Source organism: Rhinolophus hipposideros (assembly GCF_964194185.1).
Source record: "Rhinolophus hipposideros genome assembly, chromosome: 26".
In the NCBI taxonomy this organism is placed as follows: Eukaryota; Metazoa; Chordata; class Mammalia; order Chiroptera; family Rhinolophidae; genus Rhinolophus; species Rhinolophus hipposideros.
In genome coordinates this window covers 16,364,306-16,431,812 of record NC_138072.1, presented here as the reverse complement: position 1 = coordinate 16,431,812, position 67,507 = coordinate 16,364,306, and the positions used below count along the sequence as shown (strand labels likewise).

Genomic DNA, 67,507 nt, shown 5'->3' with positions numbered 1-67,507 from the left:
ACCACACATCATAAGGGAAAACTCCCTTTTGAAATGGTAACATTCAAAATGGTAAACCTGGTGGAAAAAAATACTAATACCTTATATTTTATCAGCACTGGGGTTTATACACTTACGCCACCATCCAGCATTGTTTGGGATGGCAGGTGATGAGGGACACCGAAGGGCTGGAGGGCTGTGGTTAAAATGAGTATCTTGGGCTCACAGTCCCAGCTCTGTGTTTTCGAGCTGTGTGACCCTGAGCCAGTTATTTGACCTCTCTGAACCTCAATTTCCTCCTCTGAATAATGCGGTATTAATGTCTCCCTCGCAGGATTATGAGGATTAGGTGAAAAACCCTTAGAATACCTGAGATTATAAGTGAGCTAATATTGATTAGTCTCTATTTTTACAGATTAGAGACTGAGGGTCAGAAAAGTTCTGAGATTTGCTTAAGGTCACACACCCAGGAGGCATCAGAGTTCTGACTCATTCCCAGAAATTGAGTGCTCTATCCACTGTACAATTATCTCCCATTTAACCATGAGAGTATACGGCTGTGTTTCGAAAAGGTCAAAAATAAGAATGCTAAAATTATAGCCCACAATCAGAAACTGACAATAAGAACAGCTGCTTTACCTTCTCACAGTGTTCCCACTCTAGAGAGAGCAAATCTCTAAAGCTCTAGAGATTTAAGTAGGTATTAACCGGCAACCACATTTCATACTTTGAAATGACAACTAAGTAGTTCTCTTAGGGATTGGGATTTGTTTCTTTACTTTTTTTTAACATCGCCCCTTCTTACTGTCCTTTGTAACCAGACACAACTCTGTAGTATCTTACAAAACTACTTGATTCTGCACCACCATAGTTATGTTCTATAAAGTTGCTCCCAAAGGCTGAGTTAGTGAATTCCCAGAGGAAATACAGAGTTAGGTTCCAGGGAGCCTCCAGTCACAACATTTTTGTCAACCAATCAATACATAACCTGGTCTATGTGTGTTTCTGTTTCAAGCCACCTAGTTTAATACGCATTGTTGATTCATGGACACTGAATTCAAGGCCAGCAGCGCTGTATCTCACGCCTGAACGAAGCTTATCTAACACTTGCTTCCTCCGTAAAGCACAGCACAGCCTTTTGTGCTCAGAAACCCTTGACAGCACCGTAGCTTTCCACTTGCAGGACATTTTATATAGCGAAATCCCCAAAGAAAATACAAAAATGCAAAAAAAAAAACCACTCCAAAACAAACAAACAAACAAAAAACACCAAGACATTAAAGAACCATGAAAGGGACATTTAACTTACAGTATTACAGCTAATACAAGAAGACAAGTGTCACCTTATTCGGTCTTATTCAGTCTCAGTTGGAAACGAATGCACCGAGCAACTCAAAAATGTCACCACTCTGTGTATGACAGTAAATGACTGTAAAACTGCCACAGGTATTGATATGGGCGTTACAAATAAACTTTAGCAAGGAGATGAATTTGCAAATATGGAATCTGCAAATAACTAGGAAAAGACAGTACATACGTGGAACAGAAAGAGGCAGACAAGTACTCCAGTCGATCTTAGCTCTTCTGCCTGTGAAGGAAAGAAGACTGGATTAAATGAGGTCTAAATTTCCTCCCAGCACTAACATTCAATGACACACCTAATGAATGACTCTCAGGTGGGCATGGGACATAGAACTTTATGTAGCCTGTAAGACTGTGCAGCTTATAGAACCAACTTTGTGACTCCAGGCAAATTCGTCATCTCTCTCAATCTCACATTTTTCTTTATAACATGAAAACATCTATCTCATGGAGTGGCTGGGGAAAAAATGAAATGGAGTAACAAATAAAATCATAATACGTGCAAAGTACCTGGAACATAGTGAGCACTAAAATGTTAACTCTTCTTTCCTATGTACCTATTGGTTTCTACATTGATAATAAAGTATGTCAGGATTGTTCCTGAGTTATTGCCATTTAGTAGATTAAATGTGGCCATCCCAGGCACAGCAGGTAGTCAAGATTTCCCTGGCCTGCTCATTTACTGATTCACTCATCCATTCATTCTACAAATAATTACAGACTACCTACTATGTGCCAGAAACTGAGAATGAAATTGTTAAGTATTTGCTAAGAGCTTATGGTCAAGCACACGTGGGGACAGGCAATAAACCAATATCTAATGCAATGTATCCTGACAATCATGGTTAAGCAGAGAAATAAAGTGGGCTAAAGGGATAGAGAGTCATGGAAGGAAGAGTGTTTTCTTAGTTAGGGTGGTCAGAGAAGGCCTCTTTAAGGACATGCATTTGAGCAGAAATCTGAATGGTGAAAAGGACAGAACCAGGAGACGTCAGGCTGGGGAAAGGCATTCTGGGCCCTGAAATAAGAATGAGCGTGTGTGTTGGATAAACAACATGGAGGCCAGTGGAGCCTGAGTGTAGGATGAAGAGGGGAAAGCAGCAGATGAGATCAGAGTGGTAAGAGAGGCCTGCTGATGGAGGCCAAGCAGGCCACACTAAGAACTTTGACTCCATTCTAAATAGTATGATGAGCCAGCCAGTGGTGTTGGGAGTAGGGGAATGACTTTTCGGATTTGTGTTGAAGGAATAACTAACTCTGGTTGTTGTGTGGGGGAAAAAGACCACATATAAGGGTCTAGAGTGGAGGCTGAAAGACCAACAAGGAGGCTGCCCAGAAAGCAGGCAGGAGGCGCGGTGGCCTATCCAGCGTGGTCAGCTCATGTATAACAGATCTGGTGCTGGGTTTACCACGCTCATTAAATTCATGATGCATGAATTATTTATTCATAGCTGATATGGTAATTCGGGACTCTGTACCCAAGTTTCACTGTAACTGGCCCTAAACAAACTTGAGGGAGGAAAAAGATAAAAAGCAAAGTTTCTCAAAACCACCCCTTTTCCCTCTCAGATCTCTTTTCCCAATTTAAAGGAGCTCTTCTGAGGGTAAAGGGTACCCTCACTCTGCAAGGCCTTTAAAAACTATAGAATACATTTGAAATGTACTTCATGAATTCTTTAAATTTGGGTAAATGTCTGTTGGATGAATTTAAATTGCTTTTATATGCGATTCTAAAAATATTTTAAATCTTTAAAAAGCAAAAAATGTGACGACCTCTTGATCACGCAGTTTAAGTACCGTAATAGACTATAAGGTAATAATATCCCTCCCTTCCCACAAGAGGAAACACTTGCCTATATTTGGTATTATCACTTCTTTTACTACAAATACATGTACCCGAACATATATAGTATTATTTTGCATGATTTTCAGTTTTACGTGAATGGTATCATACTTTATATATTTTTGTGCTACTTGTATTTTCTTTAACGTTATGTTTGTAAGAATCATCTATGTTGATATCTTCCCCTCGTTCATTTTCATGAATATATATTATTTTTACTGATGACGTTACCACAATTAATTTATCCATTCTCCTGTTCAAGAACATTCGGGTTGTTTCCAGTATTTTTGTTATTAGAGACAAGTTACTATGAAAATTCGCATACATGCCCCTTTTATACACGAGCAAAGTTGAATGTAGAGTCTTGCTATTTGAAATATGGCCCCAAGACCAGCAGTATCAGCATTACTTGAGTGCTTGCAAGAAATGCAGACTCTTGGGCCCCCACCCGAACTACTGAATTACAATCTGCATTTTAACAATACTTCCAGGAAATCTGTATGCACAAAACAAGTTTAAGGAGTATTGGTCTATAGGAAGCAGTACTTCTCAAACTATCTATGATGAATCAGTTCCATTTTGGTTTCTAAATTTTCAATCTGTTACAGACTGATAGTTTGTAAAATCATATGCTTGGATATTTCGGCAACATTAAGTTGCTATAAAGATTTCTCAACACTTATCTCAATTTCTGTACTTACCTTCAGGCGGACCAGTAACATTTTGTGGGCTGGCAGGGGTCAGCAAACTAACACGGGATATGTACTTAGGAGTGGAATCACCGAATCATCTGGAGCTCTCATCCTCAGCTGTACAGGATAATGCCAAATTGTTTCTCAAAGTAATTGCATCGATATATGTTCCCACCTGCAGCTTATGAGAACGATGGGTGTGAAATAGCATCTCACTGACACTTTAATTTACATTTCCCTGTTGCCTTTGTTTTGGAAGACTATTCTGGCAGTTTCCAATCATGTTTTTCTAATGCATAATCTTCTCATAGATTTAGCTTTACTCCGATTTATAATTATTTCTGATTTATAATTATATTATTGGGGGTAGTATAATTGTTATAATTTATAATTATACTACCCCCCCAACAATAAGATTCAACCATTGGAATATGGATATTTGCTAAAAACATGTCCCTTTGGTGCTTAAAACAACTATCTCATTGGTTTTTCAAATATGCTCAATTCACCTGTATTTTCAAATATGTACAATGTTTAGTCTTTAAGGGTGTGTAGTAGATAAGAGTTATGCTTTAAATAAAGTATAAGCTTTTTTAAAAAATGAGATTTTAGTCTTATTTTTTCAATAAGATTGAAAAATAATAATACAAAACACTAAGCACTTTTCGTAACAGGTTTGCCTTCAGAACACAGGTGTGAAAACCACCACTAAATCTAAGCCAAAATAGGAAAGGAAAAGATTCCTATCACATTGTTGTCACTGGACATGTAGATTCTACCACCACTGGTCATCTTATTTATCTACAAATGTGGTGGGATCGACAAAAGAACCATTGAATAATTTGAGAAGGAGTCTGCTGAGATGGGAAAGGGCTCCTTCAAGTAATGCCTGGGCCTTGGATAAATGGAAAGCAGCATGTGAGCGTGGGATCACCATTGATATCCCCCTGTGGAAACTGGAGACTATCACGTATTATGTGACCATCGTCGATGCCCCAGGACACAGAGACTTTATCAAAAACATGATTACAGACACATCTCAGGCTGTTCTGATTGATACGGCTGGTGTTGGTGAACCTGAAGCAGGTGTCTCCAAGAGTAGGCAGATCTGTGAGCATGCCATTCGGGTTATACACTGGGTGTGAAACAACTAATTGTTGGTGTTAACGAACTGGGTTCCACTTGGCTGCTGTATATCCAGAAGAAATATGAGGAAATCGTAAGGAAGTCAGCACCTACATTGAGAAAATTGGCTATAATTCTGGCACAGTAGCATTTGTGCCAATTTCTGGTGGGAATGGTGACAACATGCTGGAGCCAAGTGCTAACATGCCTTGGTTCAAGGGATGGAAAGTCACCTGAAAAGATGGCAATACCAGTGGAACCACATTGCTTGAAGCTCTGGATTGCATCCTGCCACCAACTCATCCAACTGACAAGCCCTTGCGTCTGCCCCTCCAGAATGCCTACAAAATTGGTGGCATTGGTCCTGTCCCTGTGGGCCCAGTAGAGACTGGTGTTCTCAAACCTGGCATGGGGGTCACCTTTGCTCCAGTCAATGTTACAACCTGAAGTAAAGTCTGTTGAAATGCACCATGAAGTTTGAGTGAAGCTGTTCCAGGTGACATTGTGGGCTTCAATGTCAAAAACATGTCTGTCAAAGACATTCGTAGTGGCAATGTGGCTGGTGACAGCAAAAATAACCCATCAATGGAAGCAGCTGGCTTCATGGCTCAGGTGATTCTCCTGAACCATCCAGACCAAATCAGTGCTGGAAACACACCATACCTGTGCTGGACTGTCATTGAGACTCCCTGGTTCTTGCCCTCAAGACAATTGGGAGATGACACATTAATGGTGAGGTAACTAACAATTCAAACTAGTAAATAATCTCCAAGTCACTTTGCAGACAATAAGCACTCTGGGAGTTGAGATGATTTATTGAACATTACCTAACACGAGGCATTCTGCTGAACACTTTATCATTTGATGTCACAATAATTACAGGAAAGGAGTTATCATTATTCTCAATTTACAGCGAAAGCACTGAGAGATTATAGAAGTTCAAAGTCAAAGAGCTGGTAACTCTTGGCTACCAGAGTGTGCACTCTTTACCATTGTTCAGGAAGAGAGGGGATCACCTCAAGTTAAGGTGGTCTGGGAGGCTTCATGGCTGAGAGGTGACAGAGCTGGGCCTTGAGACTGGAGCAGGATTGAGAGGTGCAACAGCAGTTGAGAGGCTGCCCTTGAGAAGATGGCCAAGCAGATAACATCTGTCAATCACCCACTGCAGAAGCAGCTTTCAGAAAACTTGTGACCGATGAAAACATTTCAGATAACTCAAGGATAGACAGTGCAGCAAAGTCCACTGAAATAGGAAATAGCAAAGTCACCAAAGAAGACCTTGTCTGCTCTGATTATATACTGTGTATGGATGAAAGCAGTCGGAAAGATTTGAGTTGAAAAAGTAATTTGCAAGTTCAAACTGCAAAACTAAAACTGAACGACTTGGGAGCTATGATCCACAAAAACAGTGTATTATTGAAAAACCCTACTATGGGAATGATTCCAACTTTGAGACTGGGTATCCGATGATATTGTCTGAATCCATTCATGGCTGAGGACCTACAGTGATTAGGTAGGACAACCCTACAGTGCAGCTCTACATTTCGCAGTCCCCATGTTAAAGTGCAACAATGTTCCATAGCTCAAGGCCACACTGTTTCTTCAGTTGACTTACTGTTTCTTATCTTAAAAAACAATTATAGATGGAAATCACTTGGCAGGCCACAGTGTACAGCAAAACAGAACAAAACTAAAAATTAATACCAAAAGCATATCCAAACATATTCACTCGGAGAAATGAAAGCTGAAATTATAGAAAACTTAGAAAATAATGATAATAGGAACATAACCTGTCAACATCTATGATGTAACATATGATAAAATGATTCTCAGAGGAAATTTTATCGCCTTAAATACATTCATTAGAAACCAAGAAAGATGGAGAATAACTGAAGTAAATACTTGATTCAAAAGCTATAAAAAAGACAATAAAACAGAAAAATGTAAACTGTAATAGAAAAAAATAGACTTGGTCAATAATACCAAAAGTTGGTCTTTTAAGACATAGAAAGAGATAAATAATCAAAGTTATTACCGAGAAAATTAGCATATAAAGATTATTTTCAAAATTATGAGTTTTTATTATGGGAGTCAAGAAGGCCTACTTAAGCAAGACACAAGATCAAAAACCATAAAAGAAAACATTAACAGATTGGACTCCATAAAAAAAGGTTACAATGTTTGACAAACGAAAGACTTTGACAATTAACAAACAGAAATTTCATTTGAAATAGAGTTGGTTCAACTAATTGTTACCAAATGTGTTTTACTAATATTTTTTAAATACCCAACCTGTGTAATAAACTGCGTCTGTTTAAAAAAAAAAAATGCAGTCCGGAGACTAGAAAACAGAACTCTAATGAAGGTGTCATTCAACGCACACTACTGACCCCAACTGGAAGAGACGTACCTTGCATCCTCATGACAAGGACATGACTACTTCATGAGGAGGACGAAGATTCCTCCGTGCCCAGTAGTAGTTTAGCTAATGGGAGACCACATAACTCAGCCAATGAAAAGTCACTATACTTTGAGCTTTCAGTTTCCTCCAATGGAATCCTCCTTTACAGCAATCCCTCCCAAGTGGACAATCTGCAAGTTAAAATTTTCCAAGAGACTTCCTCTTCCTTGTTTCTCTGGACTAGTGTGTGGTTGGTCCCATTAAATTGCATGTCCCAAATTGTAATTCTTTGTTGTTCCCGAGAAAGAAAAAAAAACTTTTGCTGGAGAAATATCTATTTGTTTAAAGTCAACAACTCCATAAACAAAATTAACAAATAAGTAAACTAAAAGAAAGTATCTGTTACAAATATAAGGGTTATAAGCCATAATTGCAAAGAGCTGCTATAAACAAATAAAATCGCACACACAACCATATTTCTTAATGCACAAAAGCTATACGAAGTTCATTCTAAAAAAGAATGACCAATAAACATTTGAAAGAATGCTCAACCATATTAGTAATCAGGAAAGTTTAAAGCAGTAAGACACCAGTTTTCATTCATCAGATAAGTGAAAATTTTAAAACAATAATATGCAGTTTAAAAGGTTGTGAAGCACCGGGCACTCTATCTACTGTTCATGGGGAATGTCAATCGGCAGTCTTTTTGCAGGACGACTTAGCAGTACGTATTAAATGTTTTAATATGCCTACTCCTTGGAATGAGTTAGACCGCTTCCAGAAATCTACCATATAGAAATACTTGAATATGTGCACAAAGATATACACATAAAGACGCTCACTGAAGTGTTTTTTTTTTTGATTAGTGAAAAAATGGAAACTTTATGTTAGTCAGAAGGAAAATGATTAAAGGATTGCTGAGCAGCCTTTAAAATGAATGAGTAAATCTATAGCTACATCAATTTCCTAGATACAGTGTTAAATGGTGAAAAGTAAATTACTGAATGCAAATTACATAGTATATATGTGGGCATTATATATGAATGCATGTATCACGTGTATGGGGGCAGGTATGGCATAGTTTCACTTTGTACCTTACATTCCGTTGTTGTTTTAATTAAGGAAAAGAAGAAAACAGTTTAGAAAAAGATACATCAAACTGTTACTGGTGTTTAGGGAGGGGAAAAAGGGTGAGAAGTGAGAGATTTTTTACTTCTCACTCTAATAAACTGAAAAATTTTAAAAATCAAGCATGCAAGTATTATGCATTTTTGTGAAATTAAAAGTTCATATAAAAAAATATGAAAACTTTCAAAGACAAATGAACCTCAGTTAAGTTTACCCCAGCAATATTCAAAATCACAATAAAAAATAAAATAGAAAAAAAAAATAATAAAATAAAATAGGATGGCTTTACAGTGTTTTACCTGGTACTTTTCCAGTTCTCTTTCTTTTACAACATAATTAGGAATTACTTCAAAAGAATTCCTCACTCCTTTATGGAATATTACTACCTTAACTATTACCTTCCAGACAAGTTCAAACCATAGTTAGCTCAAGAATTTCAGGGGAGAACCCCAAACTGGCAGGATTATCACCGGTGATTTTTTTTTTTCTATTTCCCAATAAATTTTACAGCAGTACGTAATTTGTCTGTAGCGGTCCAATTTCCCCCAAAGTTACTCATTTAAAAAAAATAACTCACGCATAAATGTCATAAGTTGTATATTTTATTGGGATTGCAGAAAGGTCTTAAGTGCTCATGAAAGTAAGGTCACCACACGGAATAAGAAAACGCTCAGTTAAGGATACGTAACATTAAGTCCTCATCGCTAGTCTTAGCCCGCGCTTACTGTGTGTCAGGCAGCAGCGCAATTAGGAGCAGCATGACTCTGCACAAGGACACACTCTGACGCTTGCACATTTTCCCAGGGGTATGCTTTGAAATATACGAAGACTAAACGTTCAGCACATCGGGAGGGATAAGGTGGTCCTAGGGACATTTACCTTCCGGTGGCTAGAAAGGAAAAAAAAAAAAAAAAAACACTGCAAAGGGAACCGCGTCGTATTTATTTGGTGCTGAGACGCGGGCTCGGCCCCATCTCCACTGGACCCGCACGCATTCCTGCTCCCTGATGTCACCAACACGCAGTTTCAGGTTTCCCGTCAATTCGCAGCGTCGGGTCACGGTGGACCCCACGTACCACGAACAGGCTGTTGTGAGCCTTGTGCTACTTCAACCCCGACGTCCTTCCCCTCCCTGTTAAGGGCGGTCACAAACGCCCTGACGCACACTCAGTAACGAGTGGGTCCCTCCATTTTGTCCCCAGTCTCTAGGCCAACCGAGCGGCGCGATTTTAAAGCCCCTAAGTGATGAAACTAAAAAAAAAAAAAGGGAGAGGGCGGGATGGGCGTGGGAGCACCATTTGGGGGAGGCTGGCGTCGGGGCTACATGGCTGCCGGTGCAGGGTGGAGCTGCCGGGGGCACGAGGAATCGTCCGTCCCGGGGTCGGAAGGACAAAGGACACGTAGGGGACGAGGGCCCAGCAAGCGCAGGCCGACTTCCGGGCTGGGGGGCCCGGGCTGCGGCCCGGCGGGGGCGGGGGCGCGCGCAGGACAAAGCGGCGGCGGCGCGCACGCTCGCAGCCCGGCCCCGCCTCCCCGGCCGCGCGCGCCCGGCGGCCCTGCTCGCGAGCACGAGCGCGCGGGCAATGGCTAAAAATGGCGGTTGCGGCGGAAGGCGGGGGTTGGGGTGGGAAGAGGCGCAGTGTGGCGGCGCCGCGCCGCCCGTGCCCCGCCGAGGTCGCGGGTGCGGGGCCGTTTTCCGAGCCCTCCTCCGCCCACGGCCCCGGCTCCCGGGGCCTGGGGCTCCCCTGCTGGGGAAGGTGTGGCGCGTTCAGTGAACAAAGGAGACAGCGCGGGCGGCGCGGCCACGGGGGAGCAACCGAGGTTCCCTAAAATGGCGGCCTGCGCGCGTGGGCGGGGCGCGCGCGGCCGGTGGGGCTTCCGCTCGCGGGGCCGTCGGCGGGGCCGGGGCGGGACCGGAGGCGCCAGCTCGTGCTCATGGCCGCAGCGCCGGAGCCCGGCGAGGCCGGGAAGGGGAAGGTAACGCGGGGCGCGGGGCGCGGGGCGCGGGGCGGCTTCCCTGCGATCGGTGGGCTGGGAATGTACCGGGTCTCCCCTCCCCGGTATTTGACCTTGTTGCCATGACAAGTGACCCAAACAAGGGCGCGGAGGGGACCAGTACGACTGATGAGTTACTGCGCGTCACTAAAACAGCGCATCCTGAATCCCGCGGCGAGAGGAAGAGCATGGCTGTGCGCCGTAACTTGCTGGCAGATTTTAAAGCTCCCTGAGGACAGGCGTCTTTTGAGGTTGTCTAATTCACGACCCTTCACAGGGAGGGATCCGTAAACGCCGAGAATTGGAAGCTTGGTTCTGTTCCGGTGGCTTGATGTCCAAAGCAGGACGGATGAAGGATGCTTTCCCTCCCCCCCGCGCAGGACGCGGTACGGGAACGCGCGGCCTCCGTAGCTGGGACGCCCGTCGGGCTCTGCCCGCGTCAGCCCACCCTCCACGGCTGTCAGGTGTGCGCTGACGTACGACCTGGGTAATTGCACCTCTGCCTAAAGTGCAGTCGTAGCGGCACGTGGCGTTCCCCTCGGCCTCTAGCGTAAAAGCCCTCCACCTCGCCTTCCTACGGATCGTACTTGCCTCCGGATGTGCTCAAGCTAAACGGGGCTCGCTCTCTCGTCTTGCCCCAAAGCGCCTCCTGACTCCTCCAAGCAGACTCGAGGTGCTTCTGTCCCCATCTCCCCGGCCAGCTTGTACAGAGCTCTACCCATCATTTATTATACCGCAAGTTAATTTGTCTCCCTCTTCCTCTCGGGCTCCTTAAGAGCAGGGATTTTGTGAGAACACTAGGATCTTGAATAGAAGTTTTATCCCTTTTGTATCTATCGTTAGCAAAACAAAATACTCATTAGCACCACAAAATACTGTAAAAGCCCTCTAAATAAATTGTTCATGAAACCCTAGTACCTATCAAAGTTCATCAACGAGATAATAAAACATTAGCAGCCCAGGGTAATGTCAGAAAAGGAAGCCTGCAGTTTTTAAAAAAACTTTCAGTGCTCATTCCACTACAATCCAGGGATTGATTTTTAGAATCAGCCAACCTAAGGTAAAAAGGGGCAAGTTACCAAGCTAGCATACCTGAGAACTAGCCCTTAAAAACTGCCTTTCCTCTGCTCACTTTGCTCTGAGAAACTTTAAAAAAAAAAAAAATACAATTTGGTATATGCCTACCAGGAAAGTGCTCTAGGTAAATTCCGAATTTATGAATTCACCCATCCAAAAAAAAATTTACAAAGTACCTACTGAGTGTTAAGTACTAAAGTAGGTGCTAAAGATAAATGGCCTTGATCAAAACAGGCAGAATCCCTGTCCTTTTGATTCATATTCTGTTGGGGTAATCAAACAAAAAGGAAATAAGAATTTCATTTACTGAACCAGCCAGGCAAAGATCAGGGAGAAAGGTAGTGTGTGCAAAGCAATAACCAGCTAAGCATGTTAGAGGAATGGCCAGTGTGCCTAGACTAGAGGACAAAGGAAAAGATGGGGTACAAGTGGGGGGAGGGGAGCGCAATTACATAGGGCCTTCATACCAGTTCATAGCACATATATCATCCTGAGCATATCCAAAGGCCATGGAGTGATTAAAAAGAACAGTAGTCATTTTGGTGGAATCAGGATCTTTTAAGACTGTGACAGAGGATGGTAACTTGGTAACAGCAGCGAAGGTGCGAAGTGGTTGGTTCAGCTGTATCCTTCCAGACTTGCTGACACCTTGGACATGGGTTTGTGAGAGAATGAAGGATGATTCCTAGGTTATTGGCATTAAAACTGCTTAACTAGTAATGCTTGAAAAGTAATTCCAATTTGGAAATATAAGTTTAAGGTGCTTATTAGACATAAAAATGTCATCAGGCAGATGAATGAGACTGAAGTTTGGGGGAGATCAGAGTTGGATTCCCAAATTTGGGAGTCATATAAATGGCATGTAATCGAAAGACTTGGGACACCTAGATTAGATGGGGGGGGGGGGGAATGAGAGGCATTTTAACATTTAGATGTCATCAAAGGGACAGCAACAAAGCTACCAGAAAGGGCCAGTGACAGAGAAAACCAGGAGACATTGTATTTGAAGACAAGAAATTGTTTCAAAAACATTATCTGTGCCATGTGCTGATGTAGTGCTATGGGTTTTGCAAAATGAAGGTCTTAGAACCTTGCCATTTCAGTGGGGTGTGGCCTCATTGCAATGAATTCAAATGAAGGTGGGGAGTTTGTAAGTGGAGCAGCAACACATAGGTTAACTTCAGTTTTGCAGTGAAAGGGAGCAGAAAAACGAATGGGCATTTAGGAGGCTTGGTGGGAAGGGGTGTGAGGGGTTTTGTTTTCAATGTTTCTAGGCTGGAGGTTATTATAGAGGAAAAACAACGCAAACGAAAGAAGGGTAACTGTAGAAACAGTCCTGGAGTAGTGGAGAGCAATCTACTGCAGGGCTAATTTTAAATGGGAATAGGGCCAGTTCATGCTTTGCAAGAGGACAATGTGTGCATTGAGGCAGATACATTTGGCAGTGGGAAATGTGGCTCTAATTTAATCTGATCCTTTTCCTATAAGTTAAACTGGCATTCTGGTTTAGAAATCTTTTGAGCTTCCCTTAGCTCCATCAAGGTGAGCTGGTAAAGCTGCTTTTATAAATCTAAGATTAAACACATTAGTCTACCAAAAAATTAGTGTAAAATTTCCTTAAAGAGCTTAAATTAGTTGTAATAAGCCTGAAGTCTACAGACTTGGGGAATAAAGAGAAATGTTAATTTCCACTTGAGACTACAGCTCACGTGCTGAAGACTGGTTCATCCTTCAGCATTCCATCCTTGCTCCTGAAGACATTTTGGTAACCCCGCCTCCACTTCACCAGAGGGTGAGAATGTAAAGGCAACACTGGTTTTCATTCTTTGTTCATCCTTACCCCAGTTTTGATACAAATTGTAGATATACAAGTATTTTAGTCCTGTTACTTCCTACATGTGGGACCTTTGGAAAATGCCTCCTCCTCTCTGAGCTTTTTCATCTCTACACAAACCCAAAGGGTTAATGATGCAGTGGACTTAAGACTGATGGGAGGGGGGTCAGGCAGACCTCGCTTCCTCTGCCAGCATTCAGTAGCCTTCCAGTAGACCCCGAGCCTGGGGGTTCAGCTACATCTCAGAGAGCTGAGAACTAAGTATCAGGGATGTGAAGGGCTTTAGACCAGCAGTTTCTTAACTCGGCACTGACATGAGCCCAGTGAAGTCGCAGGTGGAGCTGACACATGAATCCATGTAGAATGTTTAGCGGCAGCTTCCTGGGCCTGTCCACACACTGGTTCTAAGCACGTACCACTGTAAGGTAAGCAGTGTTTCCCTTACCTGGTGGTCATCATACAAAAGACCTTAAGTTTCTTTTTACAGATTCCAATGGCCCATCCCACAACTGAATCAAAATCTGAGCGTGGGATTTGCAAAATCTCTAAGTTACCCAGCTGGCTTAAACAACACTATTTGGTATTTTGCAAGTATATTTTATACATTTAGTAAAGGACTGGGGTTAACAGCATTTTGTCCAAGTGCCCCAAGAAATGTTTGCAGATTCTGTTGTTTTCTAGGGTGTGACACCATGACTCCATTATGGGAGGAAATCCTTTTCTTTGTCCAAATGTGAAAGGCACCACACCTTCCACCTTGTGGCAGAAGCAACTAGGACCTGATGAAGCTGGCCCCACTGAACACCAGCTGCCTCTGGCCCTGGCATCCCCCCAACACCCCCAGGGAAACAGGCTGGTCTGGAGGTGGGGGCATTAGTCCTGGACTAGAATTCAGAGTCCAGCATTCCCTGTCTGCAGAGAGGCTCACATACACACCCCCCCATGACCATGCCACCGGGCTTCTGAGCTGCTAGGGTAAGAAACAAGTTTTTTGCTAAATGAAAAACCTAGAGTGAAAAAAAAATCCCCCAACCTCTTTGTATATGAAGACATGTATTAAAGAACTTGCAGAGTTATAAAATCTGTAATATTAATGAGCAATTTTGTTCATGAAGTAAATGTGTTAGGTGTCGGGGGAAGGGTGCAGAGAGAGGCAAAAGAAGAAAATGGAATAGAATGATCCACAAGTACATGATTTTTGCTTTATTACGAAACAAGTCACATTTGTCTTTTCTGGCAGAAGTTTAAGCCAAAGAAGAAAACACAGGAGAAAATACAATCAAGAATGTCTTCATGTTTCAGCCTTTAATCTGACTTGTCACTGTCCTTACCCCATTTCTTCCAATCTGTTTTCTCCCTTACCTCATCCTATAGATCCCTCCCCCTTCAACTTGAAGTCCCGCCTCCACTATATTACCATTTAAAAAGTGTAACTGTGAAACCTTTAAATGGACAAATGGCTTCCTTTTAAAAGCTACATTACCGGAAACTTGCATGGAGTCAAGTTTTAGAAAACAGTATCCTAAGGTTTTCTAAATCTTTAATAGAAATACCTTAGCGAAATGTGACTTTTTTCTTAAACGTCTGTCTTGCCTTCCCCAAACCTCTAAAGTCCAGTTAAAATGACAGACATTCTAAACATATTAAGGTGGCAGTGTTTTTAAATCAGGAGAACAAGTCCATAAAGTCAATGAAAACTAGAAAAAATTTAAAAACCAGTTTAGCACTTGAAGGAAATTACCACCCAGCCCAACCCCCATTACAGATTAAGGGCAAGCTAAATACAATCAAGTGCAATTTCCTATCACAGGCAAGGAAACAGACCAGAAGAGGTATACTGCCCACGTTCTTTCTTTACATAAAATATTTATTCTTATAAACCACAACTGATGTTCACCTCGTAAACACCAATAAAATCTAAAGTCATTGTTAAAGGAATTTAAAGCAAACAGCACTATATTAATATTATAAGCAAACAAGATTAGATTAATTTTACTAATCACACGTGTGCTTCCCAAATCATTGGAAACAAAATTATACTGTTTTAAGTTTCAGTGTACTTAATTTCATACATGTTTAAAGAGCTCATAAAATGTGCTCAATTCCAAAACCAGTCGATTAGCAAATTATGGTTTAACACCATAATTGAATTAATTTGTGTATGTTATCCTACTGCTTGGGGCTTTCTGGTTTCCCAGAAACCTTCCCATTCCCAAGGTTTCCCATTTTAAGATTCTGACTGTTCTGATTGTATATGAAAAGCAATTCATTAGAAAGGCAATGTAAACGGATTCATGGTTGTCACATAGCACATATTCTAGTTTAACCTTTGCCAAAGCACCTTGACCTACCTACCATTATTTTCTTGTTCAGTCTAGTTTCTTTTTTATTTTATCCTAGCCCTTCAAGCTCCTAGGAATTTTAGATGTCGAAAACATTCCTTGTGCACGGGACTCAATATTATATGGTTCATTAGGATCTGCTGTGGCTGGCCTTGGACATTTTTTGTTAACTAGTAAGTATGTTTTTCTCTATGTATAAAAACACACCTGTGTGTAGTGAACAATTATTTTCTAGATGGAGTAATAATGACAGTAGTTGTGCTTCTTTTCAACAGGTAGAATTAGAAGGTCATGTGATGTTGCAGTAGGAGGATTCATCTTGGTGACTTTAGGCTGCTGGTATGTGCACAGCATTACGTATTAAAGAAGATCCATGACTATAACAAGGTTTATCTAATTCCAAAGCACATGCTCTTTTCAGAGCAATTTCCCACTGAGAAATTCCCACACTGAGTTTTGTTTCTTTTTTTGAAAAAGGATTTTTTTTTCCATTTTTTAATAGGATTTTTAATAGAAATTTCTTACAAAATTATATTGCTGGAGTGCCTTTATCTTTTCAACATGTACTCATATTTTCTGCCATTTGTCAAGTGCAGATACCTGCATGACATTAGACATGCTCTTCCTACTACTACACTTGTGAAGGCGGCTTCATTTTACCTTACCCTCATTGCTCACTTCATGCCTGCTACGGTGTCTCACATCTGAAAGTTACTTTCAGAATGTTCACAACTGATACAGCATGGATGAATCTCAAATATATCTTCTTGAGCGAAAAAAGCTAGGCCCAAAGTACATTCTTATATGAGGTTCTACAAGCAGAAACGAAGTAAGGTAACAGAAATCCTCATTTTACATGAAACATACCTTAATAATAAATGTGTTCATAGCTATCTCTGACACCACACCACCCAAACATAGCACTCCAAATTAGAATGGTTATATTTTTAGTTTTGCGGTACTCATCTGTATTTTGAAATTTTGTTACAAAATTCCAAATTAGTTTCTGTAGGAATTTTATGTTAATGACTTATTCATGTTCTTTTCTTACAAGGTTCCATTGTAGGTATAATCATGCAAAGCTAAGAATACAGGAAAGAATTGCCAGAGAAGGAATTAAAAATAAGATTTTATATGAAAGTACCCACCTTGATCCTGAAAGAAAACAAACCAACGGGAACGGCAGCAACTGAGCAGAGTCCCAAGCACAGAAACCCCAATACAACTCACTGAAGTCAATGAGAACAAAGGGAGGGCAACTATGTAAAACATTGGTACCTACCTGAGAAGGCTTTCAATCAAGTAAATAAAGGATGTGTAAGCTGCAGTCTTTTTATTTAAACTTGTCTGAATACTTACAAACTCATTCTGGCCCTGTAACTATTGCCAGTAGAGCATATAGTGGATTTGTCATACTTAAAATAAACCTAGTGCTCAGCATGCATAGAAGTTTCCTTGTAATATAAGTAGTGAGTATAAATGACAGCACTTCAAGAAATCACATCTCTCCCGGTTGGATTTTAAAACTTGCTTTAAAAACAAAAACACAACTGTATTACTGTACCTTGTTAAAAATGAGGGAATACTTCCTGGCTTCTTAAGCCAATGATAGTGTAAAACTTAAAACAAATAGATTGTATCACTTTGCAGTTACTTAAAAAACATATCCCGTTGCTTGACATTATTCTTCCATTTCTTACAGCAGATTGTTTACCCAAAAGTAAAGGTTGTTTTTAACTCCTCTATTTTTTCGGAAGTATGCAGGGTTTTAGTTTTTCCAAAACAATTTAAATACGCACATTGTATGCAAAAAGTTTCAAAACTTGTTTGCTTGGTGGGGGGGGGGACTGCAGGATTACTACTTAAGTCATATTACACTGACATAAACAAGAAAGACGTAATTCAGTCGGCTGTCATAATTTTTTAAAAGCACCCAATATCCAACTAAATCCACAGCATGCATTCAGGAAAAAAATTCTCCCTTTCCGAAGCAACGAAATTATTTTTTTTTAAATAAATATCAACATTATTTCTCAAGAAAATCTTTTAAATAAAATACAAGCTAGAAGTCTTGCTGGTTAAAAAAATGATATGATTTTTTTAAAAAGAGACACAGTGGACAGGATTATAGCATTACTGGTCCTGTTACTTGAATATCATGGTGAGCTAAGAGCCAAGGGAGGAATGTCCTGAAACTTGCTTGCTCCAGTTCAGCTCACAAAAAACAGCATTTCCGCTCCCATGTCCATCCACCACTCGTGGCTGTTATTATGAGGGTTAGTGTACACAGGCTATGTGGTTTGCCAAATGCCCCAACTACTAGCGAATGACACTGTCAAGCACATACCTTAAGAAATTTTTATTGATCCTAATCATCTGGCAGCCACCAAAGGATGTAGACATTGATTAGGGAAGGTTATTGGAAAGGAAAATGCAGTTTGCAAAAACACCTGCCCATTCTGACACCAATCAAAGTTGAGTACAGCTTGTTATTCAAACTGATTGTGACCAAATAATTATGCTAAAAATTCTATGTGACAGTCACTTGTGTTAAGAGGTAGCACTGCCTGAGTGGGGGAAATTGATGCATATTAATCAAATCTGATTTTAATAAGCTGTTTGGGCAGGCCACTTTGTGTTCTCAGCTTCAGTTTACTCATGTATGCAACACATAAAACCAGGCAATTGGATTAAGTAACTGAAGTCCCTTCTACCTCTAGCAGACTATGATTACATCTTACCCTGAGTGAGAAGAGAAACACCTCTCTTGGCTGGTAAAAACGTCCAAGGCCTTTACCAGTAACAAGGTTAGTTTCATTTTCACAGCAGAATGATTTCACCAATTGGAGACCTGGATAAAAACAAAAGTTGTGACATACTTGGATTAGTTTTTAAATCACTGTTTACGTGATTAATACTTTGTCAGTTCTTCTTTAGTAAGACGTTACAATATATTAATAAATACTAGACTGTGTAATATATTCCAGGGTCCTTATCACACAGCTACTGGACACACCTCCTATGACACTTCCACTTCTCACCTTTCCAGTCCAATCCATTTCCTCGGCCATCCAACTTCAATTCCAAACCAATTCTATTTCCAGTGCACCTCTAGCCATGACCTGAATTCATGCCTTTGCTCAAACCGTTTCATTCCCTTTGAAGGCCTACTTCCTGTGTATTTTTCATTCTCTTGCTAGTCGCTAACCTCTTGGAATTAGTCATCTTCTCATTTAGGTTCTCACACCATTTCATCTGTTACAGTAGTTGGCATGCTCACTGGTCATTGACTTGTGCTACAAGTAGAGCCTAAGTTTCTTATCAAGAACCCTGTCAATTTTTATCTCTACATTCCCAACGAAGTGTCTGTCACAAGTCAATACATGTTAAACTGAATAACTAGCAAGTGCAGAGTCCAGGTTCCTTCTCATTCAAACACTTTTAAACTGAGGTTTTAAACTGAGAGTAACCTACCTTCCAGGCCCACTAGGAACCTCCAAGCCGCACTGCTTCCTTCATTGTTCCATTAATTCCGAAATTTCACACTAGGTGACATAGCAGTAGGTACCAGCTAAATAGCTGATTGAAATAGAATTGTGCTCATTAGTAGTTTTAGAGACTTTGGGTGGCTTATCTATCATACCTACTTGGTTAAATCTTTCTAGTGCTCTAAGCATTCCCCCCTTCCCGCACCCCTCCCCTTTGTTCTTCCTTGGCTACTTGCTCTTACATCTCAGTAAAAGGACCTCAGGGAATTAACTACAAGCTTTTTTCTGGACTTGTGATTTATATTGACCAAGCTGGGCAACAAGAATTTTGACTATTCCTGGTACCATTATTGGATTTGCAAGCAGCTCTTTAGTCTACGTACCTCTACTCCATCGCTGGTTTCCCTTTGCTTCGATTACATAATGCGAGGAGGTCTACATAATAAATTCAGGATTCCTGTTTATGCACTTTTCAGCAAAGAGCTAGGGATCAAATAGGGTTTGAATCCTTCTATTCCTAGATAAAAATCTGTTGCAGATGGGGGTCAAGGCACCCCTTAAAAAGTCATGTTAATGTATACACTGCTTTGGGTAAGCAGAAAACCTTAATAAGGAAAGTAGAAAAATTAAAACGATTGCTATAATGATTTTTAATGGTCTTCTAGAATATTTTTGGAAGCACCTTAAAGTACGGTTCAGTGGCCATCAGGTCAGTATAATGTACCAATATCCTCTACCACCCAAATACTGGTATTTACATTTACTTTGTGCATTAAGCTCCATCTTTAAATTTTTCTCTTAAGAAAAGATTTAGGGGACAAACTTATGTAGTCTTTTTCAAAGGATTACATTTTAGTTTGTAACATGAGCACTACAGATTAATGTGTTGCAAATAACTGAATCTTCGACCACTGCATTCGCCTTCCAATTCACTTCGTAAAATAAGGATGACTTTCCCCCCAAGCATTTCTACCTTGAGAAAGCTACCAGTGACACTGGGCAAGGGCTGATTTTAAGGTTCACTTTGTAAGTTTAGATTAGTTTAACAGATGGTATCTGTCCACCTTTTCCCTAGGAATAACTTCCTAAGTCCTGCCTTGGCGGGTTCCAAGTAGTGTGTATGTACTGGTTTCTTAAAGGATGAGTTTCCACGGAAGGGTTTCTACCCCTTCTATTGTGAGGACGAGTCATGTGAAAGTGAAACATGCTTTACTGTCTGAATCCAAAGCTTAGTTTGGAAACAAATGGTTTTGTAATTTTATGGTTTTTTTCCTCAGACGAATAGTTACTATGATTTTCACCTTTTACTCTGAAATTGAGTTGTCTGCTCTTCAGAAGCCATTAGATTGTTTTTAGTTGACAGAGTAGAACTCTATTTCACCAAGCAAACCCTGACAGCTTCATTTCAAATCAGTAGAGCACTGAAATCCTCTTATTTCACTAAAATACATTATTCTGTAGTACATAATCAGAAAAATTAACTTCCTCTAGGCTTCGAGTTTTTAAACTTCAGGGCAACAAGAAATTACATGCTCGTCCATGGCATAAAGGTCACAATGAACCTTCTTGTTCCTTCTATTTAGAATTTAAATTTACTTCCTAGTTGATTTTATATACTTTGTCATGAATTTTTATCACTTCATTATCCAAAAGGATCTCAATCTTTCTTTCCAAAATTTATAACCTAACAAAAAATAATTCTGCATTCTCTACTAAAAATTATTTAGTATAGGATGCAGAAAGATTCTGGGAAACTAAGGACAGGTGTTCTAATTTTTTTTGCATTAGAAAACTTAGTATTCAAACTTTACCAGTAGGGAGGGCATTAAAACATGTCTTGCAAAAAGTTAAAACAGGAGGAATAAATAAGGACCTCAAATAAATAAGGACCCATAAATAAGGACCTAAACTTAAAAGGACTCAGCTCTATTTGCATATACATTAAACCTATGCAACAGGACCAACTACTAACACACTACCAAATACTTGACTTCAGGTATGCAAAGGAGAAATTAGAAAACTCTTTTTTTTTTTTCCTATTTTAGAATCTATTCATCCGGTTACCAAATTTCTCCCATTCCCCATCTTTTTAAAATAAAGGGAGTTTTATTTAAGGTGATCCTGGAAGCCCAATGTAACAAGTGTTAAATGTACAAGCAGCAATTAATTTGGAATACCTATTGGAATCACTGGAACACACTTAGTTGGGCCCTTTTACTCTTCCACACAGCACATTCACATGGACAGACTAAGGAAAAGGAGATGAAATTTAAATCAGCACATTTTTTTTTTTGCTTTATTACTTTTCAAAAAATAATAGTAAAGTTGGAACCTTTTATTGTACTTGAACATGACTTCCATCTCCCTCAACTAACTAATAACTTTAAAAAATTATCCTGTTAGTTGCCAGATAATCCCCAATCTTTCTTCCGAAGTATTTATTTTATGGCATCCTCTCTGTATGCCTTAACACTTTAAAGCTTTTATGTCACATGAGTTAGATGTCTGTACTGGCCATCACACACTGTTGTCAGTGGCTTTGTTTTTGCTTTTAAAAAATTTTTGTCTGGTAGTAATTTGTGGCAATGCTTCTCAAGTGCTTGGCAAGCACAGACTGTTTCACTGGACAAAACTAATTTTACTTCCTGTAAGATCACTGACTTTTGAAAGGACGGCAGGAAGGACCATGCCACATAGTTCAGTGTTTCAGTGAGATGCTCTGTTAGCTCTCCAGCCTGTGGTACGTCCATATCCTCTAGTAATGCAGATACTCGGGCTGGATGTGCTCAGGAGTAACTGCTGTGCCACTGGTACTGCACACTGTCATCTTAACGGTGCATCAAGTAAGAGACTAAACTTTTCTGTTCATTTCTGTATTTACCTAGACTGTCACTGCCTCTTCTATTTTGACTACAGTAGTTATCTCATACCCACAGATCCAGCTTTGTTTAAAAGCAAAACCCCTGTTCCTTGTCAAGATGCAAGTTAATGTTGAATCCTGGCATAAAAAGGGAGAAAAAATTATATTTCTAGGCAATAATTACGTAACTACAAATTAAACACATGGTTAAGTTCCTTATCCCAATAACTCACCCAACCAAGCAGTGATTACTGATATCCTGGCCTTTCAGTTACCTGCAACATTTAACACTGGATCTACAATCACAACTAAAATTCTGATTATCTACAAAAGCCAAAAAAAGTTACTTATTCAGCGCTCCACGTGAACAGCCCGTTTTCAACCTAACTGCAGTTATGTTACAGTCTTTGAATAATTCTAGGTTAACATTATCTTCCCACCTATTTCCAATCTACCGTTACAGACTAAGTCCCTTGGGCAAGTTAAACATATTCCTTCAGCTATATTTTTAGTCAATTGACTAGGATGTGAAAGTCTGTCTATCCTTAATGTTGGTTTATGCAGTTAGCCATTTCTACCTACCTAAAGCTTTTGAACTTCAGCTGTCTGCATGGTTCAAACTATGACCCTCAAAATTTACATATTTAGCAAAGCCTAATTACATATTAAGGTGGGTTACTTCAACTGTTCCATTTCACAAACACATATGTAACTTAAACTTTTTCCTACTGCAACACATTAAAGGCCTACGTACTACATCAGTACTGGGGCTCACTTCCAAAATAATTCTCGAGGGTTTATTTTAAATAAAGGCTAGTAAAATGGGTTAAAAAGACAAAGGTCACCTCAATGTGAGTTAGCTGAGGTATTTTAAATATTTGTCTCAAACATATACTAGTAAACATAATAGTACTAGGTCAAAACTGGGGATTAGAGCAGCCTAAATACTCAAACACTAAACTGGCCACATCTCTCACCTGCAGGTTTTAGTGTAGAAGTTGAGGAATGACGAGGCCAAAAAGAAAACTCAGATTTAAAAAATATGCAAGAAAAAGGTTGATATCAGAAAGATTATAGTGCAGTTCTATTTTTAGGTTAAGTTTAGGCAATTAATGACCTGAAGATACTGTGGTTTAATGACTAATAAATGCACACTGCTATCCCTTAATGCATTGCCAGGCTGCAATATATACAATCTTGCTTTTATTACTAAAATGTTAAACCTAAAAATATGAACAATGACTAAGTTTAGACTCAAACCATTTCAAGACTTAGGGAAAAAAACAGGTTTACAAAGAGTATCGTGTTCATCTTTCCAGAATATTTCGATGAGTATTCTGGTGGGTTGGATTCTCTTACAAGTTCCATATAGTTACGTGTAGGGAGTTACAGAAAATGTTATGTCTAAACTAATACCACAAACAGATTTGGATAAATAAAGTATGTATATTTAGGCCTTCCTTAGAATAAGCTTAGTCTGGTTTTGGCTTTTTTTAAAATCATTTACACTTATAGATTGACACTCAGATCTTTGTGACATGTCTACACCACTATTAAAGCGCTATTAAAGTATTTAATCATTTTCATTTGTGCAATTGGGACCCATTATAAAAATGATCCTGAGATAAAAGGCCAATTTAGTGTTTACAAAAAACATGTCATTCGATTCCCACAACTGAGGCAAACGGTAAATACAGAACATAATCTGTCCATGATGCGAATGCCCCAGGTAGGTGAAAAGCATACTTAAAATACTGCCACCTTTCCTTGAAAAGTTTTAAGTAACTTTTCAAAGAAACATGTCTAAGAAGCTTTTGTATCTTGTTAGTGCCTAGGACATCTAGTTTCGTATTCCTCATTTCAGTAAGGATCTATCCAAAGCAAATGAGCTTATTGTTTTGTGGATTTAATATGGCTTGTCATTTCAATGTCAAATTGACTTGACTCTTGCTTTTAAGATTTCATCTTGTCTGGATGTTAGAGCCAGAAGCTGGTTACCGCCTTCTAGGTCAGAGCGCCACATCAAAGGCTAGATATGTGTAACAAGATGTAACCTACCAACAAGAGAGAACTTTCTACATCATGACAGTTCGAGTTACTTCATCTTTTCTATCTTGCAGCATTTTTTCTTTCCTGATTAACCTCTTTATGCTGTTTTCACACTACTGTAGCTGACCAATCTGATCCGATTCTTGACTCGGGACGATAGGTGTTAAATACCTACCTAACTTTCTAGTGAAAGGCACAGCAATCTCACAGTAAGTTTTCTCTAGGTATAGTTGGGACATTTGTTCAGAACTATACCTGTTATGTTTAGTGTTTTGCTTGCCAGAGGGAGGTGGGCAAGGGGAAAGGTGAATAAACCAAGTTTCTCATCATTCATAGCTTATTCTGCCGAACTTGGCATTTCTTATATTTCTCACTTTTGCTTGCTATTTGGTGTATTCCCTTTTGAATTTCTTAAACACTTCCTAAGATTATTTCTTTTCGTGCAAACCTAGACATTAGTGTTAATTCTGATCTCGATTTTATTCCTTAAAACTAACATTTTCCTGAACAGCACTGTTATCTATCCCATTTCTCTTCCCCAAACTGTCTGGGCTACACAGCATGACAAATCTACTAAACAGTGTTATCTGACCATTACTTTCCCACTGCAATTAATTATTAGAATACAAATTCCTTAATAAGCAATTTTAAACTACAAGGAACTTAAGATTTTTTTCAAGGCAGCTACCTAAACATAAGGATACCTAAACACCGATGAGCAACAAAGTTTGAATTCCCCCCGGGGTTTAAGTCTACGCAATCCTAGTAATAATCTATACTGACAAGTAGCTCATGCCAATGATTGCTAGCAGTAAGCTAATTGCTAAGAAAATGAAAGTCCTTGAGACACTGCCTTACAATAAGTATTCTTAATGGTGATTCTAAGATTAGCCCTTGTTCCATACAATTCTCAACTGATCCTACACCATAATCTAAAACTCAACTCCAGCTCAGTTTGTACTGAGAAAATTCCTAGCTGTATAAATGAAAAATCTGATTTCAAATGGCTAAAACAAAAATCTAAGCAATCAAATAGACAAACCTAAACTTACCAGAAGCAACCTAAAACACCAACAAAACACTAAATTTTAGTTCTACAGTTTGACTCCTGATTCCTCACTTCACATTAGTGAGGTTCCTTTAGAAGATTAAGTGTTCTGTGCAAACCCAATAAAATTACAATTAGGGGATCTAATGTCATCACAGCTACAGTTAAGTTAGCAGTGTTGTGTAGTAGTGAAATCAATGACTGGCTTGCATGATGGCTTCTAAAAGCATCTGTTCCCAGAGTTTTATGTATTATTTATGTATATAAAATAATCAGTTGAGGACAGCCATTAGCATTTTGTAATGATCAACTGCGTGTTAACTTCTCCCAGCCATTACCTTTTTCCCCTCGTTAAATGTTAAGTCATCTGCGGGGGAGGGGAAGGGAAGAATTCAACTTTACTTCATAATTAAAATCAATTGTCAGCATACATTTAAGTTTTTAAAACCTAAATGTTCCAAGTACAGAGTAAAGAATAAGCTGTCCAGAAAGCACACACTTAAATTTTCTCCTCTTGGGAGTTTTTATATAAAGGGATTTTGAACCTTGATGGCGAGAATCCCAAAACAAGAGTAAAATGAATTCTTTTTATTGCAAACAAACGTCTAAATTAATTTCTCCACCCACTTTCTTTAGAAAGAAAAAGAAATCAGCAGGCTAAGGAGATACCCATTCAAGAACTGACATGATTAAAAATTAAGATATAAATGGGTGACTCACAATTGCATTAGCTTACAAAGATGGTGGAGGTAACTACTACAAGCACACTAGTTATACAGTATTTTGTGGGAGAAGGGCATACAGACATAGCTAACTTCATATAGATCCCATTAGACAACTGGATTTACAACAAGTTTTTTTAATAAGAAATGGGCAAAGCCAGCTTTCTTTTCAGAATCAAAATGCAGAACAAATGGAAAAATTATGGTATTTAACCTTCACAAGTTTGAGCCTCCACAATAATGCAACCAAGTTTTACATTTTTAACAGCCCTTCTACATACACTCCATCTTCTCTATGTTGGTTTCAAGTTTTATCTTCAATTATGCCAATTCCACTGTTATTTAAAAAGAAAGACTTCCCAGTTATTGTCAGAAACTACTGTTTAGCTTACCCCCTCCACTACTCAGCAAACTAGAGAGAGGATGGAGTGTAATATGAGCAGTACAGAGTCTTATGCAATTCATGAGGACCACTTAGTCCTTACATGAATCTGGTTGCTAACATTTCTATTATTATATTGTGACAATGACTCCCGACTGTTATCTCTGTGAGAAATGGGGGGAGTAAATTCTTAATAAAAGACACCAGGTACAAAGCAACATTTTACTTTTGTGATAAAAAAAAAAGTCACATTTTACAGATAAAATGTAGAACCCTGAAATACTGACACATTCTCTTATCGTGCACAATGCTGAGGTTCTCTTACGATTCACTTTAAAACTGCAATTAAAAATGTACAAAAAAGAAAAGAAAAAAAATCAACCCACAAAGCTTCTAAAAAAGGAACCCGCAGGCACTTCCTCTTGTGGAATGTTTAAAAAGTTAGCCTACTAAAGAAAACAGTCGACTTCTTGTGAAGGTTTTGGAGAAATATGTATCAGTTCGTTTTATTTGGGTATTCAATAATATCCTTGGTGATAATGCTGACTCCATGGCTTCTGACCCCAGAATTGCTGTAAGAGAAAATTTTTTTTTTAAAGAAAAAACATCAATAAGCCACTCAAACTGCTTTTAGGAAATGACAATGAATCTAATTCAGAGTAATTGCTGGAAACAAATTTATACCTGTCATACCTCTGATTTCTATCAAACCAGATTCAGTTAGTATTAATATCCCATTATTATCAATAGACACATTACAAAAGAAAACACATCAGGACTTGGTTAGTTTATACAATTAAAGCTAGTAGTAAAAAGAACCTTATGTATTAAATATTATCACTTAATTAAAAATATTAAGGTACAGCAAACTCCAACCTATTTTGCCTTTAAAAGATAAGATTATGGCTACAACTGCAACACAATTCACACTGCCCTGTTAACACTTACAAACACTTCAATCCCTGGATAAAATACATCTTTTTGAAGACTGATTCTTCCGAACTCATAATACAATTAATGTACATAAGCACGTAAGAAATTACTTACACCCTGCTGCCACTGGTTGTAGCCCTGAGATTGATTTTTGTAGCCACGATTGTTTCCTCGACCTCTGAAGTTCTAAAAAAAGAAGAAAAAAAACACGTAAGAACTCAGAGTATACTTCTTAGGAGGTTTGCACCTGGGAGGGATGAGGGAGCACAGCACAGAAATGGACAGTTGCTAGTTAGTGCACCTGAAAAATCAAAATTAATAAAATGGACTCCTTTTACTACCATCCCTTTTCTTATGTCAATGCAGTGTTCCCTACACTTCTTGCCGAGGCTAGGCAACATAAGTCACATCTTTTCAGACTAATTTATACTGATAATCAGTGCCTGCGGGGCTTGGAAATCATTACCTGGTTGTAGTTCCCTCTGTTGGGCATTCCACCTCTGTTGTAGTTCCCTCTGTTTGAGTAACCACCTCTGCTGGGGAAAACAGGGCCACGAGGGTATGGATAGCCAATGCCACCACTTCCACCACCACCGCCACCTCTCTGTGGCATATTGCCCCTCCTGTTATATCCACCACGATTTCCAGGAGCTAAAAACAAGAAACATATAGTTTATGGTGTCATGCCTCCTTTACACGACTCAGGGTTCTTTCTGCACCATTCCTCTATTTTAGGAGAAAAGTAATGTTTTGTTTAACCATTCACACAACCTATGTGGTATGTTACCAAATCCCATTAAGACTTTAAACTAGTCACTAGGGCAGCTGGGATCGATCTGAGAAACACATTTCCTGTTCAATTCAGCTAAATAACATACAGGCCCCCGTTAGAACATCATCACTCGTTTCAACCTTGAACCAAATAGACACAACTCCAAGTGAACTTGCCTCCTCCTCTGAAGTTCCCCCCACGCATATTGAAGCCACCGCGTCCTCTATGGCCACCGCCTCTGTTAAACTGGTTCTTGCCACTCTTATTTTTATTGCTCTTCTTTGAGCCAGTGTTCTGTTTCTTTTCTGGTGGAAGAGCCTTTTTACTTTCTTCCTTGTACTGCTCCAGAAGTTTTTGCGCTTCCTCCTTCTGAAGTTCAACATAGGTTATTTCATCAAAGCACTCAGCTACCTCTGGCAGCGTGAAATTTCCTACAAGGAATAGAGTCAGACTGACTTAAACACCCACTACACACATTCACAATCCTTCAGCCTACTAATTCTTTAATGGCTTTAAGTTTTTCAATATACATGACAACACCTACTCCTAGTTTAGTAGCACTTTTTCCCTAAAAGTAGAAACAAGCCAAACATACTCATTTACAAAGAGTAAACATAGCTCCTGAAACAGTATCACTAGCAGAGAATGTTAAGCTGACAGATGTAAGCCACATAACAAGATTTAACACAGTAACAATTAAACTCCATGCCTTTCATTTTGAGGACCGCGTGTTCTGGTAAGTCTTTTCCCTCCACTTCCGCTTTCTTCTGTGTCCTCTGCTTATAGTCTTCATCCTTTGGGCAAACTACGACAGCTTTTCGTTGAAAGCCTGCAAACAGGCACATCTTTCTCCTCTGGGCAGCAGCAGACACATTTGTCTTAAAAACAAACAAAAACACAAGTTAAGTTTATATACCAAACCCAATTTTTAGTTACTTTTTTCAACTTCAAAGCTACAGCTTACCTGATCCAGAATGAAATTTCGCTTCTTACGGGCAGCAATTTCAATAAACTTTCCAAGACACTGTGGAGCTCTCTGCAACAGCGTGTTCAGTTTTCCAGTATCTGCCATTTGCTTCTTAAAGCCTGCCACCTATTTTTAAAAGTTAAAAATTTCCTTTGAACTTCTGAATCTCAAGCTAAGCTTCATATTAGCTTAGATCTATATGGAAAGCAGGCAGCATTTTAAATGTTGCCTTTTCCCAACTACTGCTACAAATAAAGTCAGTAGTATCACGTAATAAGACCCTATGCTATTCAATTTTTTTAGCTGCTAGATGTTAAGAGTTCAAGAAATTCTTTAGAAAAGACAATGATGCCTAGTCATTGAAAGGCAGTTTACCTTCCAGATAAAAAGCCCACACTTAAGTAACCAACTTAACTTGCCCAGAGTCCTATCTCTAAGATACTATACTATCAAAATAGACAAGAACAGACAAAAGAGTTAATCAGAATACTTCCCAGTCTTTTAAAAATGCTGAGATCCTGCCCTAAACATTTTACTTACCATCATTTTATCCATTATGGTATTTGTTCCAAGAATGTTGTATTTGCCAGGATTTTCTGCCGCATGTTTAGTAACCCAGGTAGTTTTCCCAGCTCCTGGCAAGCCAATCATCATAACAACCTACAATGGAAAGGTACGTTATTTCACTGTCTAATCATTAGAAACCATGTAGTAATTTAAAAAGTATTTTCACAGCCCTATAAGTAATTTTTGTGGAAAAATTTAACACTCCACACAAAGGGAGAAGGTAGCTAAGAAAAATTACAGAAAGCAACAGAAATGCGACAAAGTAAATGAAACAGACCAATCGCCTAGCTATTCTAAATGTCATTTTTGTCAAGTAAATGCAATGCTCAAATGCTTAAAAAAAAAAAAACCCAGAAAAAACACTTACTTCACAATCTTTCTTCTCTTCAGGCCCCTTTGGACCTCTAACTCGGTCCTCCAAGGGGACATTCTGGATAAAAGTATAGTCTTCAGGTATTGGAAAATATGGCTTTTCCTTCTGACCAAAATTAAATTCAACAGCGCAGTTGTGGCAGAGAACATGCGGAAAGAGTGGCCGTCCAGCAAGAACTTCCTTACTGATTTTAAAGGCAATGCCAAGATCTTGTCCATTCTTTGCATAGGAGAGTTCTACTTCATCACTTTCAAAGTTCTGTTAATGGGGGAGAGGGAATAACAGTTTGAATCTGCTTCCTATAAGCCTGCTAAAAAACTTTAAAATTCAAATTAGAAGTGAAGCTTATCCTGTGGAAAATATTAAGAGCTTTCTGATAGTCACATACAATGAAACACCAAATCCAGAAGCATAAACATTTACATAAGACTAAATTTTCAGGTCAACTTAATGCTAAGTAGTTTTTAATCAACATGAGTTAGTGAATTCTGACATATAGCTTTAAAAAGAAACCCTAGCTTATAACTTGCCACTTATAAAAATTTAGCTATGACTTACAGCAAAACATGTAATCACATCATTTTCATCAAACTTCTCTCCATAATCTTCAGTCTCACAGTTGCATGTTTTTATTCCTTTTAGGGAATACCCGTAAGAAAATTCTTCTTCACCTAAGAAAATAATTAACTACTATGAAGTCTACTTTTCAAAACAGTCCAATGACCCACATATTTTAATATTCAAGTTGTGAAGTTCAAGAAAACGACTATATAACCTAATCTTCTGTTACTTTAACTTTATACTAGATATGCAATTAATGAACTAGGGAGGTTATACATATAATTTAGTTGACAAATTGCATAACATGGGTAACATTCTATCTTAACCACTGATCATATTACAAATAACCACAAAGAAAAGTAAAATCTAGCCTGTGCCTACTACATACTAATGTTATTTATCTCATTAAAATGTTAACAGAATGGACAGAACCGGGCAAGTTTTGGAATGCCTTCTACTGTAACTACTGAAATCAGACCCTAAACACTCATGAGCACATGGTACTCAAATGGAAACTTTACCAAGCAACATTCCACTTGTGGTTAGAGACCAGCCAATCCGAACTTCATGTATGTCAATATCTTTTGTATATAAATGCCTTACTGGGATCTTCTCTGTAACCTGAAAACCAAATCATAAATAAGTAAACTAATCCAAAAGATAAATCCTGGAACCCTAGTTTATTTTATTTGAGTCACAGGCTAACTCTTCTCTGGCTACTAATACAAACACACTCACTCTACCTCAGCTTCCTCCCCAACATTTGCTAAGAACTTCAGAAAAAAAAAGAATCATGCAAGGGCTTACACGAATAACTAAAAATTGAAAAGGTCTAAGTACTTGGTTGATTCACATTTCAAAGAACAGTTAATGTTTAAAATTTACATATTTTCAACGCTCAATTTTTTCCTCTGGAACAAAACCAGGAGCCTAACTGAATTTTTAAATAGGTGGTTAGTCTTTTCAAATGCCCAATAAAAACAAACAAAAAACAGCACCCATAAAATATAAAGTTCCACAAGCACCTGATAGTGTCACACAAATGAAAACTTACACACGTTATTTAAAAAGTAAAATCACAAAATTGCATTTACCTTCATTTCAAAACAGACTTTGCCTTTTGACACACCATAAGATGCCCTTCCTCCAGCCCAAAGAAAAGCAAAACTCTCCATAGTAAGAGAAGAAGCACTGAGGCGATCTCTTGATATTTTAAAATGCAGATCACAATTATCTGTAAGTATACCAATGCCATATTATTTCTTTCAACATCCAACATAAACATATCTGCTATGTAGACAAAACTTGGTTATTAAAATTTTCATTCTAAATGCTGCATAGAACGTTTTTACAGATCATGGTGTTCTAAATTTTCAGTTTAAGCCCCACTCCCACCAAGTCACTCTTGCCAAATTATGAACTAAAGTGTAAACTACCTATAAAACTAAGAAATACCAAAGCTCAACAGGCGTATTCTTATTCTAAGTATATAAAATAAGACAATGTGACATTTAATACATACCTGCTCTGCTCTTTACCTTGATTTAGAGGCAAGCAGTAGAGGATAGCAGGAAATCAAAGTGAAGCATGCCAGACCAGGTAGAATTTACCAGTGCCACAATAAAACTGAAGGGAGGCCATGACCAAGTATTTTTAAATAGGAGTATGAGCTGTTGATCCTGCAGGGGCTCTAGATCCTAAATTCTGTTCTAAAATTTGTGAAGAAAGCAACCTCAACCTACAAAGCACAAACCTGATTGTCTAACCCTCTTACTACTACAGGACTTTAGGTCTCTTTCCCCAGGCTTGCCTGTTAGTCAACAATACAGGATTATCCACTTCCGGGATTATCCAAATCTTTAACCTTTGGGTCACTGGCTTATTAGCATGCACTTTCCCCAGAGTTCTCACTTGAGAGCTAAAGTTAGAAAACTGTTTTCTTAAGTAGTTTTTATCCTTGAGAGAAAAGCAAATCTCAAGTTTAGAACTGCCCTTAAATTAGCTTTGCTCTTAAAATTCCTGACCATTATTGATAGAATTTTCAATGACAAATTGTGTTTGAACCCAACATTACACTTATATATTCCTAAGTGATCAACTAAAAAGCCTGTGTATTTCGTAAGTGATGAATACCTTCTCGAATCACCGCTTCAGTATCTTGCCAATACCTATAGTTTATATTTAAGCAACTGAATTTAATATAAAACTTTCAAATCAGCTGACTACTGCTTTTCCATGTGCATTTTTTTTTTATAAAGACTACTCCACTACCTTACTAGGTGTAAAGGGTACTCAGTAAGACATCAAATTTTACACTTACATTCTTACATATCTGAATAAATACAATTTGTATTCAAAACACAAAAAGTCTAAGCTTCCACTCCCTAGGATCTACAGAGCAGGTTGACATCTTATTTTTCGAACAATTATTTCTACCTTTTGTTCTGCTTTATCACTGAAAGAATTGTACATTCTGATCAATACTAAACCAACAAAATTTCTTTGCGATAAAAAAAGAATTACAAATCTGACAGCCACGGCCCATTTAGAGGTTTGCAATACTTCCTCATACTCAATTGCAACCCAACTGGGTAAAGTAGCAGTATTTACAGCGCTGCCATTGATACCATTCGCTGCTGAAGAAAGCTAGTGGCCCAGTGATAGCCCACTGCTGCTGCCCCAGGTCTTTGGAAGAAATCAACTTATGTTAAAGCAGCAGCTACTGAACTGGAATTGAGAACAAAAGAGCAGTTATTGAGAAAATAATATTACAATCTTTTAGTATAGGGAATATACTTGTGTGCTAGTGGGAGAAGTCATTAATAAATATTTAGTCCAAATAGCTCACTTAATATAATTCCACACAAAGAAATGAAATTACTTTATAGAAGCAGCCCATAAGGACAAGTTATAGGTAGTCTTACAAGCTTTCATTAGCTAACTAATCAAAATTGGCATTAATTTTACATTCCTACGAAGGAGAAATTTCAAGTAATAAGAAAATATTACAAAATGGCTAGAACCCGTAAAATTATCAACACAACACAAGTGCTGCTATACTGAGTAGTCCGGTATCGGAATGTCATCATCTCCCTGCCTCAAAAACCGTGTTTCTTCTCACTTTTCTGCACCCCAGTTCAATGTTACATTACGGTTTCTAACACGTGGAACCCCCAAATTACAGCCCCTGACCACTGAGGGAGGACAGGGCAGAAGCAGCTTCACTTACAAGTGTCAAGACAAACCACTGTGTCATCGAAGTGTTCGTCTTCTTCCTCGACAGGCGGCTGGGGAGACTTGGCTCTGAAAGACAACATGGGCCCCTGACACGGCTTTCCCCACCAAGGGAGAGGGAATGAATGGCGAGCCACGCCGGGGGCGCGTCCGCTACCTGCTGTACTTGTTTTCTTCAATGTACTCAAAGTATCCTCGGCCATGGTCTTCCCGCGGTCGTTTAACGCCTCTCTTTTTATCTCCGCCCTTCTGCTCTGTTTTGCCGTCTCCTACAACACACAACGACGCCCCTCCTTAGGAGGCCGAGCCGCCGACGCCACCGAGAACACCCTTTTGTCTGGAGACGCAAAGCAGCTCGCCATTTCCTCGCTCCTGTCTGGAAGCGCGTTCCAACAACGACCCCCACGAGCCCTCAAACGATCGGCTCGGAATGGGGCGGAAATGAGGGACGCCGTCCACACACGACCGATTTTGCCAGCCCGTTGGAAAATTCGAGAAAGCGGAGGAAAAAGCAGCGCCGCACGGGCCGAGCCCACGTGCACCCCGCGGAGGGCCCGGGAAGGCGGGAGGGGCCGGGCCGAGCCCGCGCGGCCTCCCTCCCCCCCTCCCCTCCCCCACCCGCCGGCCCGCGCTCCCCGCGGCCGCAGCGCACGAGCTTCCGCCCCGCTCTCCGCCCCCGGCCCCGCCCGCCGGAAGTGACGTCACGCGAGCCCCTGCGCTCCGCGCACAATACGCGGCCCAGCGCCGCCGAAGCGCGCCCGCCCCGGGCCCTCGGGCCTCTCCCCTCCCCCCGGGACATGTGCCCGCACCGCGCGCACGCCGCGCGCGGCGCCTCCCCCGCCAGCGGCAGCTGCGGCTCCCCTGGCTCCCGAGCCACATAATGGAGGCGCTGGCAGCCCCGCCACACGCCGCGAGCCCGCGGCCGCGCGCTAAGCCGGGCTTCCCCGCGCCCCTCCTCCGCCGGGGCTCCCTCCCCGCCGGGCCCCGCGCCGCGCGCCCACGCAGCACCACCCGCTGCCGGGGCCCCGGGCGCCCGCCGGCCTCTTACCTCCCGCCTGCGGCTGGCCCTGCCGGGCCCCGGGCGGCGCCACCGTCACGGCGAACAGCGAGGTGGGGCCGCTGCTCTTGCCCGCCGCCTCCTTGGCCGCCCCGCGCTGCGCGGCGGGCTGTTGCTGCGGCGCCGCCGGCGGTTGAGCCTGCTGCTCCCCGTGCCCGTTCTCGTCGCCCGCGCCCTCCTCCTCGTCGCCCAGCTCGTCCTCCCCCTCCTGGAAGCCCTGGTCGTCGCCGTTCTCGTCCTCGGACGCGGCCTCCTCCTCCTCCATCGGGCCCGCGTCGGCCGCCCCCGCCGCGCCGTTCTCCTCCCCCAGCTCCATCTGGTTGCCATCCAGCGCGGCGATGCCCTCCTCCTCCTCCTCCTCCTCCTCCTCCTCCTCGTCGCCGCCGGTCGCGGCCTCCTGCTCGAGGCCTGCTCCCGAGCGCCCGGCCGAGTCCCCGCCCAGGTCGAGGCTGCCGTTCCCGGGCTCCATGGCGGGGCGGCCCCCGGCCTCCTCGTCGTCCAGCGCGGCCTGGAGTCGCTCCATGAGCTCGGCCTTGAGGCCCTTGTCGGACAGGCGCCGCTTCTTGAGCTCCTCTTTCAGCTCCGACACCTTCAGCTTTTTTACATTAACAGGCGAGGAACTCATGGTGAGGGCCCCGATTCCCCGCTAGGCGCTGCCTCGAACTCGGCTCCGCTCCCTCGGCCACTGGTGGCGGCTGCTGCGGCTGCTCCTCGGCCCGGGCGGCGGCTGCGGCTGGAGGGGGGTTCGTGCTGCAGAGCGGACCCGCCTGGTGTCGAACGGCGCCAATTCCTTTCACCGAGTTCGCGAGGGAGACGCGGAGACTCGCCTGGCGTGAGCGAGCACGCAACGTCCTCTCGCCGGGGCGGCGCCGCGCACGTATTATAGCCGCCCCGCCCCCTGCGCTGACGGGCGTGCTGCGCAGGGGGGAAGCCGGAGCGCGCCCGCGCGTGGCCCGCCCATCGCCGTGCTGACCTCCCCGCCCCCACGCCCAACTCCGGGCGGGGAGCGCGGCCCGGGCCGCGCAGTGCGCTTCCGACTGGGACTGAGCAAATGGAGGGAAAGGAAACCGCCTTTCGGTTAAACCGACCCGCTGCGACAACTATTGGCCTTGCTAGTCCCTCGGTGGCGGTCCTCGTTTTGCTCTCTGCCTGTGCAGCCCCGAGGCTGCTTTTCTCCCAATGCTTTCAGGCCTCACGCTGGCGGTTTCAATTTCCAATCCTCCACCATTTCTTCCATCTTAGGTTTGCCTTCTCCAGCTATTTGTTTCGATTTTTCCGTTTTGATGTGGGCAACACAAATGGGCAATTACTACACGCAGGGGTTTTTCTTCCGCTGGATGTTGGGTTGAATTTTTCCAAGTCCTGCCTGGGAATTGGATTTTAAATTCGGGAGGGGCGCGGGCCGAGCCTTTCTTTTGTCTCTGCCACAACCCCCGGTGCACGGCTTGGGAGACAGAGGTTTGCCTGCTCCATGCCGCACAGCGCACTGGAGGGGCCTTGTCTTGGCAGCTGCTCGCGTGCTATTAACAGCCACAGACATGAAGCCTCAGACTTGCATTTCTGGGTGTTCTCTACCCACCTACCAAAAAAATAAATAAATAAAAATCGTAAAACATTCTGTCCCACTTAGGACCTGGTCGTCCAGGTGTCAAGTCCCAGCTAAACCTGACCCTTCGGTGCTCTTCATACTCCTGTAGAAATACTCTTGACCAAATCCTCCTGACACTAACAAAAACGTGTCAAAAATAAAGGGCGGTGATTTTGTAAAAAGAAAAAGAGAGTATCACCCTCAAAATCTGTTATTTTGGTGTCTTTTAGAAGTAATTTTTTCTTTACCAAATAAAAGGTGTGTTGCGTTCATGAGGTTTTAGGTAGGGGGACCAGAATTTAGATTTGTGGGGGACGTAAACATCTGAAACCTCAGAGAATCTGCACAGTGACCAGCCAGTGTTCCACTATCTCTGACCAAGGAGGTCTGTTATACCCACTGTTTGATGCTTTAGCTGGCACAATAATGCGGCCCCAATATTAATTTGAAATTTGGAAAAATATACATGTAAACTTTCCCATAGCTAGTATGTTTTAACTGATTGATTTTATTATTTTTTTAAGTTTCTTTTCGATAGCCTTTAAGAAACATGTATTTTTCCAGGCAGTAGTATATAAAGATGAAATATTAACATTCGTAAAATGATTTGAGTTGAAATTAATGGACCATGTACAGTACTGGTAATTCTCAATTCAGGTTACTGGAGGTAGAAGGGATAGCACCCAAAATAGGAACTTCCAAATAGTGCCAAAAACTCTTGTTAGCCTTTGGTTACAATGTCCTTGGAGCTTGTAAACAAGTCACAAACTGGAATTTTAACTTTTCAAATTCTTTGCCCGTGTTCAAAAACGGGAAGAGAGCCACAGTAGGCTTACATGTTCACAAACTGAATAATTAGTCTCTTAATGAATCAGAGTTAAATATAGTTGGTATGACGGTCCTTTAAGTTTGTAAGTGTCCTTAGATATTTACATTTTTAAACTATGAAAATAAAGTTTATGTATCTAAACATCTTTATAATAATCATTGTTGTGTAGGTTAAATCAGTTGTAATAATAAACATGAAATATAACTGTAGATGGACAGGAGATAGTTCCATAGCTTTAACTCCAAGAGCTTTGCAGACTTTTTGAGCTCGATGTAGCCTGGAGAACATCTTCAGTCTGCTCAGTTTACAGCCCAGGTTACAGAGGCTCTCCCTCTCACCCCAGTGCTCCTTCATTACAACTGGGCCTTCTTAAACAACATTGGAAAGAAAAACAGTTTTTGTAAAACTGTCGAGCCATCACCTTACATTCTGTCCTTTCTACAAAGGGGTAGAATCTACTTTACCATTTGAAAGTACATACAATGATAATTTTACTAATTGTTTTAGCTTCTCTCTCTCTCTCTTTTTTTTTTTAACTTTTATTTATTTTAAGTGTGTTTTTCCCGGACCCATCAGCTCCAAGTCAAGTAGTTGTTTCAGTCTAGTTGTGGAGGGCACAGCGCACAGTGGCGCTTATGGATCGAACCAGCAACCTTGTTGTTAGGAGCTCTGCACTCTAACCTACTGAACTAACGTGCAGCCCCTGTTTTTGCTTCTTATAGTTTAATGCTATCATGATTGTCCTGTTCTACAGAGACAATAGATCACTTCCTCTAAATCGCTGAGGGACCTATAAGGAACTTAAGATTCCCCCTTTTCGAAATCCTAGAGACGACCAAGAATACAGAGTGGAAGAGGGGACACATTAATTCTCAGTAGCAAAAAGGGATTAGACAATTACCATGGGTACTAGATCTACGAGAGAGCATTACAAAGTTGGGGTACTCAGAACACATAGTTTACACTTTGAGGCTGCAGCAAAGGTGTGTACATACCTGCTATGGTTCACTCGGCAAATACATTTTTGAGCATCTTCTCTAAGACAGGCACTGGTCTCCTAGAACTACAGCGATGAACTACGTAATTATGCCTTCACTCTCTTAGGGAGAGTAGTCAACAAATATAAAATAGGGATGGTAACAAGTACTACAGGGAAATAAAAAACAGGAGAGGGACAGGTGGACTGAGTGGGGGGAAGTTTTTCAGCTATAAATAAAGTGGTCAAGGAAGCCTAAGAAATATGGTAACATTTGAGCAAACATCTAGAAGAGGTGGAGGGAACAGTAAATATAGAGGCCTGAGAGGAAAGATCGGAAGTGAGATCAGAGAGTTAAGAGAGAAGAGGGGAGGTAGAGATAGCAAGCAACCTTGTAGGTGGTTTTGTAAGGACTTTGCTTTGCCTCAAAGAGAGGAAAGACATTAAAGGCTGATTCGTAGTGAAGTGCCATGAACTGATAGGAATGCTAAATTCAGTGGACTCAAGATGCTATTCCATTTAACTCTATTTTTTTTTTTTGGGTCTAACACAAGAAGCCCAATTTAAGTTAATGAATGAAGCAAGAAATATGGTGAGATAAATTTCCAATCTTCTTACAAAGATGTAAGAAAGTATAGGTACCTCCAAATTGTAATGTGTTAAAAGTACATTTTCAAATAGAGAAATAGGAAAGCCCAGCTGAAAGGGAGGATGTACCCAGTTCTCGTTAAAAGTGCAAACTTAGAAACAGACAGATCTGGATTGCAGTGCCATCCAGAGCACCTAGTAGCTGGTCCCAGGTAGTAGCTAGTATGTGATCTTGCACAAGCTTTGTATCTCTCTATGCCTGAGTTTACTCATATATAAAATGATACCTGCCTCATGAGGTTGCTGGGAAAATTCAGCCAGGTGATGAACATAAACTCAGGGTACAGTTCTGGGCACCCAGTAAGAGCTCAAAAAATATTAGTCTTCATTAGATACACCAAGCAGTTTAATGAACTTAATAAAATCTGTGATTGGATTGTTAATATCTTATTTAGGGAATTATGACTATACATATTTTGCAAATTATCAATGAATTGTTCATGGTAAGATGTCAGTCTAGAAAAAAGTGAAATGAGGTCTGTCCACACAGGAGAGTGCAGACTTTACTTCTCAGCTCAGCACTGTCACTGTAACCAGCTGTGTGACCTTTGGCAAATTGTGTGATCGCTCTGGATATTAGTGTCCTTGTGTATGTATGAAGCACAACTGATTAGATTTGTAGAGTCTCTCCAAACTGACTCCAAACTGGAAATGCGGGAGCACTGTGAAACTTTGAAATCATTGTTATTTACATTCAGGTTTTACTTGTTATATTTAAAACTTTGCATTAGAGTCTCAAAACATTTTACAATTAATTAGTAGACATGAAAGTTGAACCATTGTACTATAGTTTTTGAATTTAAAATAGTACAAAATACTCCCATTTACATGAGACTTGAGTACCACAACAGGCTAAAAGTTTCAAAGCAAATGCTTTCTATTTGAATCGTCTTGTCTTTGATGTCATGAATCTCTGTCTTCACATAAATTATGTAACTTCTGTGGAATAAAGCACGCTCATTAGAAAGTTGCAGGAAAACTGGAATCGTGGTTATAGTACTATATCAGGGCTTTTCTGATAACTAAAATATTTACCAGGTAAAGACTGATAACATTTACCAAAACTTATCTTACACAAAGGTAAGTGGAGTGCTAAAGAGTTTATTATTATTAAGTACGTTATCAAACACATTACCCGTGCCCAGCCGGTATCACAGTACCTGATAGAAAAGGATGAAGAAAATATTCAGACCATCCTGAATTACACAGCCAAGAATGAGATGACTAGAGTGATTATGACCTCATAAGCTCTCACCTTCTATGTGCACCCTTGGAGCTGGTCTGTTCCTTGAGCTCAGGGAGCAAGATGACTTTTCCAGCACCCGAGCAGTGTCTTACATCAGTAGTCACAGAGAGCGCAGCAGTGTGTGGGAAACGAGATGGAAGCTCGGTAACGGAATATACCCTCTAAAAACGTGTGAACTGTCCCACAACCCTGATGCACACTGAATAATTCTTTATTTTAAGAGAGAGCTCTCCAAAAATTAAGTAGAGACTGTGATAATGCATTTGATTCAGCAGAGCCTTCTTGACATAACATCTACCAAATAAATAAATAAATAACAAGTAGATTACTTTGTAAGCTCAGCGTTCCACTTGGCTATTACTGTTGGCAGCGTTAGTGAACACCATCAAGATTCATCAGTGATCCTAACCGAAACTCTTAGAACTACTAAATGAAAATTGTACGGCCCATAGATTTAATTACCTGTCCAGGTACTCCCCGACTCCACCAACAATATAGTGTGCCATTCCTTCCATCTAGTGAAACAAGATTGTGTCAAAAACTGATTTTGTAATCATGTTTAGAGTAGCCATTTCTCTATTTCTCTGTATTTACGTTTCATGTTTCCTAATCCATTTTCTCATTCAATAGTAGAACGCAAAGGTAGGGCCTTCATAGTCTCCATAACTCCTAGCAATATTGCCAAGTACCAGATGCTGAATAAATACGTTTGATTCTACTTAGAAGGTGATATTAGGTTATTAAGAATGTCTTCCAGCTCCAGATATAAGCACCATCAAAAAGTGTCATCCAGGATCAATCAGGTGATTATGATCTGGAAAAGTACTTAGTGATGACATAAAGAGATTATTGACCAGAGCTGACCAATACGGTAGCCACTGTCCACAGGTAGCTATTTAAAATTAAATAAAATTCAAAATTAAATTCCACAGTCACACTAACTCCATTTCAAACGCTGCATAGCCATTGGCCTCATACTGAACAAAGCAGAATAGAATGTTTCCATTGTCACAGAAAATTCTTTGGGACAGTGCTGTTACAGATTGTTTGGAAAATACAACTTACACCAAGGAAGGAACCTTCATCTCTATGTGGCTCAAAAGCCAGACTGAAAGGAAAACTGGTCCCAAGATTAGAGGAAAAGTGTGTGTGTGTGTGTGTGTGTGTGTGTGTGTGTGTGTGTATTTACATCACACATTTATAGACACATACACACACAGTCAACTCCCAATTCATCTATTTGTCCACTTAACAAATATTTATTGAATACCTCCAATGTACTAAGTGCTATACCATATGCAGGGAAAACAGATATGAATGACACAGTGCCAGACCTCTAGGAGCTTGCAGATTGGAGAGAAGTACAATCTATTAATATAACAGAGATGCTACTGGGACATTAGTATAGTACACTAGTACAGAACCAGCCATTTTGGCCATCTGCCGAGCCATTGCCTGTAGAGTTCCCCTGGTGTAGATTTGTACACATGCTTGCCCACCCACAAACACTCACACTTGAAAAACAAAACAAAAACTCATATGCACACTTAAAAAGCCCGTGTATGACATTTGTAAGTAAACAGTAATTAGCTAAGATCATCTTCTATCATATTCATTATTCTACATACAAAGCTGCCTATCTTTTGCAGACTTCTGCCAGCTGACAAGTCCTTCGTTAAAAAGCTGTCAGGAATATAAATCTTGGGGATGTAACATACAGTAAGTATGTAGGTGACTACAGGAAGTAGTACTGTATTGTATAGTTGAAAATTGCTAAGAGAATAGATCTTAAAGGTTCTCATCACAAGAAAAAAATTATTGTGGTGATCAGGTCACAATACATACACATCTCGAAGCATTCTTTTGTACATCTGAAACTAAGATGCCATATGTCGATTATAGCTCAAATTTTTAAAAAGCTGTTGGGGATTTAGAAGAAAAAGTCAAACTAAAAGTGCCTCTTGAGCTGTCCTAATTGTCTGGACATTGTATATACTCTGTGTCTATATAACCTTTCTTTCTGTCCCCTGCTTTCACTTTGCTCCATCCAAGCACACTTTCGATGGGCTGTCTCTTAAGTCTGCTGTGTTTCATCTTGATTCATTTATTTGTGATATTGACTGGGATTGAATGCGGACTCTGTACCAGCCACTGTGCTAGGCTTTTCATACCAAATATCTCTAATCATGATAGCAATCTCATCAGGCAGAAGTTATTAACCTCAATTTCTAGATGTGGAGACTGAGAATGAGAGGGGCTCAGGAACTTGACTAGTCTTAATAAGTGGTAAAGCTAAGATAGCAAATCAGAGTTGTCTGACTCCCATGCCCAAGCTCTTTCTCCTGCACCAATAAGTTTGACTCATTAGAGTTTCAAAGTCAAAACTGACATATTCTGGGGGATCAAATATATGGTGATGGAAGGAGAACTGTCTCTGGGTGGTGAACACACAATGGGATTTACAGACGATGTAATACAGAATTGTATGAAATCTATGTAATTTCACTAACAATTGTCACCCTAATAAATTAAAAAAAACAACTGACATATTCTGTTCCAGTAAGATTTTATAGTATACAGTATAGAAGAAAGAGACAGGCAAACCAATAATTATATCACAAGAGTAACATGCTATGACAGAGGTGTGTATTCAGTTTGGGAAATGGAGCAAGGGGCTTCTTAGGGGGAAAGGCCCTGGAGCTGACTCTTAAAAGTGAACAGGGCTAAGAGAAAAGGAAGGCCATTCCAGGCAGTAGGAACAGCCTCTGAAAATGCATATGGTGAGAGTCACTCCTATAGCTGGAATTCACTATGGCTGCAGTATAAGGTTTTTGGGGGCAGGAGCAGGAATCAGGGTAGGAGTGGGGAGTGGTTATAGAGAGCAAAGAGGCAGATTGAAAAGAATCCAGCTGAGCTAAGAAGTTGGAGCTTCACCCACAGATAAACAGTTGGGGAATTTTAAGCTGAGTACTGGCATGATCAGGTCCGAATTTTAGAACGATCATGTAAGCAGAACAGTGTTGAAAACCCACATGTCTACAGATTGTAGGCAGGAAATATGAATGAATGGAGAGATTCAGATGTAGGAAAAATTGCAGTGTCGTTATGATGCTACACTGCAAGGGTCACTTGATCTCAGGTCAGGGACACCTGGGGAGTGATGGAGATTTCAGAGAACTGGAGTAAAGGCCGCTATTTAAAGGAGCAACCACCCATGGCCTTGTAGGAATGGGACCCAGGATTGTAAGGCTTTCCCTTTAAAAATTTGTTTCCTTTTTTTGCAATGTATCAATTACAGTTGACATACCATCTTACATTAGTTTCAGGTATACAACATAGTGATTAGACATTTATGTACCTTATAAAGTGATCACCCTCTAAGTCTAGTAGCCAGCTGACACCATACATAGTTATTACAATGTTACTGACTATACTCCCTGTGCTACGCTTCACATCCCTGATGTTTTCTCATTTTTTAAGGGGAGTGGGAAATCTTCATATTTATGTGGCATCTCCTAAATTTTAGAAATGGCTAATACTACACAGGCCAAAACCACCGTGTCTTTGGCCATCCGTTTTCAAGTCCTGGCAAATAAAACTGTTTGGGTTAATTATCTAAACGATGCTGCTGTTGGAATGGAGATGGAATATTTTGTGGGAGTGGACAGTCCTTACTGAGGGGAGAAAAACTGTGACATGCCTAGCTTTGGGGCTTGTTGGGCAAGTATATGTGAAGTCATTCAACCTTTAACCAGTTCCTTTTATCCCTCTCTCCCAAAACATGACCACATACAGATTAAGAGACACATGAATTAAGTCATAGAATCAAAGCAAATTTTAGCCACATGTAAGGCCTGGGAACTTGTTCCCATTTGCCTCTACATTCTTATGCTGTTGAAACAGAGTCAAACTGAATCTCAAGGAGAGTTTTGAAGTAGACAGGAGCACAAGGGACATTTGTAACCCAAGGGGAGGTAATATGTGGAAGGATGGATGGCAGTATCAACAGGTGGGGCTTAAACTGTTAAAAGGTGGGCCTACTTACAGAACCACATGGGGTGGAGAGGGGGAGAGAGAGAGAGAGAGAGAGAGAGAGAGAGAGAGAGAGAGAGAGAGAGAGAGAGAGAGAGAGAGAGAATCTATGAGAACCTTACAACTTTTTTATTTTCTACTGGTCGTCTCCCTGAATCACTGCCCAGCATCACCATCTGTTAATTACTTATCATATACTACACACATTAATATTATGTCATTATCTCATCCTCACAGTGATTCTGAGATTGTATGTTTATTCTGGGCCTTGTTTATTCTACTGTTTTAAGATTCAGTTTACGTGTGACCTCCTCCAAGAAGACCTTTGTGATTACCCATATCCCAGCCTCCCTCACCCTTCACTGTACTAGTAGGTATGCCCCCTCTGAGCTCTCAGAAACTCCCATGCTGTTCTTGCCTCCCTCTGCCCCCCACCCCGGTTTTTATAAGGATCTATTTCTGCCTCCCACTGACTGACCTTCTTAAGTTGGCATTGCTACATGTAAGTTCATTTTATGTTCTTGGCCTAGCCTGAGAGGTAAGCATTCCAGACAGTTGGAATGAACCAGCCTTTGTAGATTGACATAGTTTTAGCACATGGTTCTATTTCTCACCAGCCAGGCAACACAGGCAGAATTGCTGGTCCCTCTCATCTTCCATCCCTTAACCCATAAACCGATCATATCCTACCTCCCCCTGAGGGATAAGAACCACGGATGTGAAAATAGTGAAAGATAAAACGCTACGCAAATGTATGGTATTCCTATAATTGTCAAACATAGACTTAACAAACAGACTTTTGGGGAAAAGGAAGGGAGAAGTTTTTATCTCCCATCTCAGTCTGAAATTGAGAGGTGCATCGTGTTTATCGAAAGACTTTACCGTTTAAGTTTGATAGCTTAGGAACTAACTAGCAGTATTGGCTGGGTTAGTAAGCTACACCTCTTTTGACTGGGAGTTGAGACCATGTATAACTCGTCTTTTTCCTGGAGTAGTAAAGTTATATTTAAACAAATAGTTGGGAGAGATTTTTGACTCTTGAATGCTTATCTGTGCGTAAGGTTCACACCACTCTTATTGCCAAAGGACAAGATAACCCTGTGCCTTATTCAGGTAACTTCTGCAGAAACATTGTTATTTTTGTGAAGAAACACCCACCCCTCTCCCCGCCCCGCTACACACACAACTGAAAGAGAGTGTAGTGTTATAACTTGTGAAGAGAAAGGCAGGTGGGACAGGTTTCTTTTCGGTGATGGCGATGAATTTGCTCTGCCATCCGCTGTCGCCAGGATTGCTCAGTGACTTGTGGGGTGACATTAAGGCACTGTCAGCACAGCCCCAGGGTGCAGAACCGAGTTGCACCTCGGAGATGCTTCCCCAATCCCTGTCTTCCCCCTCCAGAGACTGAACTTCTGAACCTGGCCTTCATGACATAACTACTCAAGCAGCCCAGCAGTCCTACAACTGATGAGTTTGAAGCAAATTCGCTCTCTAATTATGATTGTTAATACTGCCCAGGTAAGCTAATTAAGTGCCTTGTAAATGGAATCTTAACTTTGTCCAGAAGGAACTAGGGGAGTTTACCTCCCTGCCCCCAGGGAAGACAGGAGTCAACAAGTTGAAAAAGGGAGGCCCGTTACATTTTCGGTCACACTTGATATCTTTCTGAAAGGTGATATGATTTCTTCCCAACCTAGGAGAGGTTTGAGGGACTGATTGGCAGTTTCTTCCTTCATCAGACCTTGAGTGGGTCATACCATTTACTTCAAGGTGAATTTCTAGAACAGAAACTTTAAACATCAACACAGAAAGATTTTACAATGTAAATACTAGTGAGTTTTCTGTTCTGGGTGGTTCAAAGTTAGCTGTATTTGCTATCATCAGCATGAGAATAAAATGCCCTAGAGAGGAGGGTCAGTCGTTAACATTTCACCAGAACGATTGATCTTTTTAAGGCCCTGCTTAAGCTCTCAGAGGCTTCCCACCGCCCAGAAGGTAGAGCCCAGACCCTCCTGGGCCCAGGAGGTGGCCTCTGCTGCGTCTCTAGTCTTATCTTAGGTTTCTCTCTACTTCCTGCACTGCAGGGGACCCACTGGTTCCCAGACACTGCTGCAGTGTCCTTCCCTGGGCTGGAAGAATTCTGGGCCTGGCTCCCCCAACTCAGGCTTCAGGTCTCAACATAACCCTGAAGCCCTGACCCAGTTACGTCCTGCAGACGGAGTTTTCCTCTCCTGTAGCGGCCCGTACCACCATTTCCTAACACAACTCTTGGTAATAAAGACCCACCTCAAAGCAGTGCTGGGAGCATCGTTACTGCTGTCCCTCCCAGGATGGTATCCCCAGGAGGCAGAGCGCGTCTGTCTTGTTCATTCATTCTATAAGCCAGACCTCCCACAAGGAGAAGAATTGGGCTGAATCATAGGTGCTCATTAAATATGTGTTGAATGAAAGGGTATATAAAAATTTGCTGAATGAGGGAATGGGGTGGTATCATTTAATGGGTTACAGAGTTTCTATTTGGGGTGATGAAAAACTTCTGGAGATGGATGGGGTGATGGTTGTACCATGATTGAAAGTACTTACGCCATTGAACTGCACATGTAAAAATGGTTAAATGGTAAATTTTATGTTATGTATATTTCACCACTATAAAAATTTGTTGAATGAATGAATAGTTAAGTATTTTGAACCCTGTTCTATTCAACTCTAATACATCAATTCAGTAACTATTCATAGAGTGCCTACTTTGGGTAAGACATAAAGGTGCACTCTTGGCCTTATTTCAGAGTCTATAAAATATAAAATACACTCAACGTTCAATCCCAATTACCCTTCGTGTGTAAAATGTGTTTTAACTAGACAGATAGGTCTTATTTATATTTATATCCAAAGCAGCTAGCCCTTATATGCTCAATTAATGTTTGCGAAATAGAAATAAGACATTGCCAATAATAGAGTATTTGTTTAGGGCTTTCCCCATTACAAAATACTTCCACAAACTGTATCTCATATTATAGACTCCTTCACTCATACCCTGTTTTCTCTTTTCCCTTTCCTTCATGTTAACAGCTATCAGTTCCTTACTTTCTGTCTCCAGAATCAACACAATGTCCTCAATTTCTTTTTTTCCCCCTCAACTTCTTTATCTTTGTTTTACCAACTGTTTTCAACTGTTCATTTCTAGCTCTTATTCCCACATATCTAAGCAAATTCTGTTATTTTATACCTTTGATAATGCCCAAGTCCCAGGAAAGACGTACACTTGACTCTGAGGTGGAAGATTAGTGGGACAGGCCAGCTTAGCAGAAGATGGGTGGGACTACATGCCCTCGAATCCTGAGAACCTGCTACCTGTCACAAAACCTTCTCGGCATCCTTGAGAGTAAGTATTGCAATCTCACTTCAAAAAGGAATCACACACCATTTGTCCACTATCTGTAGTTTGAATGGTGGTCGTGTCTTCTCATTTCATCCTTTATTTTCCACTGAATTAATGTCAGCCTTTTTATAATGTAAGGAAGTAGATAAGAAGATACTATACAATAAAATATTAGAAGGCATTACAAAGAGAAGGGAACATCAAAAGTATGAGGCTAATCAGAAGATAAAGAGTTCCATTTTCAAGGTCTAGTGTCAAACAGTGTTACCATCAGGAACAAGGTCTTCCGTAGAGCCTGGCTCTCAATGGTAGACAAAATGGAAAGAAGTAGAGAGGTGACAGTAGTTGGGTTAGAAGCTAGAGATCTCATTTGACTTCCATATATCTGAGACTTTCGATGTGTAAGCAGAGTTCTCATTCTAATATTCCTAACATTTACAACATAGCAGAGTGGCTAAGAGCACAGACGAGACAGCTTCCAGAGGTAGAATCCCTTTTCCTTTACTTACTAGCTTTATGAACTGAGGCAAGTTCCCTAACTTTTCTACGCCTGTTTCCTCATCTATAAAATGAGAATAATGAGAACTAGATAAACTAATACTTGCAAAGCACTTGAAACAATGCCAGGCTTGTATCAAGTATTACATCAATGTTTGATAAAGAAATAAAATTAGAGATATAGTTAATTCACATCTTAGCACCAGATAGTTTATAAAACAATTTCATGTACATCACCTCATCAAATTCTCACAATTCTGGGGTAGTTATTATTACCTGCATTTTATGGATGGGGAAATAAGCTTTCCTTAGTGTTTTAAGTTAATGGCTGTGAGACAAAGTTGATCAAAAGGAAAAATGAGCATTTAAAAATTGTTTTACCCTTTTTCCAATGGAAAGGATCATGTCTCTTTTTTCCTATTTCCACAGCAAAGAGAATGGTGGCTTATCGCTTGTTACTTGCTTACTATGATACAAAGTAGCACAGTTATCATTGAGATAAGATATAGTTTGCATATGTGTATTTATGATATGTGGCATATTGCATGTCTCTCTTTTAAGAACATGTATCTATTGGTAAGTCCTTTATCCTTAAGGGAACAATATTAATTCCATACATATAAGTCTTAATGGTGTATGTTACACTTACGCTCCATCTCCTAGGCTGAAATTCAGGCTATGAACCTGTAAAGGGAAACTCACTGCGCACTTTGGGTTGAGTGACTCTTCCCCTCCTTCTCCCAATATACACCCAAAGACCCATACCTGGAGTTACATGAGAAGTTTGTTTTCTGCTCTGCAGTTATTGGTGTTTCCTATTTTAAATTGGATACTGTACATGGGCAAACGTTCTCAGGGTAGCAGACTAGCAAAGACACCTTCCTCCTAGGCCCTGGGAGCTCCTAGACTACACTGCCGAGTAGCATTAAATGTACAGTTTGGGGAGCTAGGAGCTGGACTGCCTGGTATTAATCTGGCTGTGTGACTTTAGGCAAGACACTCAAGCTCTCTTCCTTTCCTCATTCACAACATAGTATCCACTGTATTGGGAAAGATTACATGACTTAGTGAATGTTAAGCATTTAAAACAGGAGTGGTTCATTCAGTAAATGATAGCTATAGAATTATGTTCTATTTTACTCAACATTCTCATCCTCTCGTCTAAGTCAGTGGCTTTCAAACATTTTGCCCATGACCTTCAGTAAGAAATACATTTTATATCACAATATGAACAGTACACGAATACATACAAAACTAAATGGAAGTTTCACAAAACATTAATACTTAGTAAATGCCTTGTACTCTATTAATTTCTATTCCCCTTTAAAGAAAAATATCGTCAGTACCTTATTAAATTGATTTCACAGTTGGTTAATGGGTCACTTCAAAAAAACCCTGCTCTTTGATACCGGTGATAAGCAGAATAATGTCTTCCTAACATGTCCACATCCTATGGAACCTGTGAATATGTTACCTTAGGTGGGAAAAGGAACTTTGCAGATGTGATTAAGGTGACAGACTTTGAGATGGATTATCCAGGTGGGCCCCATCTAATCACATGACTCCTTAAAAAGTGGAGAACCTTTCCTGGCTGTGGTCAGAAAAAGAAATGTGACAAAGGAGGGGTCAGAGATGCAGTGTGAGAAGGTCTCAGTCTGCCATTGCTGGCTTTCAACTTAGAGGACGGTGGCCATGAGCCAAGGGATTCTGGGATCCTTTAGAAGCTGGAAAAGGCAAGGAAGTAGATTCTTCTTTGGGAATGAATGCAGCCCTGCAACACCTTGATTTTAGCCCAGTAAGGCCCCTATCAGGCTTCTGACCTCCACCATTGTAAGATAATAAAGTGTTAAGACACTAGATTTGTGACAGTTTATTAACAGCAGCAATAGGAAACAAATACATGATCTAAGCCAGAAACCTTGACTTTGCTCTTGATAACTCTCTCCTCCCAGCCCCACACATGTCAACAAATCGCTTATTCCTTCTGCCTATGACTTTAAGGATCTCTGGAATAATCCATATACTTTCCCAATTTTTATGGTCATTGCCTTCACTTGGGTACATCGATCTCTCTCTTGGACTATAAAACCTTCTAATTGTTTTCTCTGCTTCTGGGCTTCAACCTGTCCCACAGCTCTCTCCTTCCAGCTTTCAGAGACAACTTCCTAAACTACCAACATGATTACCTCCTGGCACTTTTGATGCCCCAGTATGCCCACAGAATGAAAGCTGAGGTCTTTGGAAGGACATTCAAAGCTCTTCAAAGGACCCAGTTCAAATCTATAAGGACACATTTCTGTGCGGCAATTTTCCCTATTCTGTCCCCTCAGAATATCATCCTGATAAAGTTATTTTTACCATTTCACTTTATTATAGTTGGTTGTTTAATTTTATTTTTAATTTTCATCTTTAAAAAGTTGCTTCTTGGGAGCCAAAGAAGGCACAGACAAGGAACCCTGCCTGCTAGTTAGCCAGCTCCTACTATATCCCAACTAAGACCTCAGCTTTGCCATTTATATTATGGCTCCCCAATCACAGCGTGCCTTATTTTTTAATTAGGGCATTCGTGGCATGGAGAACTCTCTTTTCCATGCTGAGGAAAAATAAACAAATTCTCCAGGTAGTATATTCTTGATTTACATCTTTTATTTGAATAAGCCTCATTAAAAATTTCTATCCACCTATGCATTTGAAAGGTCCTGCTGGAGCTAACATGAAAGCATGAATGACGAAGAAATGTGCAATGTTGCTCCCTTCCTGCCTTTGGGGTCAGGACTCTGAGATACTTCTTTGCAGTCCCATAGGTGAGAAGGAAGGCCATTCTCCAATGAAGATCAAAGTCCTTTGTCTTGACCCTGCTCCCAAGGCGTCTCTGATACTGTGCTTTTGCCTACATATCCCCTGTGGGTTTTGCCAACAAAGTCAGATCAAATACATGATTAAATTTCACCACAGCCAGAGGAAATTTCAGATTACAAACTCCATACTGCTCTAAAATACTGTATTAGTCTACTTGGGCTGCCATAACAAAATACCACAGACTGGGTGGCTTGAACAACGGAAATTTATTTTCTCACAGTTTCAGAGGCTGGAAGTCCAAGATCAAGGAGCCGGTAAGATTTGGTTTCTTTTGTTCACACCTTCTCACTGTGTCCTCATGGGGTCTTTACCTGTGCACACACGTATCCCTGGGGTGTGTTTCCGCATGTCCTAACTTCATCTTCTTACTAGGACACCAGTCAGATTAGATTAGGGCCCACCCCAAGGGATTTATTTCAACTTAATCACCACTTTAAAGCCCCTATCTCCAAATTCAGTCACATTCTGAGATACTGGGAATTAGGACTTCAACATGTGAATGGGGAGGGGAGGAGGTTACACAAATTCAATAATGAAGCCTTGCACAGATTCATTATTCTACCAAATTCCTTCTAGGTGCACCTCAGAACCCCTGTTAAGGTCCTTCTGTTTGGGTTCTATATTTCCACTTCCAGTCTCAAGGCTGGGCTCTCCACTGCAGCCCTTATTTGGTGTCCAGAGGAACCACGTTTTTTTGTGTGTGGAAAGACCTATCTCATGTTCTTTGGTTATAATTGCTTCACAAGGCACGGCTACTTCATCCTCAAGTCAGCTGGCCCAGCACTGCCTTAAGAACCCTGTTCTCTTTCCCTTCTTTCTGACGTTTTTGACTTGAAAAACTAGCCTAAGCCCTTATATTTGCAATGGAATTTCTGAGACATTGTATGCCACTTGTGCCTGCCTTTTTTCTCGATGCCCTTGTTTTCTTGAAAAGCAGCTTTTAGAAATTTAGAATCAACTGCAGTATGCAGTCACGGAAATCCCACTCACCTCCACACAGCTTGGCTCTAGATTCCCAGATACATTATCTTTCGAATTAGAAATTCATAAAGATTGTTTTCAATGAAACAAGCAGCACCGACTTCCCTGAAACAGCTGAAGTATATAATTTGGGGGCCCTTTCTTTTCTTCCTCTTGCTTCAATTTACAGTTCATGTTTTCGTTTTTGTTGTTTTTTGAATGCCAAGAAAGCATATGGCATTCTTGCATCATAGACCAGATTCAAACTTGACCAATATGCTTGGCCAATAGAGGAGCTGTGTCCTAGTGTTGGCTGTTGTCTGGGAGCAGCGGGAGTGAGTCAGTGGCCGAGTGATGAAACGCCCTGGTGATGAGAACAGATTTGGGCACTGATAACTCATGCGTGAGCAGTCATAGGCCCAAGTTCAATGTCCTGTCCTGGGAAATTTGGTGGTTGGTACAGGTAGACATTTAGAAAAGGACAAGGGTAGCATTCCAAATCTAGGCAGAACCTTAGTTAAAAGACTTTTGTTTTTGTTTTGTGTTTAAGTCGGGCAATTAGGTGTGTGTTCTAAGTGGACATTGAAAAGTCCAAGCACAAATCAGAATCACCCTGGGGCAGCCAGATGGCTCAGTTGGTTAGAGTGTGAGCTGTCAATAACAAGGTTCAATTCCCACATGGGATGGTGGGCTGCGCCCCCTGCAGCTTAAGATTGAAAATGATTGGACTTGGAGCTGAGCTGTGCCCTCCACAACTAGATAGATTAAAGGACAACAACTTGGAGCTGATGGGCCCTGGAGAAACACTGTTCCCCAATAAAATAAAAAAAAAAACCACAAAAAACAAAACAGAATCACCTTGAAGGACACTGAAGGTCCCTATAATTCCAACTGCAGGGTCTACCCCCTGAAAAAAACAAATTCAATTCTTGGGCCATAGAAGCATCACGCTAGACAGCGTGAGTGTCTTTGCTTTGATCTTGCTTAGTTGAGATGCGATCATTTGCATTCAAAGCTCATACTAATATTCAGGCTAACGGGCAAGGTATAAATGCTGAGGTTGGAGAGCCAGCCCATTTGTTAACTGTTGCAATTGAGACAGGCTGTGATGAATAATATAAACGACAACAACGCTCCTTGGTCATCTGGTGAGCAGTAAAGAGCTCTGACCTAAGAATAAAGGACCTGGTTCACGTCCTAGCCCTATTTCAACCACTCTCTTTATCTCTTTGAGAATGTTTTCCTCATTTGCTAAAGGATGGTAAGAGTATCTTCAACACTTAATTTGTATTTTTATAAAAATAACACACACTCATTGTTTAAATAGTCAAATAATACTATAAGGCTTATCACAAAAACAGCAATTCCCTGCCTATGACAGATTGTATTTTTCAAAGATGGCCACAGAAATATCTCCCACCCCACAATGCTCTTCCCATGAGAACTTGACTTTCCTCCCATGTAATGGTGGTATCTGTATTTTCTCTCCCCTAACCTGGGTGGCTTTTGTGACTGCTTTGGTTGATAGGGTAGTATGGCAGAAGTAATACTGTATTAGTCAGGGTTCTCCAGAGAAACAGACCAACAGACCAAAAGGATATAGATATAGATGATATAGATATAGCTGTAGACACAGAGAGGGTGCCAAAAAAAAGGTATACACATTTTTAGAAAGGAAAACTGTATTAAAATTGTAATACTCAATATATACCGATCACAAAAGAGGAATACAAGTCATGTTTGACTTCTGCAATTTCAAGAGGTGCTCAAAGTGGTGACCATCAGCATCCAGACACTTCTGATTACAGAAAACTACTGCTTGAGCAACATTGACCAAAGTGTCCACTTGTATACGTTTTTTTTGGCACCCCCGGTATATATAAAGAGATTTATTATAAGGTATTGGCTCATCCAATTATGGAGTCTGAGAAGTCCCACATCAACCCTCTGCAAACTGGAGGTCCAGGAAGGCTAATGGTGTAAATGTAGTTTGAAGGCTTGAGAACAAGGAACACTGCCGGCAGAAGATTGATGGCTAGCTCAAACGGTGGGACAGGGAGCAAATTCATCCTTTCTCTGTCTTTTTGTTCTATTTAGGCCCTCAATGAATTGGATGATGCCCCCCACACTGAGAAGGGCAATCTACCCTACTCAGTCTACTGAATCAAATGCTAATCTCTTCCAGAAACCCCTCACAGATGCATGAAGAAATAAATATCTGGATATTCTGTAATCTAGTCAAATTGACCCAGAAAGTTAATGATCAAAGATGCTATTTGACATCTTGTTCTCTTGGGACATGCATCTCTGGAACCCTGAACTGTCATATTAGCAGTCTAACAGCCTTGACGTCACCATGTTATAAAAAAGCTCAAATGAACCTACCTGGAGAGATCTTATAGAGAAGCCCTGAGACTACACGAAGAGAGAAAGAAATGCTTGGCCAGGCCTCAGCTGCTCCAGGCCCCACTTCTGTCCCAGCTCCAGCCCCATTTCCTGCATCTGTTAACAACAGCTTGAGAGACCTTCATCCAAAACTATCCAGTAGAGCCCTTCCTGAAATCCTGACCCATAGAAACCATGAGAGATAACACATAAAATGATTATTATTGTTTAAAGTCACCAAGTTTGGGGGCGATTTGTTACACAATAGTAACCAGAACACTTTCCAATCCTTCTTATCTTTCAGTCTCACTCTTCAGAGAGCAACCTCTTTCCATTCGTTTAACCGGTTTCTTTTCATGATCCATAATTCCCTAAGAATTAATATCCTTATGCTGCTATCCATCTTAGATGTATTACAATTTGACTTCCTATTTTGGAAGATGAAGGTATCAGACTCATATTATCCCACCTTTGTTGCTACTTCCTCAATCAACTAAACAGAGTTATATCAAAATGCTGGGCAAGTCAGTATTTATTTGTTGCCTTATTGATACTATATAAGTCTTATTTACTGTTGAGCCAATTTATTAGGCATAATCATTACATTCCTTTTCTTATACTACTTAATTTCTCATTTACTCAATTTCCCGTATCATTATCACTATCTCTTTCCATACTCTCCAACTGAATAAGATTTTCTACATGGTGAAACACATCCAGTAGACTCCTTATTGGTGTCCTTTTCCTCTGGATTTCATCCTCCTGGAGCTACTGGCCCCCTGTCCTGCAGGGGCTGGTGCTTCTAGGGGAAGCTTCTGTGCTGAGTCTTCCTTCCACCTCTCTCCTGTGACGAATTCCTCTTTTCCTGACTGGTATCCTACGCCTTCTTGGGTCACTCCCTAATTTTGGTGGAGCACATCCTCTAAAGGTTTCCTAAGGAAGGATATGCAGGAAGTGAAAGTGTTGAGATTGTGTGTGGCTGAAAATGTCTTTATTCTGCACTCTTGCTTGATTAATTGTTGGGTGAGATAGAAAATTCTAGATTGAAAAAACACTTTTTCTCAAAAATGTTGAAGACGTCACGCCATTGTCTTTCAGTTTCCAATATGGTTCTTGAGAATTCCACTGCCATTCTGATTCCAGAATCTTTATTGTGAGACTTAGGTTTTTATTGTTTTTCTGTAGAAACTTTTGGTGTTTTCTCTTTATCTTTGGTGTTCTGAAATATTATGAAGACATGACTTAGTGTAGACCTTTTTTTAACTCATTTTTCTGGATAGGCCCTTTGAACCAAGAGGCCTGTTCTCCTATTCTGGGAAATCTATTACTTTGATAATTTTATCTTCCCTCTGCTCCATGCCTTCTACTCCTGTTACTTGGCTATTGGACTAGCTGGATTAATCCTTCAGTTAAAAAAATGTTTTTCCTCTCATTGCCCCTTCTTTCTACATTGTGGGAAATTTCCTCATTTTTAAAAATTTGCTTTCATTTTATCTTGCCTCTCTGAGGATACCAATTCGTCTTTGGAGGTTGTTTCCCATTTTTGCATTGCCTTTGTTTTCCCCATTTGTTTGTTTATTTTAGTTCCTGTCTTTCCTATGGGAGTCTCCATTCAAATGCCCAGTAATTCTTGCATGACCATTCACATTAAACAGTGACGCACTAAAAAGCTGCAAGAAAACAGGACTGAAGCTTGGTAATGTTGAAATTTGCTGTAGGGTAACAGGCCCACCCTTTCAGAGCCAATGATTCAGTATTTTAGCTGAACAGTTTCTCCAAGGAAGAGTCATTCTTCTTCTGGAGAACAGGAGTGAGGCGATTATACACCTGGGTGACAGGTGGGAGAAGGTGAGGACAGAGCCTGAATGCGCTTTCACAAAACCACTTTTGCTTTCAGCCCAATGCCTCACTTCTGCCTTCCTGTGTGTCAGATATTCCTGAGTCTGGACCTGTATGTTTCAGTTCCTCCAGAAATCATCCTCTGGAGCCCTGGGACCGGGGTGGGGTAGGGTAAGGAGTAGGAGTTTTCACTTGGCAATATGGAGGACTAGAGGGGACATGATGGCAAATCTACAGACTTTGGACCAATTCCTCTGTTCCCAGTCCCACTCAGCAGATGCTGGCCTCACTCGGCCCTGAGCCTTTCAGGTTTCGGCAGAGTCCATCAGTACCCTTCTCTGATTGGCTGCTGCTGTTCCCTTTCCCTGTGAGTCACCGCGCTTCATCCAATTTGCATATTCACAAGATGGATTATTACCTCCCATTCACTGTTACATTCTCTTCCTCTCTCTTCGATCCTGTAGCCTTATGCTGTTTTCCTTTCTTTCCCGTTCCTTTGTAGAGCTTCAGGAGGCAGTGGAGATAAATACCTGTGTTGACTGTGCCATGTTTCATCAGCCATCTCCCTACATACTTTGTAAGATTATTGTCAGTATCAAACAGGACAATCTGTGCAAAAGTGCTTTGCAAACTCGAAAACATCATACTAATGTGATTTATTATCACTTGGTTCCTAAGACACCTTGATCGATTTTTCTGTTGTGACTTTCTTCTCACTCCTTTTGACAAAATAAGCACTTTAGCAATGGCAGCCATCCATAGCAATAATCCTTAAAATCTTAAGCTGAAAAGAAATAAAATGCTCTCAATTATATGTGTTATGCAAAATGAGTTGAAAATAAATACTAATTTGTTACCTGAAGGAAATGCATCATTCTTGGAGTTCTGGCAGAGGTCATTTACACTTAGCTCAAGGCATCTGCTCCCAGGGGCCCACTCAAGGTCCACAGGTGGCTGGGCTGCTTCCCAGCCCCATCCCCACCCCCATTCCTCCCTGTGCGCAGACCTCTCAGAGCACTTCTCACTCTACTGAAATTGCTTGTTTCCTTGGTGTTTCAGACTCCAGGTGTGGATTGTACTTTATCCATCTCTTTCTCACCAGTACCTACCACAGTGCCTGACATTGCAGTGGTCTGTAAGTGATAAAGTGAAACACTGCAGACAGTTCTCCACATTCAAATATCATTTAGTCTTTGGGGAAAATAGTTCCAAAGGGGGTTGATTGAATACTCCACTTTCAATATTAAGAAGACAAAGATCAGAAATTCTTCCTCCCCTATAAAGACAAAGAAAATTGTGGCTCTGTCTGACAGATTGCTCCATCCCTCCCTGCAACAGGAGAGGAAAGCTAGAGAAATTAAACTGCAGGTCTGGCAACACCAGACAGCCCAGACACAAGTGTGGAGCACAAAGCGTGAGGCAGCGTGGATCCTGGCAGCTCTCGTGTTCCATGAAAAACACCTGCTCTGCTGGCAGCCAGGAAAGAAAGACCCAGAATAGCACAGGCACACCCACTCACAAAAACACAGGAACTCCCCTGTACTGTAGGCAAGACTGGAAAGTCAGGAGAGAGGCCTAGTGAAGCAGACTTGAAAAATTTACCCAACTCCATGAAAAGGACTGAATTTCCCTTACAATGGGAAGAGAATGAAATTCAACACTTCTCTTTCTCTGAGGCTTCCAGGCCTGCTCGGTGCTCACAATGTGGGTGTGGCCAGCCTGCAGAAAGCATATAAGAATGCAAGTTACTCAGATAGCACTAGCCACACATGAAGCACAGGGCCCAGAGCCACTGAGGAAGACTCCACTTAGCCACAGTGATGGAACTACTGAGAAATATGCCATTCCTCGGCTGGGGACGGCCCATGGTGAGTACTGCGCTTCGAAATCCAGGGGAATGGGATGAAGTTTTGAGATGATGGATGGTATTGGAGGAAATGAGAGCAGCAACCCATACAAGCCAGCAAGGAGGCCCGCAAATGAGGAAATAAGGTGACAGAGACAAAACCTGAACCAACTGAATGACCTCTTGTATCTTCTACGGAATGTCCCAAATAGTCCCTTCAGATGTTGCTTATGGAGATAGTGTACAGTAAACTGCCTTAGGGTTTCACAATGAACATTAGCTTCTGAAAGGCGCCAGGCATTCTTCATGAAAGGAAAACATAACAAAAACTAAAAATGACTTTATTTAACCCAGCGTTTCCCAAACACTTTTCCTTCAGATAAGGCGTATGGTATTAACAACCTGCAGCACTGGTCCTGCAGCACTGGTGTTCCAATCACCGTGAGATGGGGGCTGCTGTTCTACCCAGGCCTTGACCCTTGAATCTTACCCTTAGTAATGACATGCCTTTCAGAATGTTACAGTGAATGATAGGTTTACTTAGAAACATTAGTTGTGAATATTTAAATCTCTTTTTCTCAAATCACATGCCAATGTGGGAAATTCAGAGTTTCTTAAGTTTCTTTTTAGTTTTCCAATTAGCTTTAAAAAAAAAAAAACTTAATTTATTTTTTTAATTGGGGAAGGGGAACAGGACTTTATTGGGGAACAGTGTGTACTTCCAGGACTTTTTTTTTCCCCAAGTCAAGTTGTTGTCCTTTCAATCTTAGTTGTGGAGGGCGCAGCTCAGCTCCAGGTCCAGTTGCCGTTTTCTAGTTGCAGGGGGCACAGCCCACCATCCCTTGCGGGAGTTGAGGAATCGAACTGGCAACCCTGTTGTTGAGAGCCCACTGGCCCATGTGGGGATCGAACCGGCAGCCTTCAGAGTTAGGAGAATGGAACTCTAACCGCCTGAGCCACCGGGCCGGCCCAACTTAAATTATTTTTAAGCAGTTTTGGGTTCACAACAAAATTGAGCAGAGTACAGCGAGTTCCCAACCACATCCTGTCCGACACTTGCACAGCCTTCCCCACCAACATCCCCCCCCAAGAGTGGGACATTTGTTACAATCAATGAACACTGACACATCGTATCACCCAAAGCCCATAGTTTATATTAGTGTTCACTCTTGGTGGTGTATAGTCTATGGGTGTGGACAGATGTCCACATGAATGACCTGTATCCATTACTATTGTATCATACAGAACAGTTTCACTGACCTAAAAATCCTCTGTGCTCTGCCTGTTCACCCCTTGGCAAACTCAGATCTTTTTACTGTCTGCGTAGTTTTGCATTTTCCAGATTGTCATATAGTTTGAATCCTTATCATGTTTTTTGTTGTTGTTGTGAAATCTTATCGTATTTCTATGTGAAAGGATATTTTTAAAAAGTGGTGAGAAATAGCCCTCTTTCCATGGCTGGCAGATCACTGGCTTCTTTTTTACCTTCTAACAGGGTTGACAGAATTGACAGACAATTCTTTGTTGTGGGGCTGTCCTGTGTATTGTAGGATATTTAGCAACATCCCTGGTTTCTACCCATTAGGTGCCAGTAGGATCACCCTCCCCAATTTGTGACAATTTTGTCCAGTTTTGTTCCATTATGTTAAGCTTGCTTCCCTCACTTAACTCAAGGTTCATGCGGGTTATTCTCTATGCCCACCCTTTACTTTTTTCTATATCAGTTCTTTCATTTACCTGATTTCCTGTATTTCTTACCACTTCCCTATTGGCAATTACATAGCTTTATTTCCATGTCTCCTTACTCTCAAGATTGATTTGTTCACTGACTAAACATTTATGGAGCCCCTCCTATGTGCTAGAAGCTCTGCTTGGCAAAGTGAAGTAAACAACTCACTAAATAGTAACAGAATGTGGTAAGTGCTCTGAAGGACATTAACAAAATGCTAGAACATAATAAGGGAGGATAAACCTCTCCTTAGTTAGGGTGTGAGGAGCATCTTTTCTGAGAAGATGAAACCTGAAGGATAAGAAGGAACCAACTGGCCAATAAGCTCATGAAAAGATGTTCAACATCATCAGTCATTGGGGAAATGCAAATCAAAACCACCATAAGAAACCACTTCAAAGCCACTAAGATGGCCATAATGAAAATTAACATGGGAAGGGGAGTGGATTAAAAAGTGCTGGCAAAGATTTGGAGAAATTGGAAACCTCGTACCCTGTGGGAATGCAAAATGGTACAGCTGCTGTAGAAAACAGTTCATCATTTCCTCAAGAAGTTCAATCTAGGGTGACCATATGACCCAACAGTTTGACTCCTAGGTATATACCAAAGAAAACTGAAAACATACATTCACACAAAATTTTACATAACGCTCAAAGCAGTATTATTCATAATAGCCAAAAAGTAGAAACAACTCCAATGTCCATAGACTGATGAACAGGTAAACAAAATATGGTCCATCCACGCAATGTGCTATTCAACCATAAAAAGGAATGAAGCACTGACACATGCTGCTACATGGATGAAGCTTGAACACACAATGCTCAGTGAAAGAAGCCAGATGTAGAACGCCACATATTGTGATTCTTTTTATATGAAAGGTTCAGACGAGGCAAATCTGTAAAGACAGAAAGTAGATTGGTGGTTGTCATGGGCTGGTGGAATGGAAAATGGGGAGTGACTACTTTTAATGGGCATGGTTTTTTTTGGGGGGGGAGTGATTAAATTATTTTGGAATTATTGGTGATGGTTATTATTAATTATTAATTATTAATATGCTTAAAAAACACTGAATTGTATACTTTAAGATGCTTAAAATGGTGAATTTTATGTTCTGTGAATTATTTTTTCTTGAGGTGAAATTCACAGAACATAAAATCAACTATTTTAAAGTGTACAATCCAGTGGCATTTAGTACATTCACAAGGAATGTGAAAAAAGATGACACTCACACGTAAGGTAAGGAAAGGACGTCAGTCTTCCGCTTGCCATTTTACTCACTTTTTAAAAAAGAACCTTCCAAAGGAAGATTACTGACAGGCTCGTCATGTTACTTCCATGAGGTAAAAATTGTGAAGTCGCAGTACTAAGCCATTTGCAATTCCTTTATGCTGTTAAGAATTAAATGATCTTTTAGATGCCGGAAGTGCATCAACCAGAAACAGCATAGGAAGTGCAGAGGGACAAGAGCTTTGTCACCCCAGTTGAACTGAGCAAGGGCGATGCAAGAGAGTGTGACAAATGGAAGGAATGGGAGCCAATCACAGAATTCACAGGTGCACGTGCGTAGGGAACGACACCGCCTATTTTGGCTTCCTTAACTATGATCCACATTTCCAATACGACGTTTTCCATTATAGTCTCCTTACAATGTCAGCTTCTTTGCACTCAGAGATCATCCCTCTCATGTAGTCTGATGATTGGACCCTTTGCTCAGATCAGGAGGTAAAAATAAAAAAAATGAGGTGGTTTATTTATCCTTCCAGTCATTCCTCAAACCATCTAGGTAGGAGAGCATTATGGAGCAACATCTATATACGAGGCACATATCATTTAAGAAATGGAAAATGGGAAAATGGCTAGGTTCATGGCTAGGGTGACGGGTCACAGCAGCAGCGTCTTTGTGGAAATGCAGTCCCACCACTAGTGGCAGAAAGACTTCAAAAAGCAACACTTGCCTGAGGTTGGAGCACAGGCCTCCACTGTGAATTATTTGCAAAGATAATTCTCTAGGAGAGAAAAAGAGACCTGACAAGCTTTTTATATGTGTGTCAAGCTCTTCTAATACTTGAATGGTAATTTGGAGAATTTGCATACTACTGGGTGGTTAACCTTTGCCCCATATAATACATAGATATATTTTTCAAATTGAATAGGGTCTTAATTTCCAGTTATGGCTTTTTTAAATGCAAAATTAGTACAGTACTTGGAGTGAATAACAGGTCTGAAGAAACTATGCAATCTGCAATTTCCTGCCTTAAATGTGCACTGTAGTTAGTATTAACTGCTCTAGTTACAACCTGCAAAGAAGGAGAAAAACCCATGGCAGCTCAGTCATTTAGCAAGTTTTGCTGTGGTTGTTCTTGTTTATTTGTTTGCTTTTCACTATAAGCAGGTGGTTTTTACCTGTCTGTTTCTCAATTTCTGCATCTGTGATATAGGGGTGCTCAATGATACTGAATAATAAGAGTTGTAATGATATACATGAGCTTACATCCTGTGAAGTGCTTAGAGAGCAACCGCTGGTACATGGTGAATACTTAAGAAATGCTAGTTATTATTATTAATGTCATTATTATAAAGTACATACAAGTTGACACCTAGTTCATATCTACCAAGAATATTTAGTGTTTTTAGTAAACTATCATTTTAAAAATTATCAGATGAAGATATATCATTTTTCTTGGTGATTACCAAATTCTTTGAGGATAAAGGGAAATCTGGATATTTCAATGAGTTGGATTTTCCATGGTAAAAACTGAAACAGATGAGAGGATTGAGGTGACTCAATACAGGGAAAGCATACAGAATCCTTGTAAAAATATCTTATGTTGGGAAAGCTGAATTTTCCTCTAGATCAAGGGCAACATGCAAGCAGGTGGAAACAGTGGTGAGTTTTCAGAGGACTATGAAAATAGGTGGCAAGTTGAGTCACCTAGAAACACCAGTGACTGGGATCCATGTAACTACTATCAGAGAAGAAACAGAGATGAATGTCTGAGCAGAATCATGACAGATACAAGCAGTGATATTTGGGTGGGGCTTTATTATTTCTATGAGCGATTTAGGTGCTGAATCAAACATTTGGTGAAATAAAATAAAAATGGAGAGGAAGATGATGGGCAAAAGAAATCGAATATCTTTGGAGACAGCACTGATATAGGAGACAAAGCATGGCAATCACATGGAGGGAACTCAGGGAGATGGCCTTTTAAAAGATAGCCTTCATGTTTTTTCTCACTTTATGTATTTTTCTCAAAAAATAAAATCTCTTCCATATCAGGGACTATGGTTTTGCGCAGAATGTGTAAAATGCTTCTATGAATCTGAGGACATTTTATAGCTATTTATTATACCTATGATTAGCCAGAAATTCTCTAAAACGTGTATTTTTATTTATTTTTATTTTTTAATTATAGTTGACATACAGTATTATATTCATTTCAGGTGTACAGCATAGTTATTAAACATTTAAAACTTGTATTTTAAACATTTTAGAAAGCGAGGAAAAGACCCAATGAAATAAATAAAGCATAACTAATGTAAGCTGTGCCCCAGTGAACTGTGCCCAGGACTGGGGCAGGAGCTGGGGTTTCTGCCGGAAACACTCTGATCACCTTCTGTTTGTTGGGGTCAATGTCCTCACACCCCTCGGGGTCTCAGTTCCTTCTTCGATGGATTAAAGATGCCGGAGCATGAGATTGCCAAGATTCATTCCAATTCTAAAAGTTGATGACTTCTTTGCATGTCAAGGAATTCAACATAGATTTAGATGAGTGCACACTGTCAGAAACAAGAAAAATTTTTTGGTTAATTATCAGGCATAGGGTAATGTCCTATACTGTTACATATTATGACTTATTTATTCTAAAATTAATTCAGCACAATAAGTATTCACTTAGGTATAATTAAAGCACATTATTTTAAGGGTTTTTAAAAATGATTTAAGCTCTTTGTTATTTTTTTTAACATAGCATGATAAATTAACTTCCTATGTTCCATTAAGATGACCCGTTCATTATGGAAAATGATGTCCCATTAAATCAAGCCCAGTATCTCATTTCTCCACTTAATGGCTTTAGTTTTCTTTTATATTTTATTTTTCAAGACAAGTTTTATTTTTCCAGATAGGACTTTCCTCTCCCAGTCTCTGAAGAGCTGAAATTTCAAGAGCTTTCTTTTTAGATAGGCTCTACAATTTCTCACCAGGGCCGAAGGCTTGTAACAAAATTGAATTAAATTGAATCATGGACCTTTTATCTATTTAACAAATACCCTCTGAGTCCATCCTGCAGTCCTGGTGTGCTAGGACACGAGAAAAAGACAGGATGATTGCGACCTTAAGAAGCTCACAGCCTTCCTGATGCAGTGGAGAAAGAGGAAACCATCACCAGGCATATTGATGTCATGATAAGGATGATCCTTAATGAATAATCATTTTTACCTTTTAAACAAAATTCCTTAGCAACAATTGCTTGTGAAATATACATTTGAAATTTGATCAATATGGTATTGGTGGGAAGCAGAGCTCTAGTAATATCTCTTTGTGGTTGTCAAAACAAATTCAAAGCCAAGATAATGAGTGGGTTGAAGTAATTAATAATATTTTGGTATAAGCATCACTTAACAAAGCAGTAAAGACAAAAGCATGGAAATGATAGCTGCTAAACATAGTAGTCATATTTTCCCTCCCTGTCCCCCATCTCCTATTATGCTGTTTTATAAAAGAGAGCTATTGGGGTAAGGCATCTTAGCAGGGGAAAAAAAAAACTACTCAGATATAACATACAGAAGGAATTCTGTCTTACCTTTCCCTTTATCTCAGTTTATTCTTTGCCCAGAGATTACATAAACACTGTTCCCATGAGGTCGGGTCCCATGGGATTGGGTAAAAGATCATACCTTAAACAATTCTTCACAGTCAGACTCTCTCACCTTGCACCTTATTATATATATGGTTCTCTTTGCTTCGCTGTTCTTTCCCATGTGGTACAGAGATGCTTGGTAGTGTCTCTAAGGGCAGTGTTTATCCTCACTTCCCAGCTCCCTCACTTTTGTGAATTAAAGTTAGACACTGCTGTAAGGTTCTTTGGTTCCTGCTTTGTTGGAAAAGCTTTTAGTGGCAATATCTGTGATCACTGGTGTATTAAATGTCAGGCCTCAAATAATTATTCTGCCCTGAGCTGATGGTAAACTAGGAGACTAACCCTGTACTTTTCATTCTGCACCTGGAAACTTCCCTTCAGAGTTCAACACATACAAGTCAAAACAGTGCAAACTCAGCTCCAATGTGTATCCCACTATACCCCCCCCCCAAAAAAAAATTGAATTCACAGAACCTAGGCTAAATACTACCATTAAAGGAAATTGCATTCACCACATTTCCATGAAAATGGCAAAGAGAATGAGGATAAATGCGAGAACACATCTTGGATCTCTTCTTACTGATTTGTCAGGTTGTGGCAGAACTTAGAAAAGCAGGAAAAGATGTGACTTCTACTCTTTGGGATCAGATACATTTTTTCCCAAAATTATTTTAAAAGTATTATTTGGTAATTATTTCTTTTGTCTGTTTGAAAACGAAAGCAAGTTAAAGGGTCCAGTGGACTTGCAAATCTTCCTATATTTAAAAAATGTCATAGTCTCTCCAGTGTAAGAATCTAGGGATCATTTTTGTATTGTAATTCAATTCCTTGTAATTCGTGTTCTTTCCATGTGATCTCTCGAATTAAAAAAAATAAATATCAGTGTTCGTAAGTAGAAAGTAGGGTACTAAACAACACCAATTCAATGCACAATATGTTAGGCACTGCCTGCCAGCTGGTAACGTTTGAGAGTTGTGGTTTTCAAAATAGATGTAATTAAGTTATCTGTCCAGTTGATATCCGAATCAGCATGCCTTTCTTCGGTAATACAGAATTTGATACTGGAGAATAACTAGGGGTAAGCCTATGGCACTTAGGTTTTGGAGCTAGGATTATAAATACGAATAGGTTTAAGGAAATAAAGCAAGCAGCATGCGCGATGGGCCCTGCCCTCCCTGGGAACCTCACAGCAGGACTCAGGGGACAGGCACCAACCCACTTGACAACCAGTTGGCGCACGGGCCCACTCCTGCAGTTCAGGCGCATACCCACGCCCGCACGCGTCACGTGCATGTGGGGGCTGCGGAGCTGGCCCGAGCGCCGTGGGCTTGTCCCAGCCGAAGCTCCACGTCTCCTTTCACACCCACAGGGGATCTTGCCGGATGAATCTGCTGTCAGAAGCCAGCTTTCATAAGGGACGTCCTTTTCTTGAACACAGTCTCGATGTATTTTGAAGGCATGGCCTGTGTGAACACCAAGTGCATCTTATAGATTAGGGCAAAAAGTCCCATGCACATCCAAAAGTCGAAAGCCCTGTCTGCTCTGCCATTTGCACTGTCATATGTAGGACCATTTTAACCTCAGGAATATAACAGTTTTATAATAGGGGGGTGGGGAGGCACATTTATCCACTGGAACTGTTTTACCGCACCCATCTTTAGGAGGTGCCCAGTTTGACGGGTGCCTCATGATTTCTGTTGGCCTTTTGTTTAGCATTTGCTCATTTTGGAAAGAAGGAATAAATATTAAGAGCACAAACAACCTTTAAGCTGGTGGTTATAAAAATAGAGGCTCAATCAGATTTAGATCAGACTTTTTTGGCATAAATACTTCATAGGCGGCATATTTCCTACTGTGTCACGTCAAGGGCACATAACACCTAGTGGCTTCTCTTTATGTGATGACAGTATATGTTGACAGAAACCATCGACCTGATGTATTCATTGTAAAGTTCCCCGCCAGCTCTTCACCTGTGGTTTTAACAGCCCTCGATAATCATTTCTTAGACAGTTTACTCATTAGGGGTTGCGAAATGGCAATGGTTTAATTATGTCATTCCTTCTTCCTTTATTAGCAGGATTTTTTTCTCATTAATTATTTGATTACCCTGAGAAACAGTTCATACAGGAAAGGCAGAATCAATGCTTGACTCTTTATTTTTGTTTACCCATTTTTGGAATAAAGAGTTTCCTTCCTATCCTATCAAAGGTGACCAATGAATCCACTTTTGGAGCATTACTGGGAACCAGTGGACGTGCTCATACTTGATGTATCTCACTCAATATGCTGCAGTTTATTTACTTACTTATTTAATGCTAAAAATATTCCCCTTTCAGCCAGTGCTCCTGTGTCCTTCTGACATGACCCCAGAAGTCTTTGCGAGCGTCCTTGCTTCTGGTACAACATGATGTTCCAAAGTCAGAGAAACATGCTAAATGGTATCCTGAAGAAGCAATCAGCAAAATTTAGAATGTGAGCTCTTCCACAGGACAAACCGTTCACTTTCGTCAGCAATAAATTGCAAGGGGGAAAAGAATGAGGGCGTGAAATCTATGGATTGAAAGAGACTGGAAAGACGTCAGATAAATGCAAAAAAAAAAAAAAATCCTTGTTTGGATCCTGATTTTAAAAAAGTCTGTAGAAAACACTATCTGAGAAAAATCAAAGAAATTTTAATGCTGGTTGGCTTTCTGATGATACTAAGGAGTCATTAAAATTTTAGATGTGGTAAGACGATTGTAGTCATGTTAAAAAGACTCTTTTTATTTTAAAGACACATTACTGAAGTATTTGTGGATGAAATTATATGATACCTGAAATATGTTTTAAAATAACCTCGTTGGGGTGTAGAGAGGAAGTAGGTGTGATATTGATGGAGTAAGATTGGCCGTGTGTTCATAATGGTGGAAGCTGGGTGATGAATACATGGGGGTTCCCCACGTTAATCTCTTTGGTTTTCTATATGTTTGAAAATTGCATAGTAAAAAGTTTAAATATATTTTAGTATAGAAGTCACCCTGGAAGGAAGCTGAAAAGGAAG

General features: G+C 40.6%; 2 protein-coding genes and 1 long non-coding RNA gene across 6 annotated transcripts; 1 reads left to right on the top strand and 2 right to left on the bottom strand.

The window, feature by feature from the left end:
- Positions 1–9,836: 9,836 nt before the first annotated feature.
- On the top strand, positions 9,837–17,129 carry COX20 (cytochrome c oxidase assembly factor COX20). 4 transcript variants are annotated; one of them, XM_081039447.1, is made up of 5 exons: positions 9,837–9,930; positions 10,803–10,989; positions 15,837–15,951; positions 16,054–16,117; positions 16,833–17,129. In XM_081039447.1, the coding sequence occupies exons 2-5, from the start codon at positions 10,882–10,884 to the stop codon at positions 16,969–16,971; spliced, it is 426 nt and encodes a 141-aa protein (XP_080895573.1). In that variant the 5' UTR covers positions 9,837–9,930; positions 10,803–10,881; the 3' UTR covers positions 16,972–17,129. The 4 variants fall into 4 exon arrangements, with proteins under 4 accessions (XP_080895573.1, XP_080895571.1, XP_080895574.1 ...); XM_081039445.1 differs by lacking the exon at positions 9,837–9,930 and adding an exon at positions 10,404–10,507; XM_081039448.1 differs by lacking the exons at positions 9,837–9,930; positions 10,803–10,989 and adding an exon at positions 10,422–10,507.
- A 995-nt stretch (positions 17,130–18,124) lies between these two features.
- LOC308493379 lies at positions 18,125–22,851 on the bottom strand. Its single transcript, XR_013992677.1, has 3 exons — positions 21,444–22,851; positions 19,253–19,357; positions 18,125–18,629 (listed from the first exon to the last, which is right to left on the bottom strand). It is a non-coding gene; the product is annotated as an uncharacterized lncRNA (long non-coding RNA).
- Positions 22,852–26,062: 3,211 nt separating this feature from the next.
- HNRNPU (heterogeneous nuclear ribonucleoprotein U) lies at positions 26,063–36,369 on the bottom strand. Its single transcript, XM_081039444.1, has 14 exons — positions 34,783–36,369; positions 33,892–34,003; positions 33,730–33,803; positions 31,595–31,734; positions 31,022–31,121; positions 30,498–30,610; positions 29,934–30,197; positions 29,540–29,659; positions 28,997–29,125; positions 28,742–28,910; positions 28,209–28,463; positions 27,727–27,911; positions 27,375–27,446; positions 26,063–26,899 (listed from the first exon to the last, which is right to left on the bottom strand). The coding sequence occupies exons 1-14, from the start codon at positions 35,414–35,416 to the stop codon at positions 26,846–26,848; spliced, it is 2,421 nt and encodes an 806-aa protein (XP_080895570.1). The 5' UTR covers positions 35,417–36,369; the 3' UTR covers positions 26,063–26,845.
- Positions 36,370–67,507: the final 31,138 nt, after the last annotated feature.

Excerpts from the sequence above, each read along its gene's own strand:
- COX20 (XM_081039447.1), top strand. The coding sequence starts at position 10,882 with ATGCTTTCCCTCCCCCCCGCGCAGGACGCGGTACGGGAACGCGCGGCC. Across the intron at positions 10,990-15,836 it reads CCACCCTCCACGGCTGTCAG|CCCTTCAAGCTCCTAGGAAT; the intron begins GTGTGCGCTGAC and ends ATTTTATCCTAG. Across the intron at positions 16,118-16,832 it reads TTGGTGACTTTAGGCTGCTG|GTTCCATTGTAGGTATAATC; the intron begins GTATGTGCACAG and ends TTTTCTTACAAG.
- HNRNPU (XM_081039444.1), bottom strand. The coding sequence starts at position 35,416 with ATGAGTTCCTCGCCTGTTAATGTAAAAAAGCTGAAGGTGTCGGAGCTG. Across the intron at positions 29,660-29,933 it reads AAGAGAAGAAAGATTGTGAA|GTTGTTATGATGATTGGCTT; the intron begins GTAAGTGTTTTT and ends TTTCCATTGTAG. Across the intron at positions 26,900-27,374 it reads ACAACCAGTGGCAGCAGGGT|CAATTCTGGGGTCAGAAGCC; the intron begins GTAAGTAATTTC and ends TTTCTCTTACAG.